A 72,089-nucleotide genomic window follows, 5' to 3' on the forward strand; every position below is an offset into this window, starting at 1 on the left:
TTATTGAATGACTTGGAATTTATTTTGTAAATAAATTAATAATTATTATTACAAATTTTTTAAACACAAGAAATAATAGTGGTTAATTAATACTTGATTTGTATCGGTTCGGTTACGAAAAAATTGGGTATTTTCGATAATCTTGTTCTAACTCAGGATCTTAATATAATAAAAAAAAATCAATACATCCAAAATTGCTAAATCTAATACGATATTGCCATATATATTTCGGAATTATCAAAAATCGGTGATATTAAGGTTTAAGTTAGAGAGCTGAATTTTTAAAAATCCCCATGTCCATCCATTATATTTTCATATAATATAATACTCCAGGATGCTGTTAAAAATTATATATTATAGCTTTTAACATTATTATATAATGTTAAAAGCTATAATTACATTATATTAATATTACTCAGATCAACTGAATATGTTCAATGTACATAATATATGATTAAAACTATACAACAATATTCTGTTAGTCACATTAATTGAGGTGATGAGATTTTATTGAAAAGTAACTTAATTTTTGAAAATAGAATTTCAAATTTCTAAATTTTTTCATTTAAATTTTTGTGAAAATGGTGATAGAGGCCAATATTTTTTAAAATATCAAGTAGTTATCATAATTTTAAGCACTACTACCTTGATGTTCTTTATCTGATATTATGATATACATCATCTATAAATACAACTAACATATATTTTATGTATTTAACATTATGTATTTAACATTATGTATTTAACATATTATATCTATTAGCTGTATCACCTGAATGAAGATCCTCCTATAATTAATCTATGTATATTTCACCTTTTTTAAATTTATAAAAGCAAAGACCTCCATTATCTCCTTACCTATTTATATTATACATACGCATTTACATATGCACATATAATCTTAATATACAAAAAAAAAACTTTGGTGTGAAAATATTTTAAAATTTTTTGTTTATTAAATTAAATTAAAAATAAATATTTAAATATGGACCAGAGATTATTTTTTATGATAAAAAAAAATTTTTGTATTAAGTAATTTTGTATGTGGTTCTCATTTGATAACAACAAGAATTTGTTCATAATTAAAAGATGCCTCTACTTTTTTTATTTACCCCAAATATAATTTTAATATTATTAAAATATTTTATTATTCCACATTTAATTAAAGTATATTTGTATTTTAATGATAATAAATTCATATGGTAGAGAAAATGGTTATCTCTTGAATTAATTTAAACACGAGCAAAAAATCTTACATATTTTACGTATTTATTGACATTCAGATTAAAATTAGAAATTATTTTTAATTATCATAATAATTAAATATGTACAAACCCACCTTTTTTAATGAAAAAAAAAATAATGTTTTTAATGACGATGATGGTACAAAAAATTCTTGTTATTTTTTTTTGTGTTGGTTTTCAATACAAAAATAATCTCAAGAATTGTTGTGAATTTGGAAGAAACAATAATAGTAAGATGTTATTATTTTCTACATAAATGTTTATAACAACACTCGTAGGGTATTCATCGAAAGGGTTAACTTTTGTGAATGGTTTGGTTTTTAAATTTAAAGAATAATACTAAAAAATTGCAAAATTACTTGTAATATTTATTTAAACTGATATACTAACTAAACTGAACGCTTGGTATAAAGAAGAGATTCTAAATTCAAAAACAAAAATCTATAGATGTCAAATCATATGAATTCGGTGAGCAATTTACAGCTTTAAAATTTAAAATAAAACTCACCGAACATTAACAATTATAATAATAATAAAAGCGTTTCCGGGAAGCGAATCTCTTTATAAAAAAATTACCAAACCAAGCTAAGTCGAATTGAATTTGACAATTTTCACGAATCCAGGTAATTGAAATGTCAAACGTATGAGATTGAAAGCGATTGAAATTCAGATACATAATATCAAATTCAATCAATTTAAATTCATAATTGTAATAATTTTAAATTAATTAGATCTCTATTTATTTTAGAATAGGAATGAATTTAATGCTCGTAGGTATACAGCGATATAGTTCCGAATAGTACCTATTCCAATGAAAGCACCTATTTCATATTTAATTTAATTATTTTAATTGTTTTTATAATTTTAAAATCGATTTAATCAATTTATTTTTTATATATCAATTTATTATGGTTGATTTAATTAAATTTATAACAGTTTTCATAATGGTGAGTTTTATCTGTTATCTATATATCAAATTTTTAATATAATATCAAATTATTGAAGTCTGTGTTATGAGTTAAGTATACTGAGATTACAAATTATACCTATCTCCTCTGTTATGTTTATTTATTATTATATCACAATAAAATATTATATTGTATATAAGTTTAAATTTGAAGTAATCACCTTGGGGGATGATGCTTATTACAATTATTCTAATATATAAAGAAAACCGAACAAGTTCGTCTCATTTAATACTATATAGCTTTAAAAATTTACTGTAATACATATTTATATATATGTGTTATACTTATATTTTCCATCCTTATTGTGTACCTATTCCTTATATTATAATTGCATATATATATTGTTATTCTTTTGTATTATTCTACTTTTTTAATCTACATATACATATGTAAACTTTTTGAAAAAGTTATAAAACCTTGTATGGTATTTGTTATATTCTCAGTTTATGATTAAATTTCGTTGAGATTTATTAAATTTTAAATTTAAGCGGAAAACCTAATAATCGTTTGTTGTTTTTTTTTATTTATTCAATTAATATATTTTTTTTTGATTTTTAAAAATCCGAAATATGTTTAAGTGTAAAACAAATTATGATGCTGAACAAAAAATTTGGTATGGTCCAAAAATAAAATCTAATTCTAATATTAATCATAAATCAGCTGGTGAAGTTATTTTATCTGTTTTGGAAAAAGTACCAAATAAAGTTATACAGGTGAGATAATTATAATGGATTTTAGAATGATTATGTCAACACCTTTAATTATAATATTGAGGAATTTATTAACATATTAAATTACAATGTATATCGAATGTGTATATCGAATATTATTAAAATCAGAGCGGGCACATAGTGATAGTAGTGATTTTACATTATGTATTTTACACAATGATTTTTGCATTAATAGTGGACATTCGTCTCATTCCCCATGTCAACAAAGCTTTTCGATAAGGGGAATGAGACTTACATCGTCGGTATTACGGAAGAGTTACGAAACTGCTTTTTTTGTGTTTCGATAAAAACGCATTTGAAAATATGACACAATAATGTCAATTATCAGGTTCGTATAAAATATATAACGCTATTTTTTCAAAACTACTAGCGTTAGAGTTAACGTAAGTGGCTTTGTTATAATAATAAAGTTTAAAAAATTCTGAATTTTTTGATTATATAACTCTCAAAAAAGCAATTTCGTGACTCTTTAATATTACCGTATGTCAATAATTCATGCAAAAAGTTGTGGTGTAAATACAAGTTTTTATGTAAACGCAGTTTATCGCGATATACACACATATTAAAAATAGCGCTATATTTATTTTAATAAATGAATGTTGCTAGAGTGTTTGTTCATAAAAATTGCCAAATTTTTGCAATATAGCGCAAATTTGACAATTTTAAGGGCAATTGCAATTTTCGAATGAGTATAGCAGTTAAATCCTTTGAACTGTGTTGTTTTTTTTGCGGAATAGCATTTCGCAGTTATGATTTTGCAATATTTCGTTTACGAAAATTTCTATTATATAATATTAACTAATTTGTGTGTACACCTCATTGCATCCGCGGTAATATATTATTAAAAACATCCGATTTAGCTTATAATCACGTTTCACAATGTTCACAATCGTATTTTTGACCTAAGTTTAACTCAGACTGTTTGGTATCCTTCATTATTCTAAATTATTTATTCTAAATTATGCACTACAAATTGCCATAAAATGACAAAAATCTTCCAATAGGGGGTCTTATGTAACAAAAAAAAAATATCGAACAAAATTTTTTTATTATTTTAATGAATAAAAATTTCGCAATCTTACAAAGTAGCTTGGTAATTTCAATGTTAATTTTTTTTTTGTTGTTTTCAAAAGCTTTCATTGCAGTTTTATTCGAATTAAATTTTTATAGTAGGAAGTAAGTGCGGCAATCACGTAATGAATGTCATACATTATTAAGAAAATGTCAAACTTTTTTATTCAATGAAAAAGAAATCTTGCATACATATATACGTACATACATATTATACATACATACATAAAATTTTCATCACAAATTTTATAACGGTGTTTTTTCAATAGAAATGCTTTTTGAGCAAACCAAATTTAATTTGTAAAATATAGAGTGCCGAAAATAAAATGCTTTTTTAAGCGTTTTTGTCGAACAATATCGTATCGTATGTCACGCAATGATTCAATAAATTTTTTGACATTTACGTAAAATTTTTTACTCAATTAATTTCGGTAAAAATGTAGTAGATGTTATAATGTGTAGCTTAGGGTTAGTTACCTCTAATTCTAAATAATTCAAAGACCACAATCTAATAACGCTGCTTTCTCGAAATCCAACTGTATGACTTACAAATAAATAAAAAATTCAAATAGAAAATCTTATAATTTTTAGCATTTTTGATTCATAAGAGTTCTGTGTTTGTATGCAATATGCATAAATGCTTAAAACCCGCACAATTAATTTCAGATTAGTGCAAATAATGGAATACAAATCACTGGTAAACAAATGCACACTCTCAGTATAAGAGCTTGTCAAAATCTTCAACTAAAGGGCTTGAAACAGAATGATGTTATTGGATTTGCAGCTAGCAATAGTCATTATTTAGCTCCAATAGTTTTTGGTTCATTTTTGTGTGGAACAACACTTAGTACATTAGATCCATCCTTTAGAAAAGGTACTTAGACTTAAAATTAAATTATGTATACATACATATGTACATATGATGTAATGTACTTGCACTTACATAAAAATTTAAATTTTTTAGATGAAATAAAGCATATTTATTCATTTACAAAACCAAAGATAATATTTTGTGATCCTGAGAATTATGAAGCTATGAAAGCTAGTAACGCTGAATTAAATTTAAATGCCTCAATTTATTTGATGAAAGGTCACGTGGAAGGAGTAGAACCCGTAGATGTATTTTTAAAATCAACCGGGAAGGAGTCAAATTTTATGTATGTATTTTATAAAATAATTGAATATAAGTTCGTATATTAGAAGTATTAAATATATTGCCTTTGTTTAATACTCAGTTCTTTTTTCAAATTTTTGATTCCAACGCATTTAATGATTAAGTTATAATATATAAGATTAATCAAATATAATTTGTGAGTGTCATGTACTTAATGTACTTAATCAAAGGCTGTCTTTAGTTAATTGGTTAAATTTTATAATGAACACACATATTGTATTTGTATTTTTAGTCCACCCAAATTACAAGATGGAGGTGATCAAGTTGCAACTATATTATGTTCATCTGGAACAACTGGTTTACCGAAAGGTGTCTGTATGTCACATAGAATGTTAACAAGACAAATTGATTTTGCGTAAGCGGAAAATAAATGACCTATTTAATAAATCTAATAAGTTTCGATTTATAATTAAGTTGAATTTTTGTTACAGGAATTTGACTGAAGATGAAGTTTTCTTTTGTTACAGTACTTTATACTGGTTAACTGGATTATTTATGGTAATTATGTTAAATTATAAGTTAATTATAATTAATCTTGAATAATTATAGTTAATCTTGGGAACAATGAATAAATGTTCACGTATTATTATTGATGAACCATTTTCAACTGAAACGTTTTTCGATATTGTTGAAAAATATCGTGTAACGAATTTATTATGTCCACCATCACAATTAGCTTTGATAACACAAAGTCCTGAATTAGAGAAACGTGATTTATCCAGCATAATAAAATTTAATTGTGGAGGTGGTGCTGTACCAGTTGTATTAATAAAAAAATTTGAAAAATATTTAACAAATGGATTTGTTTTTGTTGCATATGGTATGAGTGAAATTTCTGGTTGTTCAAATATCGAATCTCTGAAGTATAAACGTATTGGTTCAGTTGGACAAATGACACCAAATGCTGAAATAAAAATTATAGATTCTCATAATAATCAATTGGGAATTGGTGAACAAGGTGAAATATGTTTAAGAATAGATGTTAAATGGCCCGGCTATTATGGTAATGAAAAAGCAACAAATGATATTTATGATAAAAATCGTTGGATACATTCCGGTGATATTGGATATTTTGATAACGACGGTTATTTATTTGTTGTAGATAGAAAGAAAGATATATTAAAATATAAGAATTTTCATGTTTCTCCTACTGAAATTGAACAAATTATATTAGAATTACCAGATGTATTAGAAGTTTCTGTTTGTGGTGTACCAGATATTGTTTATACAGATTTACCTACTGCTTTGGTTGTAAAAAAATCACAAAGTAATTTAACATCAGATGATATTTTAAAATTAGTTGAAACGAAATTAGCTGATTTTAAAAAATTACGAGGTGGAGTTTATTTTGTTAAAGAGCTACCAAAAACGGCATCAGGAAAAATTCAAAGAAATAAAATAAAAGAAATGGCAAATCAATTTTCAAAGCAAAAGGAAATTGCGACGCGATGAATGGAAATTCGATTTCAATTTATTTGCTTTTTCTTTCTGTTCTAAGTTTCTTTATTTTTTAAGCAAATAATTTAATAATTTTTGATGTAGCTTATAAGTTTATGTAAATAAGATTACAATTATGTAAAAAATAAAGTAAATTTAATACAATTAACCTTTGTAAAAAAATACAAGTTTCGAATGAATTAACCATTTCCAAAAAAAATGTTGATTAGCTATTTAAAATTTCAGATTAAACATTTGTTTTCAAAATAATTTGAAGAATTTTCAAAAATTTATCCTAAAGAAGAATCATACAAGTTTGGGTTTATACCACTAATTATGTACAAAAGAGACAAGAATGATTGATAGGTGTAAGATGATTTTGTATTTTAGATTTGAATTGCCTTATATTGCGTGTTATTATAAAATATACTTTCTTTCTCCGGGTTTTACTAATAAGCATATATTCGGATTTCGTAAAGGCAGAGTGGTCAGGAAATACTGTTTCTATTATAAAAAAAAAAAACTAGAAACAAATACATTTAACTTCGATTTAACCGCTAGCTCAAACCGGGTTTGTACTAATTTTCAGAGTAATACTTCTTGTACCCGGTAACTCAGATCTGATTTTTTAAATTAGATTCTTAATTAATTCAATTAAATCACTTTATTTGAACTTTGAAGGTAATTTGAAAGGGATTGATTGATAAAAATCTTATTCTTTATTTGCCGAATTTTAGATTTTATGTCTTTAAAGATTTATATAGAGGTTTTTTATAAAAGTAAGTACACAACACACATTCACTAATAATCGAAACAGTTATATTCACCTTTATTTGTATGCCATAGAGAAATTCAATGTTGTGTCATATTGAGACAAAGTGTGTTAGGTTTTAATGCACATATGTTTGTACATGTTCAAAAAACAAAGTTTTAATTATGTTTTATCAACACTATGTAACTGTTATGCGATTATAATACAAACATAATACATATGTAGTTTTGGTACATCGTTTTATAACTGTTATTTACCATTGCAATACAATGTTCGAATACAAGATGTACGAACAATTTTGTTTATACTCTACATATTTTTAATAGACTCAGTCTGTGTATAATTCATACATTTACTGTTTTGCCATTACATCTCCGTTAATCTAATTATACATGTATATGTACATATATAAAATATGTAACTTTATACTATTAATTAAAAAACAGCTGGTTAAATATATTCAAACCAAATTTAAACCTAATTAGAATATAAAAACTTTAATGCACTTAGTCTTTTACAATAAGACATAACAGTACAGTATCATTTAAATATATTAGAAAGATGTTTCATTTATCAATGGAAATTATATATAACAGTTAAATAAGTATAATTACACAATAAAATGTAGCCAAACATTGTTCCGACAATCAGGCAAAAACTAAAACTGAAAATGTTGTAGCAATACAAATTGCAAAATACTTTTAAAAAAACTTTTATAATAACTCAAAATACTTTAAAAAAAAGATCGGAACTTTTATGACATGTTTTCTAATTTTAAAACTGCAGTGATCTTCAATACTAGAGATTTCAACTTGTTATTTTGAATTACAGAATTGTGTGTATTACAATTTAACATTATTATTGCAATTTCAGTCAGTGTATAATAAGCATACACCGTTTACATACCGTTATATTTACAATGTTATCTTTATTTCTCTTAGCTATGCATAGTAAAAAATAATTACTGGAATACCATGTAGCTGTATTCGAAGACTATTAAAATTTTATTTTTGATAAATTTACTTTAAATCGAACAGGATTTTAAAATTAAATAAAAATTTAATTTACTTATTTTTAGCAAGTCTAATTACATTATTGAAAGCAAGTAAATCCGTTTTACTTACACAAATTTTTCTAAATGAAACTTATTTACTACATGAGCTAATTTTTCAGTCTAACTTGGTTTATTCAGCAATATAATTTTAATATCTGAATAAATGCGATCTTAAAATATTAGATCTGCAGGTAACCATATAAAGAATGACAACATCTCAAACTATTTAATATTTTGAACATATTTTATATATTATAAAACAATTATAATATTTATAAGTCTATAGAAAATATTAGAAAATAATAATAAAGAAAGAATTTAGATAGCTGTGTTGCCGATATATGTATATATTTTAAAACAGTATAACAATTATAAATATTACTTACCAATTAATATTCTATAAGTATTTTGACCCTATAACAATCACTACAATATTTAATATAGAAAAAATTAAAATTATATTTTTTAAAACAAAATTCATCTCACTTACTGTATACTGTGAAATTACATAATGATTATAGATCTATAACTATAATTTTATGACTTTTATCTCCACATTTTATATATGTATGTAAATATATGTATATGTTCTTAATAAATAGTAATTTGTATATAACTAATAATTTTTTATACATATGGACGGTAATAAATTTGAAGTTTTGTAAAAAATTTTTTTTGTTTGCCTTCAAAAACTTATAAAAACTCTGCACAATATTCATTTAATTCTCAGTTTATAACTGAATTTCGTACAGATTTTTTTTAATAAAAAATTAATTTAAGGAATATTTAAAATTTTATAGAACTGGATTTGATTAATTATACATACATACTTACATACATTCTAAAATTATAAATCTTAAAGTTTTAAATTATACAAAAAAAATTGTTTAATTAATTGAGTTTTTTTTTATCACTCTTTGAATTTCAAAACCAGAAATATGTTTAAGTGTAAAACAAATTATGATGCTGAACAAAAAATTTGGTATGGGCCAAAAATAAAATCTAATTCAAATAGTGATAATAAATCAGCTGGTGAATTTATATTATCTGTTTTGGAAAAAGTACCAAATAAAGTTATACAGGTGAGATAAATTTTTAGTGAGCTCGATTTTTGGTGAAACGTGTAACTGTGAACGCATTCCTTTGTACTTGAATTTGTATTGGATTAAAAGTGTTTTATTATAATTTATATTTAATTTTATTTAAAAAAAGATGTAGCAAGTAACATGTAAGTAGAAATTACATGATTCACTAATTGAAATTTTTAATTTATTATTGTAAATAAATTAATATGTAAAATATACGTTCCATGGTACAAGACGTTTTTGTTGTATAATTTAACAATAATTTAAAAAATCTGATCGAGACAAAAAATGCTCTTGATTAAAATGTAAAACGGCTCTAGTTAATGGAATATATAATTAATTTAATATTGTATAAAAAACTAAATGATTATGGTTTGAAAATATTTTAAAACAACATACATACATACATATCTAATATATCGAATAAGAGCAGAATAGTGTTTTCGGCAATAAAAAAATACTTTTCTGAATCTGTATGGCATTTAAAGAAAATTTATATATTTTCTGTGCTATGACTATGGTCCACATATAAAGCTATCCAATTGTACTTAATCTATATAAGTAGCTATTAAATAAATATATTTAATTTTAATACGTGAGCATTTCAATTTAAGTGTGTGAATACGATTATTAAGATTTATATTTAGGTAATAATTAAATTATATCTATTATGTGAAATAAAATATCGATTTTGATAAAACAAAATTGTCAGAATCCAAATTTCTATAGAATGCAGTAAAAGTAAAAATTTTTTTATTGAAAATATTGCCAAATTTTTTATTAACAGAAATTAGAAATCTATTAATGTTATCTTTTAATTAATTTAATATATTTATTTCAAATAATCTTATTAAATTCTTTTATCTTTTAATTAATTTGCAATTCAATATTCAGTGTCAAAGTTATACTTTCTATTGTTTGATAGTGACACCGTACCTAATTTTTAGAAATTGAAGAACAATTAATTCACAATTGTACTTTGTATTGCACTAAACATTTTTATGTGAAAATATACACAATTATACTTGACAATATCAATTTATAAATTTTAAAATGAAATTGTCAAATTTCAACTACATTAATGTGGAGAAATTTTTAATTCTATTGTACGATATAATCCATACACACATTCATAAATATGTATGTATATGTATTAACAACAATTTAATACTCCAAAATTCTAACTCTAACTCTGCCTCTTCTTCATACAATATTCTAAATTTCAGATTAGTGCAAATAATGGAATACAAATCACTGGTAAACAAATGCATACTCTCAGTATAAGAGCATGTCAAAATCTTCAACTAAAGGGCTTGAAGCAGAATGATGTTATTGGATTTGCAGCTAGCAATAGTCATTATTTAGCTCCAATAGTTTTTGGTTCATTTTTATGTGGAACAACACTTAGCACATTAGATCCATCGTTCAGAAAAGGTACTTACACTGAAAAATTAAATTATGTATATGTACATATGTGGTAATGTTCTTAATAAATTTTTATAAAATTTCGTATTTACTTGCACTTATGTACATAAAAATTTAAATTTTTTAGATGAAATAAAGCATATTTATTCATTTACAAAACCAAAGATAATATTTTGTGATCCTGAGAATTATGAAGCTATGAAAGATAGTAATGCTGAATTGAATTTAAATGCCGCAATTTATTTGATGAAAGGTCATGTTGAAGGAGTAGAAACAGTTGAAGTGTTTTTAAAATCAACTGGAACAGAACAGAATTTCGTGTAAGTAAAGAAATATGTACCTATTATGTTATAGTTTATGTAGTTGAATATCAGACCATAAATTCTCTTGTGTTTTAGTCCTCCTAAATTACAAGATGGAGGTGATCAAGTTGCAACTATATTATGTTCATCAGGAACAACAGGATTACCGAAAGGTGTCTGTATGTCACATAAAATGTTAATAAGGCCAACTGGCGTCACGTAAGTTTTTAACGAAAAAAAAAATTAATTAATTTGTAATTGTCATTTTACTAAATAAATTTTTTTATAATAGAACTTTGACAGAAGATGACGTCTTCTTGTGTTATAGTTCCTTATATTGGTTAAGTGGATTAATTATGGTAATTGTAAATTATTTTGTAATATTAATTAATTTAAACAAATTTTTTATATAATTTAAAATACAGTTAACCCTGGGAACAATGAATAAATGTTTACGTGTTATTATAGATGAACCATTTTCAACTGAAACCTTCTTTGATATTGTTGAAAAATATCGTGTAACGAATTTATTAGGTGCACCATCACAATTAGCATTGATAACACAAAGTCCTGAAATAGAGAAACGTGATTTATCAAGTATAACAAAATTTAATTGCGGGGGTAGTGCCGTACCAGTTGTATTAATAAAAAAATTTGAAAAATATTTACCAAATGGATTTGTTTTTGTTGCATATGGTATGAGCGAAATTGCTTGTTGCTCAAATATTGAATTTTTGGAATATAAGCGCATTGGTTCAGTTGGACAAATGATGCCAAATACTGAAATAAAAATTGTAGATTTTCATGGTAATCAGTTGGGAATTGGCGAAGAAGGTGAAATTTGTATCAGAATAGACGTTAAATGGCCCGGTTATTTTGGTAATGACAAAGCCACAAATGATGTTTATGATGAAAATAATTGGATAAGTTCCGGTGATATTGGATATTTTGATAACGACGGTTATTTATTTGTTGTAGATAGAAAAAAAGAGATATTAAAATATAAGAATTTTCATGTTTCTCCTACCGAAATTGAAGAAATTATATTAGAATTACCAGATGTAATAGAAGTTTCTGTTTGTGGTGTACCAGATATTGTGTATACGGATTTACCCGCAGCTTTGGTTGTAAAAAAACCAGCAAGTAATTTAACATCAAATGATATTTTAAAATTAGTTGAAACGAAATTGGCTGATTTTAAAAAATTACGAGGCGGAGTTTATTTTGTTAAGGAGCTACCAAAAACGGCATCAGGAAAGATTCAAAGAAATAAAATAAAAGAAATGGCAAATCAATTTTCAAAGCAAAAGGAAATTGCGACGCGATAATGGAATTTCAATTTATTTGTTTTCTCTTCCTGTTCTAAACTTCTTTATTGTTTAGGCTAACAATTTACTTATTTTTGATGTAGTTTATAAGTTTATATTGTAATTAATAATACAGTTAAGTAAAAATGTATCTGATTTTGGATTTTAAGTTTTAATTGCTTTAAATGAAGTATGTACTACTTTTACATACATACATACATTTTAATTCTCTAAACGCAGAAAGGGCCGGGAAACAATTTTGCTATTAGAAAAAACTAGAAACAAGTGTATATACGCCTTTCAATTTAAACCTTTAAATTAACCGTTAGCTCAAACCGGCTTTTCATTAATTTTCAAAGTAATAGTTCTTGCATCCCCGGTAAATCCGATCTGATTATTTAAATTAGATTCTTAATTAATTCAGTTAAATCTTCTTGTTTGAACCTTGAAGATAATTTAAAGAGTGATATAATTGCAATGAAATTGTAATACATTTTATTTTGTAACAATTATTATTTTATTAATCTTTGCATCACAATGTCCGACTACAAGATGGAACAATTTTGTTTACCATAATATGTATGTACATATTTTTATATAAACTATAAATAAATGGGTATTATTCGTTTGTTTATTGGCTACAATTCCATCTCTGGCGAAATTTATATATAAAATATGTAATTGTATTCAATTAATTAAAAAAGACAGGCTTAGACACATTCAAATTTTCGTAGAACATAAGAGCTTTTATGGACTTAGGCTTTTATAGTAAGATATGACAGTATTATCTACTATTTGAACATGAAAGTGTTCAAAAGCTTTTTCATTTATTATTTATTATAATTGATTGCTTCTATAATAAGAAAATTGTTCACACTATGTAGATGAAAGTTATATTTATACGTTAATATAAGTATTTCAACTGTAGTTAAATAGTTTTAATTGAACTTAGTTTCCAAATATTTAAAAAAAAATCAAAATTTCAGATTCAAATGTTCAGGTATTTTAAAAAAAGACTGCAAATTTTCCTTCCAATGGCTAAATGAAGAGTTTCATCGCGGCTTTCCCACGTTGTATGTGTAGATTTTAAAACTGCAATAATATTATTATAAGTAGATTTCAACTTATTATAATTTGAATCGCTGAATTAGTGTATTACAACTATATTGTAGTGTATAGGAATTTCAAAGTCAGAGTATAATAGATATACATTTTTGTACCGTTCTGTTCATAACGCTATCACTGAATTATACTCAGTAAAGCAGAATTACTCCAACTCCACAAATACCATACCAATACAGTATCCATGACTTCAAAAATGTAGTAAAACTTAAAATATATATACATTGCATACACATTCCGAAAAGTATACAAAAACTTTTGTCTTTTGTATTATATTCAAATATCTATTGATACGTTTCTACTACGCAGAAAAAAGCAGAAAACTCAGCGAGAAAATAGATAACTCAGCGAGATCTTTTTTATATACATTTTAATGAAAAGTTGCCAGAATCAATTAGTTAATAAAGTAAACACTGTAGAATTATTGTGTTTGTGTATAACTCATTTTGATTTTATTACTACCGACCGCATTGTTTACAATAAGGAAGGTCATGCGATGGAACCAAATTTTGTATATGGAATTTTTAGTGAACACACACTTCTCCACGGTAGAATTGAGTAAATAAATTATTTTTAAGAGAGATGATAATTTATCGGCCTGTGTGTGCGCGCGTGTATTTCATGTTTAATTGAAATGATTTTGATGAAATTTTATGTGTGAGTTTATTATGGTTATGTTCCAATTTCGCACATATAAAGAAAACAGTTACCCAATTTTATTTAAATTTAATGTTTAAATTCGGGGTGTTAGCATAATGAACGTTTAAAATTTTCGGCAATAGCAGGGCTGGGAAGCCGGACTAGGGTTCGATTTTACATTTTTTACCAATCTCCTGATCTGAGTTCTGGTTGTTACCGAAACTAACAGACGAACTTTTTAAGGAATTCGGATGACACAAAGCGAAACTCTACTAAGAGCCAAATTTACTATTTACTATTTACATATTTCTAGGTACATATATTAACTAAATGCTTACTAACTTTCTTAAAATTTGAAAGTATGTTTTAAAATCATTTTCATAATTTCTTTAACAGTTTCACTAAAATACACAATACACATTGCGGTCAGTTCTATGCTGATCACATCAAATTTTTTATACATATATGGTAATAAAATTATTTATCTGTTTACTTTAAAAAATTCATAAAAACTCTGTACAATATTCGTTTTACTCTCAGTTTATAGCCGAATTTCGTTCAGATTTTTACTGTTAAAAAATTTGAAATATTTGAAATTTAAAAATTGTATTTGATTAATTATACATACCTACATACATACATTCTTAAACAATAAATCTTAAAATTTTAAATTATAGAAAAAAAATTGAATTAAAAATTAATTGTTTTTTTTTTATTACATTGTTTTTTGAATTTCAAAACCATAAATATGTTTAAGTGTAAAACAAATTATGATGCTGAACAAAAAATTTGGTATGGGCCAAAAATACAATCTAATTCTAATATTGACAATAAATCAGCTGGTGAATTTATTTTATCTATATTAGAAGAAGTACCAGATAAGGTTATACAGGTGAGATAAATTTTTAGTGAGCCAATTTTTCGTATTTACTCGTAGCTTCTCAAATATACTTTAGTAAATTGTGACTGAGTTTATTTGAGTGCGTGAATATTATATATTAGTTAAAATTTATTTAGGTAATCATTAAATTATGATGTGAAATGAAAGGTACGGTATATTAAAAATAAATGTAGGTATATTAATTTTGTAAAACAAAATTATCTCAATACTAATTTTTATATACACTGAAAAAGTAGTATAAAGTTGTATAAACATTTAATAAATATATACATATATTGAATTTATTAACATATCTCTTTATTTATTAGAAGTAATATTTATACACTTTATTTAATGTTGTAGTTGTTATCATTTTGATTAATTTGAAATATTTATTTTAAATAATCTGAAGAAATCTTTTATCTTTTAATTAATTTGTGATTCAATTGCCAGTGTCAATATCATACTTTTGCCGTTTGACATTTAAGTATTTGCTATTATAATTGTTAATTAATTATAAAATCGAATACTTAATGTTGTTTAACTGTGCAATTGTACTTAACATTATAGTGAATATTATAGTACTGACAGACATATAAGATCGATAGTATGATATTTTCTGTGTTAGATTAATATCAGACGTGTGTCTGCTACTTCGTAATATTATTAAGTATTATTAATATGTATAAACTCAACATCAATGCATACTATATTCAATAGACTAATATTATAATTCACAATACCGATTTTGTCTTTCATAGCATTCTGGTGACAAATATTTTAATAAATTTTTCAACTTGAAGTTTTCAACATTGAATTATTCACCGCAAAAAAATACAATACATTTATACATTCATTTTCAAAATTTTACTTCAAAAAATTATAACAACAAAATTTGAATACTAAGCTTATGTCTGTCACTGATTTTAATGCTATACATATTTATAAAATTATAATATTCATATTATAACACACAATTATATTTCACAATAATTATAAAACTAAAATTTATAAATTTTAAAATGAAATTAATGAATTTCAGCAGTGAAGAAGTTTTTAGTTTTACTGTACGGCGATATCATCCGTACAAACTTGCATCGATGTGTATGTATTAATAATAATATTGTACTCTAAAAGTTTTAACTCCAATTTTTTCTCTTTGGCTTGTATATTTAATTTCAGATTAGTGCAAATAATGGAATACAAATCACTGGTAAACAAATGCATACTCTTAGTATAAGAGCATGTCAAAATCTTCAACTAAATCGTTTGAAACAAAATGATATTATTGGAATTGCAGCTAGCAATAGTCATTATTTAGCTCCAATAGTTTTTGGTTCATATTTATGTGGAACAACACTTAGCACATTAGATCCATCTTTTAGAAAAGGTACTTGCACTTAAAAATTACATCATGTGTAATGTTCTTAATAAATTTTTATAATTTTTTGTATTTACTTGCACTTATGTACATAAAAATTTAAATTTTTTAGATGAAATAAAGCATATTTATTCATTTACAAAACCAAAGATAATATTTTGTGATCCTGAGAATTACGAAGCTATGAAAGATAGCAACGCTGAATTGAATCTGAATGCCTCAATTTATTTGATGAAGGGTAATGTAGAAGGAGTAGAAACAGTTGATGTATTTTTAAAATCAACCGGGAAAGAGTTAAATTTTGTGTAAGTAATTCAAGCCATAAATTCTTTTGTGTTTTAGACCATAAATTCTTTTGTGTTTTAGTCCCCCTAAATTACAAGATGGAGGTGATCAAGTTGCAACTATATTATGTTCATCAGGAACAACAGGATTACCGAAAGGTGTTTGTATGTCACATAGAATGTTATTAAGACTAACTGGTTTCACGTAACTTTTTAACAATTAATTTTTAGTTTTTGTTTACTAAATAAATTTTTCTTAATAGAACTTTGACAGAAGATGACGTTTTCATGTCTTATAGTTCGTTATATTGGTTAAGTGGATTAATTACGGTAATTGTAAATTATTTTTGTAATTTAATATTAATTAATTTAATCAAATTTTGTACTCGTATATGATTTTCAATATAGTTAAACCTGGGAACGATGAACAAATGTTTACGTGTTATTATAGATGAACCATTTTCAACTGAAACCTTCTTTGATATTGTTGAAAAATATCGTGTAACGAATTTAATAGGTCCACCATCACAATTAGGTTTGATAACGCAAAGTTCTGAATTAGAAAAACGTGATTTGTCTAGTATAACAAAATTTAATTCTGGAGGTAGTACTGTACCAGCATCATTAATAAAAAAATTTGAAGAATATTTACCAAATGGGTCTGTGTATGTTTCATATGGGATGAGTGAAATCGCTTCTTGCTCAAATATGGAATTTATAGAATATAGGCGTAGTGGTTCAGTTGGACAAATGATGCCAAATACTGAAGTAAAAATTTTAGATTTACATGGTAAACAGTTGGGAGTTGGCGAAGAAGGAGAAATTTGCATCAGAATAGACGTTAAATGGCCCGGTTATTTTGGTAATGACAAAGCCACAAGTGATATTTATGATGAAAATCATTGGATAAGTACCGGTGATATTGGATATTTTGATAACGACGGTTATTTATTTGTTGTAGATAGAAAAAAAGATATATTAAAATATAAAAATTTTCATGTTTCTCCTACCGAAATTGAAGAAATTATATTAGAATTACCAGATGTAATAGAAGTTTCTGTTTGTGGTGTACCAGATATTGTGTATACGGATTTACCCGCAGCTTTGGTTGTAAAAAAACCAGAAAGTAATTTAACATCAGATGATATTTTAAAATTAGTTGAAACGAAATTGGCTGATTTTAAAAAATTACGAGGCGGAGTTTATTTTGTTAAGGAGCTACCAAAAACAGTATCAGGCAAAATTCAGAGAAATAAGGTGAAAGAAATGTTAATTCATTATTCAAGCAATAAGGGTTCTGGAACCAGTTGTTGAAAATTAAAATTTAAACTTTAATTTATGTTTACTTTAATTACGTTTCTATTTTTTAATTGGTTTTTAATAAAGAAAAAAAAATAAGTAAAAAACTATTAATGTAGACTAAAGTGTAACTAATAATGCAGATATAAAGTATTTATGTATGATGCAAGTTTATACTATTGAAATTTTCTTGTAATAAAAACTAATTGTGTAAATATGTTAATAGCGCCATCTCTTAGTCAAAGTTATACTTTACATTGAAAAACAACTTTGTTTTATGAAAATTATCATGTACACAAAATCACTAATATATTGGTTTGAGTTCGTGATAACGTAATTTTTTTGGTATATTTTTTTCATATTAATTGGAGTTGATCAATATTGTCTTATGGCCCCAGAGTTTTATGGCCAAGATATTATTTGAATTTTTTTACTACAGCCTGATATAGGATCCTTACTAATTTTCAATTTCACATCAAGCTGATTCTATATTTCTTTATGTTTTATAGTTCCTACCAAAATTTATTCGATTTTTCTGTAATAAAAGCATGACAAACAGTAAAAAATTGTATCTTATTTTAAGAGTTGGATCTAGATTTTAAACTCATCCGAAATCTCTCAAAATTAGTTTAAATTTGAATTAATTATAGTTAATGTTTTTTCAAGATTCTGAACTAGATAATAAAACACGGAATGGTTGTATTATAATAAAGGGCAAAGGATAAGTATTTCTTATATTCTACACTATGTTCACTTGTATTTTTCTAACTAAGATCAAATTCTTATAATTTAAAATATTTATGTGGGGTGTATCTGTTTTTAATTTGATCGAAATTTTTCAAATATAACAATTATGTATGTATATTAAATTAAGAAAAAATATAACAAAAAATAATAAAGAAATATTAAAATATAAAAATATTTAAATTGTCGTTTTATTTTTAACCTTATAAAGTTCTTCTAAGATCAATTTGACTTTTTTTCTTAAAATTTTTCCAGATGAAGCTTTTGGAAACTTCTCAAGAAAATAAACACCACCTCGTAAATGTTTAAAATGCACCATATTCTTTTCAACATATTTATAAATATCATCTTCTGTTAAATTACTTTCACATCTTTTAATAATAGCTGCTGCTGGTAAATCTGTTGCAATTACATCCGGTATTCCACATACACAAACTTCTAAGACATCAGGTATTTGATGGATAATATTTTCGATTTCATTTGGATAAAAATGAAAATTTTTATATTTCATGATTTCTTTTTTACGACCTGTTAAAAAAATAAATCCATCATCATCGAAATAACCAACATCTCCAGTTCTAATCCAACCATCTTCTGTATATACTTCTGTTGTTTCAGTAACATTATTGTAATAACCAAACCATCGGCAACGATTATGTGCTAATATTTCACCATTTTGATTTGGACTCAATATATTACCATCCTCATCAACAATTTTTAACATAATATATGGAATTACTTTACCAACAGAACCTGTTCGATTTTCAGAATATGTTTCTCGACAAATTATATTTCCAACTTCCGTAATACCATAACCATTTAAAATTTTACCATTTGCTAAATAATCTTTCATTTTATTAGCTACATTTAATGGTAATGCACTACCAGAAACAAACCATGCACGTACTGAAGTTAAATCAAATGTTTTAATCTCTTCACTTTCAACAGTTAACGCAATTTGACTTGGTGGTGTTAAAAGAAAATTAACTTTATATTTTTCAATAATTTCTAAAATTAATTTTGGATTAAATTGTTGATGAGTTATTATTCGTTTAAATCCACGTATTGCACATAATAATAATGACCATAAACCGGAAATCCAATAAATTGTACTAAAACAAGTATATACATTAAAAGGTGTAAATGAATCGTTAAAACTCATAATATTGTGAATCATTGAACGATGAGAAACACAAACACCTTTTGATAATCCTGTTGTTCCAGATGAACAAATAATTGCAAATGTTTGATCACTACCAAGATTTAATCTACTTGGTCTAAAATTAAAAAAAAAAACAAAAATGCAATTTAAAATATAATAAAATTTATGAGTAAAATTTTTTTAAATTATTTACTAAGTACAAGTCTAGTTGAAATAGATTCAAATTAAGCTATTTAACTAACAAATACTAATTTAAATACTGAAATTGTAGCAATCACCTATAGATAATAAAGAAAGATGTATAAAATCGTAAGTTTTTTGAATCAGTAATAGATTTCTTGTTAGTGCTTAGTAAATAATTAATTTAAAAGAATGATTAATATTTAATTAAATTGAAAATTTTTAAAAATTATATTTTTGAAGCGTAATGTAATTAAGGAATTTTGCAAATATAACAATTAAGACTATAAAATTTTAGTAATGAATTTTAATGTTTTCTGTACAGTTCCTTACAAGTTGCTTGCTAAGGTTTTTGCACTTTATATGATAAAAACTTAATGGATAATTATCAAATTGTTTTATTTTTTAACTTTCCTAAAAAGTGCAATAACAATTAAATTTTTAAATGAAATTAAAAAAAATCATAGAATAAATTTTATCTTCAACTTAATTAAAGCATTAATTTCAATTATCCACCCATCAATTTTAATTTCGATTCATCCTCTTTCAGTACAGAACTTAACACAATATTTAATACATTTCTCTTTTTACTCACACAAAATGATCTTCATTTCCAGTTGGTTTCAAAAATATTTCTGCTGATGTAACACCATCTATTTCACCGTCCATAACAAATATTTGACATGTTAAATTTAATTCATTAATTGCTTCCTTCACTAAATTATAAATATTTTTATCACAAAATATAAATTTAGGTTTTGTAATACGATACATATGAATAATTTCATCTAAAAATTAAAAAATCAATATTCAATGTGCAATATGATTTTCAAAATAAAAAATTTAAAAGAGCATACGTTTGTCAAATGATGGATCCAATGAATTAAGTTGTCCACCGCAATAAATAATACCAAAAATAATTGGTGCTAAATATTTTGTATTACTAGCTATAAAACCAATAACATCCTCTTGTTTAATACCATATCTCATGAAATTTTGTGCAACACGTATACTCATAATCCTTAAATCATGACCAGTAAATTGTGTTTCGGTATCATAACACACCTGTTTTAATAATATTAAATTATATTAATAAATTATATATGGGTATGTACATATATGTATATTATATATAAAATGTACATGCACACACTCACATAATATAGTATACTCGTATTGTCTATAATTATTTTTTGTTTATCGCACTCATATACTTACTTGCAATATTTTTTCACTATCATGCTTAAGCATATGCAATAAAAGTTGGCCTAAAGAAATATCCTCATTGATTAAAGGTTGATAATTTTTATCCCATAGGATATTATCATCCAATATTAAATTAAATTCATCAGTTAGTGTACTAATTGAACTATTTGAAAACATTATTGTAAATGATTGAATTTTCAAAAAGAGAAAAATTCTTTGCTTTTAATTAAAAAATTAAAATTTATTTTTATCAATTAATATTGCCGGATTAAATTGGGTACTCTTGTATGTTTGTATTCTGCAAAAGTTCAACTTATACTAATATAAAAAATGAATTTTTTCTATTTTAGGGTAAAAATAAAAATATTTTTTTTTTCTGTTCTTTGTTGGATGGTTTGCTGCTGTTTTCTTTTGTTTTTTTTTTTTTCCTTTAATTTTATTTTCGGTATTTTTATATTTACTCGTTTTTTTTTTTCATTATTATCTTATAAGCTTAAATGAAAAGCAGGAGGCATTCATGTATTTAACGATATCTTACACACATCATGTATGTTAATGTGTTGTATGTGTGCACGTATGTAGCGATAGTCTACTATTGTAGCTAGATTGCGTTATTTTGTTGTTATGTCGTTCTCCAATTTGAATGGTTAAAGAACTGAACTCTTCAATAAAAATTTGTGCGGTTATCAAAATGAAATACAAGTAAAAAATTTATACTTTTTTAAAATTATTATAATTTGAGACCAGTGTGTAATACACATAAGTATTATAATATATGTATATATTTGATATTATATTTACGATAAGCATTAAACAACACGAGGAATAATAATAAAGTAGAAAAAAAAAATTAATAGTTATTCCTGTTAATTATAAGTCGAAAAGTGGTAAAAGTTTTCTTATTTATTACCACAATTCATAAAGAAAGCATAATATTAATGTTAATTTAAATTATGCGGCTTATTCTGAGCATCGAATCATTAAGTTTCAAAAAATTTATTATAGACACGAATCATTTGTATGAATTGCCTAACGTTTACAATACCAATATCGAAGTTTTTACGATAATTTTTTTTTCTTTATCAATGATTTATATTTTACAAACGTAATTACAAAATTTATAAAATAAAAATTGAATAAATAATGTAAATGCATTTGTATAAAATATACTATAAAGTTGTTATGTATAAAAATATGTAATATGAGTTAACCCTTTCGTTCATGGTTGCTTATTTGGGCGACGTGGCACAGATCACAGTAAAAAATAATAATTTTATTTAGTTTTTTTGTTTTTTGCTCTCACAATATGAGTCATTTTATCTTGCTAAAAGAGCGTGTTTATTAATATTACTTAGTGATTCGATACTCAGAATTAGCTCCAATGAATAGGTTTGATTTAAATTGCATACATGCTCAACAGATTTGGAATCAAAAATTCAATTTATGTAATTTTGGCTATATTTTATTTTCTTTCGTCAAAAAATGATTGAGCATATAGATAAATAAATTCGCATACTTCAGTTTAATCGCAAATGATGAAAAAAGTTAAGAGTTTGCAATTACCGAGTTATTAAAAAATATAATATAAATATAATTTGCGTGTACATTACATACATATTTATACTTCAAAAAAATAACTTCAAAAATAATTTCAATATAGGTACCTTTTGTATTCTAATAAACGAAAACTGAAATTTATAATATGCTGAAAATTTCATTGTCATGGTGAATGATAACAGAGAAATTTTCTACATAAACTGTAAATAAAATAAAATCGGTAAAATATTTATGTACATAACAATATGTACATAAATACAATTTATGTGTATGTTCAAAACTCCATGGAAAAGTTTAAAACATGTGTGGATAAAAATTATAATAAAGAATTAATTATTTTTATTGAAAAAAAGAAATGAAGAAAAAAACAAAATTAATTAAAAATAAAAGTGAATTGAAATTTTAACAATAAATTGTCATACTAAAATCAATTGAATTTTTTTTTTCAAATTAATTTTGTCATTTCCTTTAATTTTGAATTGTTTTTGGCACAATTTTCAAACTCTAAAAAAATAACCATACAAAAATTTTATTAGAACTTTTTAAAATATTTTTGATTTTTGTAGTTTTGAAGATTCTTTATTGCTCAGAATCTAAAAACAAAAATTTGTTTTTTTTTTATTTTTTTACCCTATTTCTTGTATTAATATCGAATTCTGGAATGATTGTATGCTTACATTAAAATTATATACCGAATTCGAAGTTTACTAAAATAATACCCAAAATAACAATAAGAGAAAAAAAACAAGAAACAAAAATAAAAAATTCATAACAATTTTGTATGCAAATTTTAAGACTTGTTTTCTTCTTAAATAAAATATAAATAACAAAATTTCTGAGTACACATTTGTATGTACATAAGTAAGGTAAATCTATCTATTATCGGCATTACATTATGTTTGGCGTTAATTTTTCATTTCAGCAAGAGCCAATATACTAGAGGTCCCCAAACTTCAACCTCTCGTAGACCCTTGCCGTGTTTTTGAATTTTTGATAGACCCCCTTAATACTTATTTAATTAAATTCATATTTTTTTGTAGAATAGTAAATTCATATTTTTTCCCTGGCAGGTCTTAATGGACCCCTGGGGGTTCTATATAGACCACATTGGAAATCACTGTAATAGACGAATAGATATGCAATAATTAATATTTTGGGACAAAATGAACAAAACAAAGTTAATGTTATGCCAATACCTCCTATTATGCCATTACCTCCTATGTGTGTATAGTTACTAATAAAAAACTTGATTTTGAAAGAAAATATTAAAGAATAAGCTGTCAGAAACAAACCTTAATTTAAGTTTTACTTATGAACGAAGCGTTTCAAGTAATTTTAATTTAAAAGAAATTGAATTGAATGAATTTGAATAGAAGTAATTATAGTTTATCAAGCATAAGTTAATATAGTTTATATAGCAGAAGTTAATTGCCTAACTCGGAAAAAATTTAATTTCTTAATTGAATTCGATAGCTACTTATACAATAGCTTTCTTTTAACTCTGTAATGAACCTTTTTTTGTACAATTCTGTAGAACAAATAGATTTTTATTAAAAACAAAACTGCCTGTTTTGAATATTTAATTTTAATTGAAAATTTATGCCGGTAATAGGTAACATGCCGGTAATAGGGAATTTTACTTTATGTACTTGATATTACATTTGATAATAGGTATTTATTTGTATTTCCATATGTATATACATATAATATTAATGGTGATAATATACTAATATATGGTAATTTATATAAGTGATTTGATAAATTTAAAGATGAGCTAGTCTAAAAATAATGTTTTTTTAATGTTATAATTTTGAAGCCGACTTACAATACATATATATGTATATGTATGTATGTAAATAAAGTACATAAGTATGTATACACAGAATTGACATATTAATATTGTATTATTTTATTATGCTATGTAGTATCTTTTTATTTAAATATATAATTAAAATATTGTTCATAAATTTTTTGTAAATAAACAAATGAGTGACTTTGCTTTGCTGAACGTCGCTGATTCTCATTTAAAAAAAAAATGTTTTTTTTTTTTTTTAATAAGAATCGGGGACAATAAATTAGAAGGTGTGCGTTAAATAAACTATGGTCATCAATTTTAAACTAGGCATGTACGTAGGCATTAATTAATCTAATGTTCTAGATTGTTTATTATACATGCTTATGTACAGTACCTAAAGTCACTTATTTTTTAATTTATGATATAATTATTAATGTGTATAATTTACATTTGTATGCAAGTGAAATTAGGGTTTAATACGAAACATGTGCGTTTTCGTTTTTAATAATTAAAAATAAAATTTCTTTGTGAAATTTTATTTTTCACAATGTAGTGAAATCACGTAATATAAAGATTACCTATGTACATACTTTAGTAGAAATTTTTATATATAGAATATGTATATACTTATGTCTGTATATCGCACATTTGCGAGAACAATAACGTATGTAAGTCAAAATGCAGAGTCGCAACTTCCTTTTATTACTATTATATTTTAATATAACGTACAAAACTTTTGTGTAACAAAATAATAAAGAAAATTTGTTCACATACTTGCAGAATAGTTCTACACCAACTTTTTTAGCTTTCGATGGTAAGTCGAAGTTATATTTTTGAGTTTTGCGTTATTCTTTCCAATGTACAATATGCTCTTAAAGTCCCTATACCAAAAATTTCATTAATTCCTCTTATTAATTTATTCTATAGAACTTAAAACTTTATCACAATTATAATAATATGTAGTGTCGGATTTAGATATTTACATGCATACGTATGAATTTGTATTATAGACTAAAAACTAGGGTACTGAATGTGCAAAAAGTAATCATAAATAATGCAAAATTTTAGCAAAAGTGAGCAAAAATTAAATATAATTGTAATAGATGCACTTAACAATATAACTTTCCTTATCATAAATTTTTACCATTATACAATTTATGAATTAAAATATGTAAGTGAGTAACTAAGTAAATATTTAATACATACATATATGTATATACATATGTATGTAAGTATTTCATCGACTCTAAAAATTTTATTAGCTTAGGGCCTTTGCCTCATGTACGCAATATATGTATGTATTTGATTCAGATTTTATTAAACGAAATAAACTTTTATTATACACATTATTTTTTACGGCTTATACCTATATGTAGATATCTTATATATGTATATCCAAATGTAACCCTATATATAATAAATTAACTAATAACTACTGTAATGTACCTACATACATACATACATGTACATGCGTATGCACATATGTATTTATAATAAACTTTTACAAAATATCGATGAATACAATTAAGTAACTATACAAATTTCTAAATACTGCATACATAATATGCACATGTAGGTATATACATACACAAATGACTTTCATTTTCAATTTTATAAATTTCAATCCCTGTAAAATTCTTTTATATTTTTATTTTATTTTTCAATCATACAGATTACACTGATATACAAAAAATATGAAGGTTTCTATTTTTTATAATTTGGTTTATAACACTTCTAAATATTTTGTTGTTTGATGAATGAAGAATATCGTTATGCAAATTGAGTAGCGGTACCATATTTTTGAGCTATTGCAAATATTAGATTTTATTTTGTTACACTTTTATAATTTCATTTTGAAATATTGTCAAAATTCTATTTTAATTAATTTTTTCAAAGGCTACTTTAAACTCTTCAACCTGCTTCTAATTCTTTGGTGATTTTCAGCGTTTTTTACTCCAGTCTAATAGTTCATTTGAAACTTGCAGTATTTCAAAGGCTATTTTAAACTCTTCAACTTGCTTCTAATTCTTTTGTGATTTTCACCGCTTTCTACTCCAGTAAAATAGTTCATTTGAAACTTGCTGCATTACAATAATTATAAGCTTAATTCCAACACTTCAATAGGTGCAATTAACCCCCTCTGAAATATCTCAATTTTAGTATAAGCAATAATAATATGTACCTTCCTTTATAAAGAATTCTATAAATTACAAAATATTTTGATATTATGTACATATTGACATATATATTTCAGTATTGTGTAGGTATACGTTTATGGAATTAGATACTCACACTTTCAAGAAAATGCAAATCTGGCATATTATTAAGATTTTTAAGGATAAGCCACTATAAGGTTTTTGTTAAATATCCACAGGGATAAGTAATTGTAAATTTTTGGTTTGCTACCGTCAAAACCCCGAAAAAAATGTATGGCCTGTTTAAACTAAAATTTAAAAATTTTAATCTAAAATAAAATTATGAAAATCGTTAATTAATAATGTTGTGGAACACTTAAAGGAAATAAATACTCTTTGAGTATTGAGGAATCACTACAAATCTACCCTGATTTTTTTTTATTTCAAAAACATTTTCTATACTAGTTTTCATCTCTTTTAAACTTATTTGGGAACGCTTGAGTGTCAATTATGAATTAATTGACTTTTTTGTCTTTATAGTTTTTTAGCACCAAAGTTTTCCACAATTCACTTTAATTAAACTTCAAATTTTAAATTGAAAAATATTTTGTATTAACAGGATCAATTAATTGTTGTAAGTAAATTTTTATTTTAAACATTGTTAATTTAATTTTATTACACAATTTTTTAATTTCTTCTACATAAATATTACAAAATCAAATGTACTCGTATGTTATTTATTTAGTTAGAATGCTTAAGTTTTTCCATAGCACAATTTCTAAGTGATATTTTGTCAACTTTTCCACAACTTGTGTAAGGATATTCATCTCTGAAGAATATTTCCGTTGGTGGAATTTGATCTTTTGGCAAATGCGTATCTAAATATGATATTATATCCTGTTTTGCCTGATCTAAATTCAATTTAGATTCCTGTAAATTGATTTTATTGATTTTACAAAATGCAATAGGAATTTCTCCTCTTTTTGGGTCTTCATGTGGGATACCAACAATATAACTAGCATCTAATAGTGGATGGGATTCCATTTCAGCTTCTATTAAACTTGGAATTATCTAGATTTATTGATAATAAATGATGTTATATAATATAAATATATATATATGTATGCATGTTTACATTCAATTCTTACATAATTTCCATCGAGTTTGATTAAATCTTTAAATCTATTGTAAATATGAAGTTGATTATTTTCATCAACTTTACCATAATCACCGGTTATTAACCAACCATTTGAAAAAGAATTTCGATTTGCCTCATCACTTTTCCAATATGATCCAAATTTTGTACTAGTTTTAACACAAATTAAACCATTTTGATTGTAATCCAATGATTGACCATCTTCATTTGTAATTTTTAATTCAAATCCAGGTAAAATAAAAGAACCACCTTTCATATTTGTTCCAATATTATTACTTATACAACCAGCAAGTTCAGTCATTCCATAGCATTGTATAACAATACAATTGGAATTAAGGCTTGCAATATTTTGTAAAATTCTTGTTGATATTCTCTCACCACCTGTTAATATTGCCTGTAAACTTTTAATATGATCTTTTCGTTGATTAATTGCATAATCAAGAACTTGTTTCATTAAAGTTGCTACACTAAAGAAATGTGTAACTTCATATTTTTGAATAGCTTCAGCACAAAACTGTGGTGATGGTGGTAGTGTACTATATACTCTTGTGCATTGCTGTAAAATTGGTTGAAGAATTGCAGAAATTTGTGATACCCAGCGCATAGGGCTAGCAACATAAACTCTATGGGTATAATCAACATTCCTAAAAAAATGGTGTTGTACTAATGTAAATTTTTTGTCTAATTTGAATATTTTTTTAACTTTTACCAATAGGTAGTAGCTCCTTGTCCCAAATATGTTTGAGAATGAGCCATTAATTTAGGTTTACCGGTTGTACCAGAAGTTAAAACAAATGCAGATAAAACTTCTTGAGGATCTCCTAGATTTGGTGCACGAAAATTTTCAATATCCTCTATTGAATTTTCAGGTTCATATAATTTTTGAAGAACTGAATTTCCATTATTTCTTGATTCAAATGACAAAAAATATTTTAAATTTTTATATTCGAAATTATTTATGATTCCAGTTAATTTATCATGATAAACACTATCATATACTATTACAGTTGGATTAACTAATTCAAATACATGTTCAATAATATCTTAAAATTGAAAAAATTATTTGTTAATTAATTGAAAACTCGAATTGGACAGTAAAAGAAAAATAACATTTTTTAAATATTAATTACCGTTTGTATATAGAATTTCAAGTGGAACAAATATTGAACCGATAATGATACAAGCATAAATTAATGGTGTTGTAAATGGATTCATTGATGAAAAAAATACAACAACATCACCCTTCTTTATTCCAAGTTTTTGAAGATTTAATGCAAAATTAATTGTTAAATTTTTCATTTCTGAAGCATTTGTTCTAATTTCACTATCTATATTTATTTCAATTATTTTCTCTGAATTATATTCACTTAATTGCTTTAAAATAATTTCACCTAAATTAATCTTTTTAACATTTTCATTTATTGGTGTTAAATTTTTCCAAATTTTAGAATTAAAATCATAAAAAATTGGATTCTCCATTGCAAATTTTATGGAAAAAATAATCCGATCACAGTTATATTTTGGCCGATATCGTTTAAATCATAAAATCCACTAACTTATATACCTTAAATTAGTATGAATTAAATATATAACTTTTAAGAATTTCAAATATGTAATAAAATATAAAAGTTTATTTCACTATTATTTATAAGCTTTGATTAAAACTGAATTATATTTTTATTACAACAATAATAATATGTTTACTAACACATTATAACTAAGAAATCACTATATGTACTTATAAAATAGAAATGAATTATCTTGTACTAAAATTAGATCTACTTACGTATTTATATAAGTAAACAATATGAATAGGAAACTTAATGCTCAAAAAAGCCATCTCACTAAATTCATTACGTATAGTATTTCATTTGATACCCTGAATCTATTAAAATAATATTATTACCTTTGCAGTATTGTATAGTTATGTATAATTTCTGAAGTTTATTAAGTTTTTCTTCATGCCCAACGATAACATCGGTGATTCCATACTTTTTGTTATCTTTATTTTGATTAAATTTGTTTGTAATTTTTCCACTGTTATTGTCGAGCTTTGGAGGCAAAGGGTCAAGCAATTGTAAATACATACATCATCAAAAATAAATAGCATACTTATTTAAAAAATAGAACAGAAATTTTAATAAAAATGAACATACAAATAAAAGCACAAATCATATTTCATTATAATTAATTCGAGTTTCGTTTAAAGGCTTTTTTAAATTATCATATTTTTAAGTAGGTTAATAAATTATTGCAAATCATCAATGAGAGCAAAATTTAATTTTCTTTTTACATTAATAGAATTTATTATTTTTATTTTTTATTGATAATTTTATATAGGATGTTATACCTAGCAGTATTATGATGTTATAAATCAAGGAATACTTAAAGAAAGTAAAGTTGAATTTACTAACAGAGCTTACTTCAAATAGGCTGATAAATCATTTAGAAATTTATAGAAAAACTGTTTTCATTCTGAACTAAAAATATAAATACAAAGTAAATTTAATATAATTTAAAAATTCGCAAGAATGAATTAAAATACACGATTTTTATAAAGTACAAATTTTATTTTAATTCATTAAACCTTTATTTTGATTTATCCATATGTCAAATTTAATTTTAATTTCGTCGTACTTATTATATGCAAATTTTTATTATTTTATTACTTAAAGTTTTAAAAAAGTTTTTCACTTTAAACCCATATTTTTACGTTTTTTCTTTTTTTTCTTTTTAAGACTTGAATCTTTCTTTGAAGTATTCATTTCAATTATACCATTATTATTGTTCTTTAATTTTTTTACAATTGGCTTTTCATTGTCAGAAGTATCACTTACAGAATAAATTGTGTCATCACCTTCAATATTACATGAATCATTCTCACTTACGTTTTCAGCAATATCTTCTTTTCTTATTCTAACAAATTTTCCAGGTTCTTCATCTTGATCTTCTATATTTTCGTCAATTTGATTGGATGTATTTTCTACATCATGGGTTTTTATACTTTCACTATTTACATTTTCAACATTTTCTAAATTTTGAACTTTTATAGTTTCCTCAAGTTCCATTTGATTTTCATTTTCAATTTCTATTGGAATTGTGCTACTGATATTTTTTTGGTTTGTATCTTCATTTATTATATTCACATTAGAATGTTCGTCATTTTGATTTCTGTCTTCCCTATAATGTATGCCATGTTTAATAAATCTACCTGCTGCTTCTTTATCTACAGTTGGACGTAAAGTTTTACTTTCATAAACTTGTTTGTTACGTATCATCGCTTGTCGTACTCTTGAAATTTCATTTTTTATCCCATGCTAAAATATTAAAATAATGGTAATTTAATATGCTGCAAAACATACTTACATATAATATAACATTTTAGGTAATTATAAATATTGGTTCGTGGTAACATAATATTATAGCACATAAACTTACTTCATTTGGATCCATTCCTTGCAACTTTACATACATCCAATATAGAGAATTCATGGTATATGATAAAAATAAGTCGAACTTTACCTTTTCTTCAGTCGTTAATTTATCATAATGCCGAAATTCAATACATTTTGTGACCTCTTCATCAATTTGTTTGATGGAGTTAGCAAAATTTGTTACATTTTCCACGAAATTTTTGTCATCTTTTAATTCACCGAAATCCATGTTTGCTTTTATTTTAAAATCTTAATATACCATAATATTTGACTTATCAAAATTTGCTAATAAAATTGAAAAAATTAATTATACTTCAAGTTAAGTACAGGCAATGAAAATAATATTAAAAAAAAAAAACTCAAAATCTGAAAGCATGGTTATTATATTATTTTGTTATGAATGTCAAAATGACAGCTTATATATGAATTTTTCTAAATTTTTCTTGCGCTATCTGTCGTTTTATATTGAAAATATAGTGAAAAGATAAAACCTTTTCGACATTTTTACGATAAACACGTACATTTTCACATTACATTTTATCTTATACATTTTTTTTTATTAAAAATTTTAGAATTTTTTGTGCATTCCTTTTAATTAGACAAAAATTTCCTTTTAAAAAATAACAAGAAATACGAAAAAATTATTAAGAAAATTTTGATAAATTTTGTCCTCAAATTCTTTTGAGTTTATTCTTTATTTAGTTTGACTTTACGTTAAAAGATGTCACTATTATTGATATATGGAATATTTTCATTTCAGCAGAAGAGAAGAGTTTGTCGGTAATTGATAACCTCGTATAGTTTGTTTAAGATTAAATGAAGGATTTTAATTTAGATTTTTTAGAAATCAAAAATTTATAAATCTCAAAAATTAATTTGTGAAATGCAATGTATAAGAAACTAAAATTTACATTTAATTGTAAATTTGATTTTTTTTAAACAAAAGAACTGTTTCGAAAATACATTTGGGGCAATTTACAATTAAAATTTGATCATAATTTTTAAATTTTCATATTTTGTTATGGTTATCTGCAATAATTTGTAAGGTAGCATTGCAATTAATTATAATGGTGCAATTAATCGATTCTGTATTTAATTCAAAATGGAAATGGTATTTTGAATGATTTAGAGTCAGTAGAATAGATCCAAATTGACGAAAACCAAAACTTGATTTAAGAACAAAACAATTACATATTTTCTTTCACAACTCTCTTCATAAATTAAAATTTTCAAGCCCATAATTATGAAATTTGCGAGCGGTTTTTTTTAAATGTAGAAGTGCGAAAATAAACATTTTCGACAAAAAAGTTTAATTTCGAAAATTCCATCATTTAGATTCTTTTAGATTGTTATTCAAAAAAACTTATGTGCAGTATATTGTTATTATACTATTAATATGCTATTACAAAAAACAATATTAAAAATAGGGCTAGATTCCGATGGTACCATAAATCGCGAATGGCTCGGGTGGCTATGGAGTAGGTGTCTTCTTGCCCTATTCGGTTCGCTTTAAAAATTTTAATCTTTTTCCGAATTCTAATCCCGAAATTTCAAACTCTAGTTTGAAAATTAATGTAGCTTTTAAATGTAAGTTGAATTAGTTGATCTTATGTAATGAAAATACAAACGTTTTTAGCAGGACATATCGTCCCTACATAGCCAATCTAAAAACTCTGCGTCAATTATCTTAATCTAACATACCTAAACAATATTCGTGAACATTATATAGATTTTTCATTATATGAAAGTCTCGTGTTACGTACCTATCCAAAAACTAAACTGAAATTATCACCTTTTCTATGAAAGGATAGACACAGATGCCTTAAATAATAAGGTATGTCATTTGGTTTTCATAATATCTCAAAACCACAATTTTGCTGATTCGTAGGTTTCCCGTTATGGATACGATATTAAATTATTAAATACATTTTAAAGTGATTTTATCCTTTTTTCTCTGATTTATTAATGTTTTGTCTATTTTATCAATACCCTAATCAGTTAATGAATTAATGCTGCCCCTTAGTATTCATTTAATATACTAAAACTGGTAGTAGACGTCAAATATTTTATTTTAATGTCTCTTTTATAGTTTTATTTATTTTTATTTCCAAATGTAGGTATTCTGTATTAGCATGCTTAGCTAAAGGTTTCGCTTCTTCACAAATTTAGATTTCATTCTACATATGCATTCATAATGGTACATACATACATAACATGTATTGTATGTCTTGTTCGTGTGATGATTTATAATATTAAATTACATTGTATAAATCATAACAAATTAAAAAAGGAAAAGTAATTTTTGTTAAAATTCGTGTTCAGGGTTTAAAAATTAAAATTATATAAGAAATTTTTTCGAATTTTCTAAATTTACTTTTCACATTTCATTTCCTTTTTTTTTCATATAAGATTTTTGCAAAATATATTTTTCATATCACTCACTAACTGAGATTAAAAAAAAAATGGAAAATTATGAAACTTGTTTTTATTTTGAATGAAATATGAAAAAAAAAAATTAATTTAATATTATTTTTTTTTTGGGTTTATATAATGGATTTTGTTATATTTATGGATAACATATGTATGTATGTATGTAATATGTATATTGGAACGGAAACTATGAAATATATTAAACGCATTCATTTCATGTCAAGATCCTTTAAATCACTTTAACATCTTTATGTTATTATTTTTAGCCGTACACATACATACATATATGCATATTTTTAAAATAAATGGTACAATAACGGGGATGATGAAATATATTATTTTTTGAGCACTTATTTATTTTAGAAATTATATAATATGTATGTACATACATATATAAATATGTAAAAAAATTCAGCCACTACATACGAGTTTGTACACGGGTTTGAATTATGTATGCAATCCATATAAAGTCCTTTCTAATTTATATTAAAAAAAATTATTAAAAATGTTATCGTAAATTTATGTTAACGTTTTGTTATACATGAAAAGTATGTGAATGTTGCTTCTGATAGTAAGAATATAGACATAAATTAATGTTATTGGGTTGTTCTCTACTCCTTTGTTACACCAAATATTTGTTATCTTCAATATATTAACAAAATGGTAAAATATTGAGCATTTCAGAAGTGAGAAAATGTCGAAATTCTATAATATATTTACTAAATAATTTTCACTTGCCCATGTCTAGTACAATTTTAAATAAAAAATTTATCGAAATTTGGAAAGTTTATGGAGTACATATTTGATGAAAATTTTCTAGAATGCTAAGCAACTTGTATAAATAATTTGACTAGTGGTATGACTCCGGAAAAATACTCCTCGAACAGATTTTCCTTTCATTATTGCAATAGTCATTAACTACAGAATATTCTTATCAGTCTTTTAGAAGTCGACCAAAATTCCTCAACAAAACTCATGAATAATATTCTTACATTTTTTTGATCCTACGATAGAGATGAACAAATTTTATTTTCATAATTTTTAATATTATCTTATGTCGTATACGATATTATAAATAGAAGATTTCCAAACTATTTCAAAAGAAGTAAAAAATTTGAGAAAAAAGAAAACGAAATAGAAAATATTAAATGAGAACAGGAAAGATAAAATTTATTATTTTTTTATCCATTTCCGGTTTAATAACACATTTCTCGTTATTTTATTCTTTTTGACTGACACAATTTGATCTAGTATATGGTATTTTTGTAACGTCCTATAATAAGTAATTTGCTAATATTTTACTAAATTTAATTTCTGCCCATCCATCCTAGTTTATATGTCACTTAAAATAAGTGTATGTGAAAATACAAACAGGCTGTCAGCAATTTATTTAATGGCACGTGACTACGAGTATTTACAAAAAATAACAAATAAACAAGAAAAGAACAGAAAAATATTAAATGCATGGCAATTTTCGTCCTTTCTTTTTTTTTCATATTTTTAATCTGGAAGAAGGTCGTGTCCCTTATAGAATGAGGAGTAGGTTTGTTATGAATGTTACACAATACAGTTATGAATTAGAATCGTATAAGTTTTTGTACGGGAGATTTCTTATAAACTGTCAGTAACACATGGAACTTGTTAGTTTTAGTTAAAATTTTAAATCTTATATAGATAAGATTCGAACTTGAGAGTTTTTAATTAATAAGATTTTAAAAAATTAAGATTGACATTAACAATATGTTTTTTTTTATGTAATATGTAGATGAATAATTCGAATTTTTCAAAGATGACAACTACAATATTCGATTAATTTTTTTTATTATTTTGGCCAACCTAGTCTGAAGTTCACAAGATTTGATTTGTCTGTTATTTTCGTTATTTAAATATCAATTTGACTAACATTAATATTTCACTTATTGAAATTTTGCTGTAGCAGTTACTTTTAGCTATAAAAATTTTTTGATAAACAGTCGAAAACAAATACCTGTCCTATATATCGGATAATACTCGTATATTATATTGAAGTTATACAACATGGATGTGCTACCGATTTGAATACTTGCACACAGAGATGTGAACGGGAATGAGCGAACGGAAGGCACTTGTGAAAAGATGTACGGAGCTGTTCCAAGTGACGGATTGCAATATTCTCCCTTCACTTCAAAATATAAGCCGGGGTTTTGCGACGAGATGTTTGCATTCTCCAAAATTTCTAACTCGATTTAGACAGATAATAGTTGGCAATCATAAAATTAATTAAATGGTTGCAGTCAACGAAATAATTATAAAAGTCTCCTTTCTATATGCTATATGTATCAAAATAGTCTTCACATTTTCGGCAATTTAACGTATTTTTGTGGAGACTTTTTTAAGAGAAATTTTTATCTAAATAAAGTCTCCATAATTTTACAATTTAGTGTCAAACCTGTTTTATTTTTACTTTATGCATATACATATATAAAATAAATCTCCCAAATTTTTTATGTAGGAGAAAATTTCAAATTTTTCAGAGAATTACCCTATCCAAATATCCAAAATATAAGATATCATTAAGCTCTCAAAGAAATTTTATTATCTAAATAAAATGTTTACAATAAATAAAAGACGTCATTTATTATTTTAATATAGAGATCTTGTTATATAAGAAAATATGGTGTGAATTTGACATTTAGATGAAATTTTTAGATTTTTATTCTAATACAAGAAATTTAATTTTTGGGTTAGATAAGTGAAAGAGACAAAAAACAAAACAAATGTGCGATGGGATGTCAAGTTTATTAAGAAGTTCTCTATTTTGTTCATAAATTTTCTTATATTTTTTTGTTCATTTATTAACAACACATACACCTACATATTTGCAATATACTAATGAACTCTTATACAAACTAATAAATTGCCTAAAAGTTTGTAGGAAATGGTTGTACAATTAGTTTGGTAACAAAATGAATATTAAAACTTGTACTGATTAGCAAAATATAATATGTACATGTGCACATGTATTTAGGTTCTAGCACATATTTAAAGGTGGGTGGGTTAATATTAAGGTTAATAGTTGAATATTATTAGAAGTATGTATAGAAGTATTCCAATTTCTAAAATTTTTATTATTATACTTGTATATTTAGAAATTCTCAAAATATATTTTCTACTTTTCTATAATAAAATTAAAGAAATTCGTGATCTGATTATTAAAATTATGAGTTTGTGTGTGTATTTCTACATACGTATGTGGAATTAAATTATGTTTGTGTATATTTTCTTTGGAATTAGAATGGTCCTTTCTAAATTATACCTAGTAAATAGAGGATAAAATAAACATATTTTAAGTTTTTTTTTTTTTTTGCGTGCGTGCTCATCTTTTGTGGTTTAATAAAATAAGTTAATCATTTCATTTCTTTATGGCTATATATAGGCGCAATATGTACGGAATGAGAGCTCTTAATTTGAGTTATTTTCTCGAACACTTTGTTGTTTTTTAGTTGTAGTTTGATGAAATTATTTGTTCCTACATGTAGTCAATAGAACTTGCTGTTTGTAAGACTGCAAACAATTTCAAAATTGGGTCACCCCGCAGAATACATTTATGTTGATATAAAAGATTGAAGTTTGTATAAAATATAAAAAATACAGAAAATAATGTTTTAGTACTCGTATTACGAACGAACGCTTGGATTTTTTTTTGAATATCGCATGTATTTGAAGAAAGCATTAAGAAGTGAAAATGATCTGTTAAAATAGTTCTTATTACACGTTTTCTTTTTCATAAATTTAATTAAATTGAGTTGTATTGAAAGTAAATTTGATTTTGGTATAACGCAGCCGTCAGCTAAGCACATCCCATTCAACTTCAAAATGTAGCCCTACACTACAAAATCATTCTACTTAGAAGAAAAAAAAAATACTCGATATTAAAATTTGAAAAAATTTTTTCAAATATTTTACTATTTGTCAAAACAAAGCAATCAATGTCAGTTGAAAAATGTCATTTCTTCTTATAAGTAGATAATGTAGGAAACTCGAGTGGCTCATACTCATACTCATAACCCACAAAAGCTTGCCGATGGTTGGACAATTACGTATAGTTTTGTGCGAGAAGAGTATTGTTTTTACTTTGGTGATTTAAAAGAGACTAGATAAAGTGTATAGTGTAGAGAGAACAGGGAATCGCACGAGTGTATATTTTACAAACTTTGAGATCTAACAACTTGAGAATAGGAGAGTGGAGTTAAAAATGAATTTTTATTTCAGTTTAATAAAAGATTGACCGATATTTTTAAATATTTAAAGTAATTATTAAATTATCGATTTCTCAAAGTTGCCGCCGTGTAAGAGAAAAATTGCTCTGGAAAAAAGAAAATATAAGAGTAATAGATGTCATTCTAAGAGAATTTTTAGAAGGATACTTAAATAAATTTAATTGATTTGTCAGAGCATATACCATAAAGAAAATCCAATCTTTAGTGGAACATAGAGAAAATTTCTTTACTTTCAACATCATAAATGATATCATAAATAAGGTAAAATTTCACTGAATGGGATCGAGCAGCTCGATATTTCGTCAAATGCTCGAAAAATTAAAATAATAGAGAGTATAGAGTATAAATATTTCAAGCCCCTCAATTTTCCTCTTACATTACAATCCCTATAGTCGTACAAACCGAAATTTTTATATTTTTGCTATATACGATCGAGAATCACAAGATTTTTCTTCTCTTAATTTTATTTTGAAAATTATCCGAAATAAAAAAAAAAAGTACATGTGCTTTTAATGATGTAAAACTTTTTTCTTCTTCTGATTATTTCCTTTCTTTTATTTTTTTTTGTTTTTGGAATCAAAATCTTATTAAAATTGTCATGAAAGTTTTAAGATGTCCCCAAAATATTAAAAGAATATCGGTATTCATGTTTATCTTATATTTATCCTTTTTATTAGGTTACATAGTAAAAGTACAGGTATTTATATGGTTAACTAATACGTGATATTTTAACTAAAATAAAATTCAAAATCGAATTTTTCGTTCAATTATTTTTTTTATATTTTAGGTGGTGTTTCTTAATTAAGAACCATTTGGGAAAAAGTAGTAAAATCTTAGATTAAAATGGATATAAATATGATCTTATTTCTTAAAACGTGGACCTAAAAAATCAAATTTATTAAGAGAGGTAAGTGAGAACATTGTAAGAATAAACTAAAAGTTTCATTTAATTGGCATAGGAAATTAATGTATTCTAAGGAATAACATTTCTCAAATGTTAGTAACTCAAATTTTAGTAATAAAACTTGTTCATGAAATATTCAAATTAATGTTGAGCACACGATACATTGAATATTGGATTGGATATGGATTGAACATAATTTTGGAAATTTTAAGAATTATAAATTAAAATTATTTATGAAGAATTTATTTGAATTTAAAAGTGTTATACTGCTAAAACTTATTATGGAGATCTGCGCCATATTAACATAAAATGTGTAATCATTCGAAATAATTTTCTGAGAGTGCACACTTTTGACTATATTTTAAGCATTATGAATTAAGAAGCTCTCTCTGTCTAACGGAATGTTGACAATAAACGACAAGGAACATTAATGTGTTTCTATTTTATTACATTAATTCACTCTTTTAAATGTCTTACATTGTAAATAAACCAATGGAAAAAAATGATTGTCAGCTCTTCCTTAAGGCGAATTATTGTCAATTTTAAAAATTTAAATTCAAAAAAATATAATATAAGACTGTTCATCCTTAAAATCACATTTATTTTTCGTGTTATTCAAAAATTACATTAGAAATTGGTACATAGTTCTTATTTGTATTTTACATACGTGGCTAAATCAGAAAAAGTAAATACGACCCTGTAATAAATTTGACAAAATATGGGCCGTTTACAAACTATAAAAAATTTGACATTATTACGATTTATTCTTCAAAAATTAATGCAATTAAGTTTGAGGAGCTCGAAAGCAAAGTGGTCGAACCCTTACTCTAAAAATTTTTATACATTTCTAACAAAAAAGCAAAACTTTTGAGTTTGAGGGTTAGGCCACTTTTCTTCTGAGTCCTTCATTTAATCTTTTCTGCCACATTTATATAGATTTCTTTTTTTAAATTATTAATTATAATTCTATAAATTAAATTGATAAATTATAATTAAGTATACAACGCTCAATTAAATTTACACGCAGTATAATATTTGTTAAAAAATACATTTGGGTATTGTTGATATTGAACAACAATTGTTGGTTTTCCAATTCTCTCCAATAAATAGTTTTAATAAAATTTCCATAAAGATTTTCAGAAAATTTAATCGTTATTACAAATTAAATTTATTTTAAAATTTTTAATATAATTAAAGTATTTATTGAATTTATTATATTATTTTTATTAGTATGGCCAATATTTTATAATAATAAAAATTAATAATAATAATAAAAAAAAATTATTTAAATAATTAATGATGACAATTATAATAACAATGATTAAAGTTGATTGTAATCTTGACAGTTTCTTGATGTTTTAAGAATGTTTTTAGCTCATATTAAGAAAAATAAATTCAATAAATTTTATATTTTTTTTTCTCTTAATAATTGTGACACTTAACCTGATATTCAATATATATTTAATTAATATTATGTATACTCGTAACTATATACAAACATATACAAATAGATGAAAATATACATGTATTTATAAATATTGGTTTGGATAAGTAGCCAATATGCAATCGGACATAGAATTTAATAAAAAATTGAAAAAATATTTGAAATTATCTAAAAAAATGTTCTAAATAATTAAAGCTTTTTAAATGAGTAATAGTAACCTGTTAGATAGATTGTAACCGTTTCGGATGGTTGATTTTGTCACTATTCGATATAATTCGTGTGCATACTTATGTAGATATATGAATATAGAAGTAGATTATGTGCATTGTATCTATATGTATATAGGAAATTTTTTGTTTTATAAATAGTGTATTTGTGTAATATGTACAGGTTCGAGAATAAATTGTATTCTTAATTTAATAAAATTTATTAATTTTATTTTAATTATATTATAGGATTGATATTGTCTGCGTTTAATTTACAGAACAAAGATTAAAAGTATGGTAGGGAGTAGTCTGCAAATCGAAGTTTTTGCCAATGACAATTCTGTTATATTGGACTACCGTAGCAAAGACTAATCTAATAATTTAAATTTTGAAGTAAAAATTTTCTTTGTAAAAATTTAAAGCCATTTTATTCCGGATAAATGTGCTAAATAATTTTCTGGACTATACTTCTATTACTTTTTGAATAGTTATTGAGCTAAGGGTTGGAAATGATACATATATCAAAAGTGTTGTTTCTTTAGTATTAACTTAAATGGATACGGAAATCCGTATGCGATCATCAAATATACCGCACTGCAGGGCGGTATTTCGAAATTTTACCGCAAATCTAATTGCCTAAAAACAGTAAATTGAATTCATTTCTTGCGAAATATTATGCTTTTACTATGTACAGTATAGGGTGTCCGAGACCTAATTTCCAGAAGCATGATGATAGTATTAGTGACATTTTAATTTTTGAGCCCTCGTTCTCGAATTATGGACCTCAAAGTTGGAATATTTTAAAATCGCCTAATTTTTACGTTTTTATTGATAACTCAGGAAATATGACACATAATCTTAATTTTGTCTACTCATTTTAAAGCTAATGAAATTCTTCTTGTAGCGGTATATCAATGGCTTTTAAAAACTCTTAGTTTCAGAAGTATTTGAAAGTCAAAATTTTTAAAAAATTTTTCCAATAAAATTTCCCGCAATCGTCATTTACTCAGAAATTCCCATAATAAGAAAATTAAAAGGCTCTGTACACTCTGTATATGCTTGAAAAATAAATTGTTATATACACCCTGTACTCGAGTACTCTGTACCTATATATAACCTATAAAATAATTAATAAAAATGTTAAAAATACTTCAATTGAATTCTATATTTCTATATAATACTAAAATTTATTTATTATATTTTATATATGATTACCTGGTAAACATGACATTCTATGCTGTTAGATATGTATTTGTTATACAATATAAAGTTGTTTGTAATGCAATTTAATATTATTTTTATAAAATAAATTTTGATATTATAATCACTTTTAGATATGAAGTGTAAATGGTGGCGCATATTTCAAAAACAGTAGCACCATAAACAAAAACTGGTTAACATTATACATGTATACATACAATAATACCAATAATATATCTCAAAGGTGAACAGATTATGGTGTCTAATAAAATATATACGTTTTGTATGTATGTATATAGGCCAGCAAATATTTTTATATTCTTAAAATATTTTATATATAGTCAAAATTTGAGTGTTATACGAATACTATAGTTAATTAAGAATTTACATATTTTGTGTACATAATGTATGTACATATTAAGTACCACATATATATAGGTGTATATTAATTTATATGTGAAAATTGTGTAACATATAACCTTATACTTGAGAATTTTAAACTTTTTTAAAATTTAATTACACATTGTAATCAAAAATGTAAGCATGCTTAAAAACTGTTTTTACTTTTCTGTTCATAAACAAGTAATATATAGCTTCAAATCTTTATCGGAAATTTATCTAAAAATACTGACTTATACGTATATGCACATAGCTAATGAAAATTAAAGAAAATAAAAATAAGGCATTTTTCAAATGATTGCATAACACTTAAAATTCAAGTAGCACACTAAATAAAGAAAATGTATAATGACAGTTTAAAAACTATAAAGATAGAAAAAAAAAAAATTAGAAAAAATTCTAGGTAAAAAAATTTTTGTTAGCACATAATGAAATGTGTAAATGCATGTGAAATATTCGAATTGTTTATGATTTTGCCCAGCTGTAATGCAATTATTATGTAATTATTCTTATTTAATGCTCGCAACTCTAAGTTGTTGAGTTCGAATGACGAATTTCGAATTAAAGAAATTAACGAAAAAATATTTCAATGTAGGTATATGAGTTTTGTTGGTTAATTATGAATAGTATTCCAAAAATTGTTTTCGCTCTCAGAACAGAACTTTCAGAGAAATTTTAGAGAAACTTGAGATAAGACACTTATGTAGTGTTAATGTCGAAAATTGCTTATAATTACGAAATTTTAAGGTTTAAACTGCAGATAATTTTAAATAAATGCAACTCATTAATCAATTTGAATTTCTTATAAGGGCACCAACAGTATTGAATTTATAATTAATGCATTCCGATTTCTAATTTTCTAGAGAACAGTTTTGAAAGTTATTTAAAATAGATTTTATTTATAATTTAATTTTATATTTGGACGTAACAAAAATAATATCTTGGATGCTATTCACATATTTTTCATACACCGTTACTTTTTATACAGAATTCATTTTTAATTATTATGATTAATTAAAAAACAGGTACGCATTGAGAATTATGTATTTTTCCCATAGTACGCTTAGTTATCAAATTACTTGTAAAAATAAGTGAAAAATTTTTTTCACAATCTTGAATAGCTTGGGTATACTTGCAAAATATTGTGAATTAACTTTCTAATTATTTCTCAAAATTGGAAAAAAATTCTAGTTTGATAATAATTTTATTGGTAGCACGATATAGAATAATAAAATCAAGGGCTCAAAAAGAAGATTTAAAATAAGAAGATTTTGGAATCTGAATGGGGAACAAAGTAAAAACGAAATTTCGATTGATTTAAGATAAATATTTTCTATCTGGAACATTTTTGTTTATTGTGACTTTGCATACTTTTAGGGAGGAGTTTTGAAAATAAAATATTACATTAAAAAGTTGTTAGCATCTTAGCATATAATTTCAATTGCATTAAATAATATTATAAATTAAATAAGCGTATGTTTTTGGAAAAGAAGACGATTGCAATTATAGATTTTCGTTTCTTAGAAATTGCTTTAACCTTAAGCTTCTTCAAATTTCTGAGGCTTGGGGCTACAGAATTTTATAGATTTTTTGGAAAAGGAAATTATGAATATTCGCCACAATTTTGAATTTGCGAATTTAGCAAAATTTCCCAATATTTAGAAACAAGTCTTGTATTTGCACGTGACTTCAAAAAGCTATAACTTTGAGGAATAAAGCAAGGCCAATGGCGTAATAAAATTCTAAATACTACTCTTTTATTGGATTTCTTTATTTTCGTTCAAAATTTTTTCTATATTATACCAATTGAAGAAAATTCATAGAAACAGTTAATTTGCACTCTTAACATTATTATTACCTGTATTCAATTATATATAATTTTTATAAGTATATTTAAGCTGTACATATGTACGTATACTGTGAACATATTTTGGCTTTCAAATAGTCTTTGCCATCATTAACTTAATTTCTTGAATTATTGATTTCTAAAATGCGATAAAAAATTTTTTTTCCAAATGAAATACTTGAGGTTTAACTTCTCTTTAAAAGCACAACACTTCAATATACATTAACATAACATATTACATATATACATATATACTTAATGTATAGTTGTTCTTTAAAGGATCTTTAACATTTTTTTTTATATTTTTATGTAAAATGTAAAATTTTTGCTTCTTTTCTCATTCAGTCTAAAGATTTTTAATTGCAAAAAAGCTGTAAATTTTTTGAAAAATATTTTACTTCTACATTTAATACAACAACAATAATTACAGTTGCTGAAAAATAATAAAATTCAAAGATTTTTCACGCCTTTCTTAATGATTATATATTTGTATGTACATATCTGGAGATGTATACCTATATATATATTGTATGCAATTATATAATGTGTATTGATAAATAAAAAAAAAAAAGGTGTCAGAACACGGTTCTTTGGTAATTGCAATAATTTACAAATATAAAAACAGAAAATAAAAAAAAAATAAATATTAAAGGAGAAGAGGGAGAGAGAAAGAGAAGGAGAGAGAACGATTTAAAAGTAAAAAATAATGAGTGAGTGAATGACGATGGTGACGGCAATGACGACAACAATAGTTGTACTGATAATGTCTTAACAATTTTATTATTATATAGCGTAACCGTTATACTATATTACCTGTATAATACTAGAAATATAATGTATACCATATTATATTTTCTTTTCTTATTGATATTTCTTTTTTGTTTTTTATTAAAGTCTGGCGTTAGCATGACACCTGAGCCACATAAGAGTTGATTTTGTTTTTTTCAATGTTGCAAAACAAAGAGAAAATTTGTCTTATTTTTTATAATATACGATAGTAAATTGTAATATACGTGCAAGAGTTGTCAATAAAGTTTATGTTTTTATTTTATAATATAAAAGTAATAAAATATTTTTAAATTTTGATTCTAATATTCTGGAAGCTTTATGCTGTTATTAAAAAATTCTAATATATCAGTTTAGAAAAGCTCATAATGCTATGGAGTCAGGAGTGGGTTTTCGAGAAAAATTATACCAAAAATCGAAATGGAATTTTATAGAATTTCGAAATTGTTGCGTATTTTTAAACAAGGCGATATTTCAGTGGTTTAACGTTGCCCTCTGAATATAATCCAATTTGAGTTCGTTAAAAAATTTTATACTATTAAAATGTATTTATAATAAATTCTACTCTAGAATTGCTCTAATCTTTAGTAAGTAAATATTGTTAAAATTTTTAGATATAACTCGTTTATATAATTTTTATATATTCATTATACTCGTTTAGAAAAATTGATATTGTTATTGTAAAAATTTTACGATCTAATGTAATATTCATTATAAAGCTTCACATTTTTTTTTATATTGTTAGCATGAATGAGGCGAATTTGTAAAAATATATCCTAAATCTTCGCTATAATCTGTAGTATAGTCTAAAATATGTGCTTACAAAATAAATAGTCGCCTTGCCATATTTTATACGATCAAGAAAACATTATTGTTAATATGTTTTAATTTATTGTTAATATGTTTTAATTTATTATTTATGTTGTATATTATAAATTGTTGCCATCGTACATTTAACAATTTTAAATCAATAACAATATCGTAAAAAACAAGGAAGTTAGGAAATCGATATACTAGTCATTAATATTTGGGGAAAACACCAAAAAAAAATTAATTTTTTTTTATTAAATAATATCGTTAAAAACATGTTCAACTCTATGAATATTAACACCACAGACAGCGAGCTCTCATAATATATTATTCATAAATGTTCAATAAAAAATTCTCAAATTTTTAATATTCCGATAAAAATTAAACTTTAACAAGTTCTTTGTAAAATTCTTCCAACATATAATTTAATTTTTCCTTATTGTTATATTAAAATGTTTAAATTAAATGTAATCTTGTATACAACTCTTATATAATATAAATAAAAAATTAATGATATATAGTTAGTATTTTTTATATATTTTTATTTTATATATGTATAAATATTTTAAATGTGACATAAAAAAAAAATATAATTTTTTGTGTTGGCGGATAATTTAACCCATGCAGTCATACAATTACTCTATATTATTGTTGCAGCAATAATGTCATATTATTGTTGTTGTGGTTGTATTTATTGCTGTTGACATTATTTAGTGTTAGATTATATATAAAGTGTTTGTTGAAAATTTAAACTGACTGAAATTATGATGTGTCGACATTATTGTTTTGTTAAAACTAATAATATTTATATATGTATATATACGTATATTTTACAAATAATAGTTTTAAAAGAATTAAATGACTTGTTGGACAATGTTGTAAAAGAAAAATAAACACAAAATCAAATCCATATTGGAAGGTTTCTTAGTGACTTTTATTACATAGACTTTATCTTTGAGTCATTTTTAGTTTGTTGCAAAGTGGTGAATTGTTCAGCTCTTTTTGTGACACCAAAAAAAAAAATATTTTTAAAAGTTTAAAGGTGTTTTTTATTTATTTATTTATGGAAAAAAAATTTACGATATTTTCGTGAAAAATATTTAAATAAGAAAACAAAATCCTGTTTTTTTCGTTCATATTTGTTTTATTTATTTATTGATTTTTTTTTTTTTTTTGGTATTTTTGGTATGATAAAAATCTAAAAAAAAAAATAAAATTTATAAAAATAAATTTTTTAAAAATATTTTGAAATTTTTGACATAATGGTAATTACAAAAACAAGGTGTTTCCTTTAATAGTGTCTTGAAAAATACCACCATGATAATTTTCGTTCATTTCCTCGTTGATTCTCATTTATTTCACACCGTAACTGTAATCGTTACTTCAAAAAATGCTATAAACAAAGTTAATGGCTGCAAATTAAGGTCCCGGAATCTTGAAATTTTTTTTATAGTTTCCATTTTATGTCAGCAAAAAAATATCGTTTTTTAAAACAAAAACCGAAGAAATTTTCAAAAATTCAATTTTTAAATGGTTGTGGTGTCTGTCATATGCTTGAAGCACTCTGGGAGCTCGTGCTATTGCGGGAGATTTATTCAGCGTATTGCTAAAACTACTTTTAAAGCTAAAACAGCTTAAGTTTTATGTCCTACCTTTAGCAAAAAAAAAATCAATTGAAAAAGATTTTTCGCCTTTAAAGACGCCTTTTTCCTGAACCGGTTGCGATCTGCATAGTGATATATGTATGTCAATACATCACTATAGGGAACCACTTGTGTATTAAATAACTCTATGAGTACTTATATTTATATGAATAACTACTTTACTTACTATATGAGTACTTGAATTTTATAAATTTAATGTTGCTGCATTTTACATATTTAAGTTTCGAGATTTTTTAGTTCATAGTGTACGACTAATATTTTAATAATATATTCCAAAATTTATTTGTTAATTAGAATCATATACTGGTTTACTAAATTAATATGCGAAAACTGTGGTAATTATATAAATTCTTTTATAGAAAACTATAGTTGGATAAATTATTTCAAATACTTCTTCATGAAGAATATGTTTTCAAATTGACTTTCACTAACTCAAAATAAAGTAAGATGAAGTCGTTAACTCCGTATCGTCAGTAAATCATTGTTACGTTCTAAACGTAAAAAAATAATAAAACGTTCTAAAATTAATATTTTATACATAAATGGCAAAATTTATTTCAAATTCATCAAAAATTTTAAATTATATTTTAAATTATATCAAAAATTACGATATTGACTTAATGACGAATATGTATATGTCTAAAAAAGTTCACTATAAAACTATCATAATTGATATAAAGAATTTCACATTTTTGACAAATTTATCAAAAATTTTGTAAACCAACCCTATGGAACATGAGTAAATTTTAATTTTCTTAAAATTCTTTTTAGTTTTCTTCAGTTTTACGTGCAATTTCTTCCCGACAAATTTTCTTCAAGTAAACCATTCAACCACTCATCATTCCATCATCATCTCGTCATATAGGTACATTTGCAAATTTAACACCCAAATTTAAAAAAGACTTACTTTATATCCAAAAAATATACTACCATATTATTTTTTCCTTTATTTTTTTCCTTGTTCAATGTTTAACTTTTTCATAATACAATATTTCCGGTAATTTATTATGCAAACCTTTTAAAAGACGGATATTATGGTACGTATAATAAATATTTGTATATATATATATATATATATATATATATATATATAATATTTCTTATACCACAGAATATTTAAAAATTTCTCCAACATAATCATAATTCAACTAAATATTTATGTAATACGGCGAATGTATACACTAATCGCTATATAACGTTTATATAGCGATTAGTGTATATAAACGTTATACAAAATGTTTGAGTACGAATACAGTAATTACCATAATAATTGGAACTATCAAATTTTTTAGATAGATTTTATATGAAATAATTATTATAGCGTTCAATTTCAGAGAATATTATACTAATAACGTATGATACTCTATAGGCATGCAACACTGCTTACTTTATCAGCTAAAATATAATTAAGTAGTAGTTATATTTGCATTTATTTTTCTAAATGGCTTCACATTCAGAAGCCAATTTCTCATTATCAACATTTTATAGATCATCATTTTAACATTTTCTTTAAAAATTAGATATCCACCACAGTTCTGACAATGCAACGAAATTTCTGGAGTTTCTAGAGGTATTCATTTTACCGATTTTGAAAACAATTCGAGCTCTGATAGATTTTAATAGATATGTAGTTCTCTGGCAATTGTTGTTTATTTGTTTAAAGGCCAACTTTAATTATCAGTATTTAATATTTTTACATTCATTGTATTTTTGTGTACAAACACACATCTATATGCATACACATAATGTATGAGAATTTCAATTTCACCCTTTTGAAAAGAAAATCTTGCAAAAATTTTAAATATTAACCTCAAAGGTAGTAAGTAAATGGTATGAGGAGGTAAGGAAAACAAGAAAAATCTTTACTAAACTTTAAAACATTGTAATGGATTTTGTAATATTTTTAGTATTTAAGTTTTATTCTTTTGGCCCCCTTTTCTGTTTCGCTTTCATGAAAAAATATTCCGAGGCCGTCAAATACTATAGTAAGATTTTGAATTTTTCTCTTTTGAGTTGCAATATTGATGATGGCAAACTGCAAACAGGGGGTTAGGGGGACTAGAATTTTTGGAATGAAACACATGTTTAAACAAATCAAGATTTAATAACTTGTTAAATTATTCATCATAACACACAAAATATTTAAATCATTTAATGTTGTGTTCTATGTGTGTATGCAAAACGAATATGTTAAAAAAGTTTTTTAAAAACATTATAAAAAAATATAATAAAAAGTATAACATAGGTATAAAGAGAGAGAGAGAGAGAGAGAGAGGGAAGTGAATAAAAATTATTTAATTTTCAAATGTCGACATTAAAAAACATGTGAAGTTTATCCTTTCTCTGTACATACATAATGGTATGCGATTATACATACATAAACGAATTTATGAATATGAGTTTGAAATATACCTACAATCAAAGGTATTTGCAAGTATATATGTACATGTAAATGAAATATTCCAAAATTTTTAATGGTGAAAATGAAATTTTTGATGGTGAAAATTTCTTTGTATGTTCATACCACATTTTATGTATAGGAATGTATGAAAAGAAGATTCGGGGTGAAACTTTTTGAATTATTTCAAAAATTTTATTGGTTTTTGAATAATACAATGTAAGTATAGAAAAATTTTAATAAAGGAGTAAAATATGTGGATTTACTTATAGCTATACCTTTAACGTGTAAGCATATATAACTGTGTTATACTCGTAGTTTTGCATATTTAGGTAAGAAGAATATTAAACAAATATTACAAGTGTATACGAATATGATTTATGGTGTATGCATAAAGCTATTTAATTTTTTTTTGTTTGTTTTTCAAAGGGGTGATTTTATGGTACAATGATTAAGAGACAAGGCTATATAATCGTTTTCGTATGTAGGAGGACAAAGAAAAAAGCATAAAACAAACAAAAAAATTATAAAATTTTTTTTTTTTAAAGATGAATTTTGTATTTTTGATTTATAAAATCTAAAAGGATAAAGTTTATAAACTGTTATACGAATATTAACCGACTTAAAATGTGCATACAGAACATATGTTTAAGTATGAAAGCAATAAACTTGTCAAAATTTAATGGTTTTATGTACTAGGTGTATGTTTCATATTTTTGTTAACATTAAATTTTTTTTTTTATTTACGAAAAATAATTGTTGTTAAGTGCTGCTGTTCATTTTTATAATTTTTGTATTAAAAACAATATTTGGTCAAAAAATTTTTGTGAATTATTTTGAGAAAAATTTATTTTGTTTGATTTTATTAAAATTAATTTTTGTTTACAATGTTAGAAGGACTTTGGTTTTGAAAGCATTGCAAACTTGAATAGGAATGAGTCGCTTTTAAATAATGTCGCTCCGTTTTAACTTTGTAAGTTGATATACGAGTATTTAATGAAGTTTTCAGAATTCTAAATCAAATTTAAAAAAAAGCTGCAATATTTCAATTTTAGTCTTTTATGAGTTTTTAATTGTTATTGCATATAAAGTAACATTTTTGTTCTTATCCATATTTGCTATAAGAATTTGTGAAAGTAAATATACAAAAAATGTATGTAGATTTGTGTATGAAATATATTATGCGAATATTTAAACATATGAGTATATATACAGCCTGTATACAGTCAATATATTATGTACCAGACGAATTGCTTAGGCCAAACATTAATTTTCACAAGAAAATTAAAATTGCGTGAAAAACAAAATAATCTTCGATTAGCGGTAAAAAGTGCGCCTATCAGGTTACCGAGCAAAACCGTCATCATCTAAGAAGAAATGAGAATAAATGATGATGAGTTAGTAGAAATGAGGGGAGGATTTAATAAACTTTATATATATTACCTGTAAAAATAAGAATGGTGAAACAACATTTCTCAAAACAAGCTGGTGAATAAAAACTAGAATCAGCGATTACCGTGCGAGAAACTCTTCTGAATGAACACTATTCTTAAGTTTTTAAAATATTGCATACTTTCAGGGATTGATAAAATTTAACAATTACAAAATATCCTTATTCTACTCACAATATTATAAATTACTTTAAAATTGAGTGAAAATTTATTAATACTCCTTCATACATTTTACACTTCATAATTTATTAAATTATTTACTTTTAAAATTTCATGTGCTTACTTTATTTACAAACCAAAAAAAAAAAAAATAAAAATTATTCTTCCCTTCTTACTTTGGTTACAAAAAAGAGAGAAAATTAAAATAAAATAAAAAAAGAAATCTTTAAAAGGAATTAGACCACAAAATTATAAACTCTACTTTATAATAATTTTAATTTTTTAATAGTATATTTCTTAATAAATTTCATAAAATTTCATAATAACACAAAGTATAATACTTAAAACCACATCAAAAATTGATTATAATACAAAATGATTACATATACACCTACATATATGATAAATATACAATTTGTATTATAGTGCATATATGTAAGTATGTAGTTGTAATTTTGACATTTATGATTTTTAGCAACTTAACAGTAATTTTAAATTATTGTAGTATACATACAATGTTAACAGTAAATGAAATTTTTTCTTAAAGAATTTTTCTCTTCAAAAATTGTAAATTAAAAGAGAATGTGTTATACACCTATTAATATTATATATGTATAACATAATTTTAAAAAATGTATAACAATGTATAATAAATTAAATTAATATAAGAAGCTGTTAAAAGTGTATATGAGTAAAAGATATACGATTTTTTTTTCTTTAATTTTCCCATATTTCATATATCATCAGCAAAGAAAATATAACAGAAAATATGTATGAGTCTAGGAATACTATTATATGTTATACTTTAACTCTTACATAACAATATTATATTTGTAATGAATTTATTAATTATATGTATATGGATATACAATTTTTGTGGTAAATTATGGAAGTGGTGGTAAAATAATGGTAGTATTAAAGTAAAAGTATCTGTTCAATATATAAAAGTTTTAAGAATAATTTTGGTAGCAAAATATTTTTATATACACAACCAATAAAAGTATAAAAATTATTACATCTTTTGCCTTAATTTATTATGCATACTTTTTTGTATCAAATTATAATTTTGTTGTCTATAATATCTTTACATACTATACGATATGGTATGTACATGATAGGTATAACAGTACAAAATGTGTATATGATCATAGATCATACGCATAAATTGGTATCGAGGTTGCCGTACGTTTTATTTCTGCAAAACTGAATAAATTATAATTATGAGCAAATCACTTGAAAATTTAAAAACTTGGAAGCCTGCCCGACAGAAGATATTGTGTCGTTGTCTATTTCTTAAAATTATTCAAAAAAGAAATGTAAACATTTGAGGGAAAACTCGAGAAAAACGGAAAACTTGAAGCGGTTTCATTGCTATTAGATTTTCATTCAAAAACATGCTTTCAATCAATAAAGTCAAGCTTCTTTTTTAGATTTTTTGGTATCTGAATTATAATTGCGGTGTTATATTCCAGGAATGAGTTTCAAGAAAAGTTAAAGATGTAATTAACGTGTACCGCACACAACTGCACAATAGGCATTCCTGGTACAATAGGCATTCTCCTTTTAATTCATACCCATGTCTAATATTTTTTATTTTTTGCAAACTTATTTTAATTAATTTATTAATAAGCTAATATCAGCCATTAGCTTATTAATAAACATTATTAAGAAGTAAATAATCAGTCATTAGCTGATGTGGGCCATATTGTCACGCTGCTGGGAACCAAAATTTGCAAAAATTCCTATTGTAAAGTAATGCTGTTTTAATTAATTATTTATTTCATTTTTGAAAAAAGTTAGCCACCTTGTGTATAATTATATTCGAAAAATTTCTTCAGCTATATATAAATGTTGTTTGATTGATTATTTTTGTTAGATTCTTCTTGGGCTATCTATACTTATACATGTATATATCTGTAGTTTTTCTATAATCTTCTTTTTGCTTGGTTTATTAAAACGGAACTATGGATGGTTAAGTAAAATTTAAAATACTTTCCAGAACTGTAACCGGTTGATTTACAGAAGAAGATGAAATAGGATTTTGTTATTAAAAATAAATCTGTATGATTTCATATATACTCAGACATAACCTTAAAAAAAAACCGCAATAGGAATATTTTACAAATGTGTATAATACTATAAAACTATTATAATTTATGTTATATAATATACGGTAAATAAGTTCCCATGTACCTCTTTATGTAATTTTGTGATGAAGATTTGTAAATAGTAAGGATTCAGTAGTAAATTTTTTACGTGTGTGGCTTAATCAGACTCATTTTAAATTGATATTATTAGTGTATATCAGTGCATATATTGTGTAATGAGAGTTCATTTATATATATATATGTATATTATATATGCTTAGATTTCAATAAATCAAATGAGATGTTATAAGTTAGTGTAAATTGTGTAAATGCAAACAACTATTAAAGCTCATTTAAATATAGGTACTTAATTTTCATCCAACAAATTAGGCAATGGATGTATACGTAAAACGTCAATATCAAAATTTTTATTTAGTTACTTTATGTGGTGGATACCTTCTATTGGAAAGCGCATATGAAAAATTCGTAATTACTTGTATGTGGGTGAACAAAATCTTCTATCTTATAAAATTTAATCATAACTTTCATAAACTCGGATGAAATTTCGACATGTGAACAATACCATGGACGAGTATAAACACCAAAATTATTATCTAAAATTATTAAAGTATACGAGTATAAGCTAATAGACAGTAAATGAACATGTATAAAATAAATGCATATTAAATTTGTATGTGTCTATGTAAAAAAATAAAATTTTATTACCATTATAAAAATGAAATTTTGAAGAAACTAAGAAAGAAAATACAATGAATCCTGTGAACAAAAGATTTATTTTGGAATTATAAACAATAAGAATATATGTGTGTATGCATATAAATAAGAAATATGTTTGCAATTTGTGAGAAAATTAAATTTAAATAATTAATGAAACTTGATTATTTGTATACACGTTCACAAACTTAAATTCTAATTTAAAAGGTTATTGATGCACACTTTTTGTATAAGTTTGGTTTTGAATTTTGGAAATTTTTTAAATAGTTTTGAACTTTTTTTTTTTTTAAATATGTATTTACTTTATTTTAAGGTTTGAGATTTATTTGAAAATTTTAATCAAGGAGCTATTTTTAGAATAATGTCCTTAATGTAGCATAAATTATCGTGTTATTAATTTGTTTGCAGAAAGAGCTACTGTATGCAGAAGAGTAGAACATTTCTGATAAATATTTCAATAAGTACGTATATGAGGCAGAACTAATTGTTCTCACATATACTTTCCTTTATGTTATAATTAGGTATTGAACCGCTGTTAAGGTGAGAAATTTTCTCGAGATTTAAAATTAAAACATTTTCTAAAAAAATATCAAAGGATTCTGAATAAATTTTTAATTAAGTGCAATATTTTGTGCATAATTTAACTTGTAATACGAAGTAATAGACAGAGCAGAGCATCCAATTTAATAAAACCAAATGGATAATTAGACGAAGTCCTAGTTTTCAAGTTTGGAAAACAAGTGACTTCATTTAATTGAAATTGGATTTTAATTCAATAATTTAATAAAAAATTAATAATATAAATTTAGGATACAATTATGATTTTTTTTTTTGAACGTAATGTTTATAAAGCAGATTTTTTTAAAAATAAACAAAATTACTAAATTTTTCACTACATTAGATAGGATTAAATTATACTTTCACGGTTGTAGATAGGACAAGTTCCGGCAATTGCTGCAGGTTTACATCCCTCATGAAAGCGTACAATATTGAGTTGTAATATTTTCTACACTCTTGAAGCGTCAGTAAATATTTTCTAAGATGAACGAAGCATTTGTATTACCAACTTTATAAAAAATTATAGTTATTTTTACTACATTTACAAACATCTCCTTCACTAGACACAGGTTGCTCAGTACTTTGAATCCAGAACTTCATCCAGTACCAGAAACGAAAAATTTTACTTGCCTTCTAATAGTTAATAATTCTCATGGTTAAAATTTTCTTAAAACAAAATATTTTGAAAATAAATTTTGTAAGTAAAATATTAGAAAATATTGTGAACTTTTCTATTTGTAAATTCAGAAACGCGAACAATATTACAAATTAATACAATATTCAACAATAAAATTACAAATTTATTTTAATAGCCCTTGTAATCTTAGACAGAATTACAAATAAAGGCATGTAATTTGTAGTCATGTTTTGTAGAATTCTTGCATTTTTTATATGGAGCAAGTATAGAGTGTAATGTTATTGCTAGGTATGTATGTAAGTTCAACACTCGCAAATAAAAAGCTAAAAAATTTCACATTGATTAGAAAATTTTCCAAATTATATGTAAATCATATATAAAATTCCTATGTCCTTGTATTTCGCTCAATCGTTATTTTAAAAAGAGCTTTAACTGATTTATTTATACATTTTGTATATGTATGTGTGCTTTAGCACAATAATATATACATATATAAAACATCATAATATTATAAAAATGTTCTAAAATTAAATAAAATGTTAATAAAATTCTGAAAAAGGATGTTGAAACCAATAAAAAATAAAAGAAGATTGCTTTTATTTTTATTCCTGTTTTTTTCGGTTTTTGCATTTTTAATACTTAAATATTATTATCAAAAACAAATAAATTATTTATTACAAGAAAAATTTTATATGTTTTGTATGCATATGTGTGTGTAGCAGTCTCATAAACAACCAAAGTATAAAGTCATTAAAAAAAAATATATTTTTTTTAACTCTTGTTTTTCTATATGTTTGCATCACAACACAATTACTCAACAAAAAAAAAAAAACAAGAAAAAATATCTCCAAAAATTTGCTCTTTGATTTTATTACGTTCCTCTTCCGAATCCTTGTGTATTTAGCCATTTGTACATAAATAAATTCATTTTTCAGGATATTAAACATTTTTTCTTTTGTGTTTTTTTTTTTTTTTTGTAATTTGATTTAAATTGTATACCAATAAAATAAAATAACAACATATTATTTTATAAAATATTTTTTCTCTTTTAAATTTTTATGGTACCTCCCGAATGTCTGATATATTTTTTTTTTGCTATAATGTATTTAATAATATTAACCCTAGAAAGTCTGAGAAAAATTTATTATTTTTTGTGTTCGATTTAAGAGCATATAACACTTTAAATTTTTTACACATTCCATATAACACTTTTATTTAAACTCTAAAGAGTAATATTAAAGAATTACATAATTGAGATTTGAGAGAAGTAATTGTGCACATTTACGATATATGAAAAATCTTTAATGCTTATATTTGCAGGCCAATTATACGAATAGGATAGGCACGTTACGTTTAAATTTCGAAGTACGGTTAAGAGTATTGTATATTTTCATATGGAAGACAAGTAATATGTTAATAATTATCGAAAAAGAGCGAATTTCTTTAAATAAATGTCTCCACAGTTGCTATCTCTTAGGACTTGCTTGCTTTCTTAAACGCGAATGAGGCTGATACAGCCAATGCAAGGAATGAAAGATATGTAAGAATTTTATGTTAAAAGCTAACAGTAAGTTGAAAAATTACCTTGTTTGGGAATTCGCCACAAAATCTTATAGTGATAAAGTATTTTATAATGTCATACAGACCTGAATGACATTGGTGAGCATGTCTCTTTTTAAATGCGTATAATTAGAATCTTTCAGTTCGCTCTTTTGTTTTTAAAGAAATTTATTAATAAAAGAATAGGAGAAAGAAATTTAAGAAAAAAATCAAATTTGGTAAAAATTTTGAAAAACGGTTTTGTTCAATAAATAGTTGAAAGTTTTGGGCGTACACTCGAAAAGGGTTAAAAAAAAAACATAAAATTAAGATAAAAGTGAAAATAAGATGAGCTCAGATGTTTAAAGAATTGGAATTTTTAATCAAAAGAAAATGCTTTGAAAAATTCGTCTTTTTTTTGTTGTTTGTTTTCTTGTTTTTCTGTTTTTTTTTTGTATATTTTACTCTTCAATCGAAAATCAATCACTTCACATAAATTCAATAAAATCAGTAAAATATTACAAAGAATATTAAAATGACCACTTTTTAATGATTTCTTCTATATCTATATGAAAAAAAACAAAAAATTTCATTTGATTTTTTATGTGTAATTGCCAGATGGGACACATGTGTGGACATATAAGATTTCGTGTGTATATGTATGACTATATAAGAATTTGCTCATTGGAATTTACAATCACATATTTTCAATTTCCGATTTCAATTGGAATACAAAATGTGATTTAATAGGGCTATTAATAAGATCAATAAAAATAAATTATAAAGAATACAAGAAATGAATCGTACTGATTTTAAATTCACAAAAATATTTAGGACTAAACATAATGTGTGGGGAGAAAAAGAAATGAGGAGCTGACATATTTTTTTTGTAGGAATTATTCATTTTCTTTTTTTGTATTTATGATTTTTTTCTTTACAAAACTGTGTAGGTTTGTACAATAAATATTTTTATTCAATATTTTTATAAGCCTATAACAATTTAATTTTATTTTATCCTTGAACTTGTTAGAATCATGTTAGAAGTGTTAGGAAGGAGGTGGGGACAATTTATTTGTTACTACTAATTTGTTATATCGATTTTTTATTAAACTAAATGTGCTTTGGCTAGTTAAACTGTCACGCGCTATTGCGGTTTTAGAAGTGGCATTTCTATTTATTTATTAATTATCGCATCATCACATTTTGTCGCAATCTGATATCGAAAAATCGAGTTCTGAACCGACGGATTTTTCAAAATTTTGTTTTTTTTTTTAAACCATTGTTTAAAAATGGCAATTTAGTTGTGCAATAGTATAAAATTCAATTAGAATATAAGAGAAAATTTGACATACACTGCCAGCAAAAAAAACATGTTAAAATTTTATGAGCTAGAAAATACACACAAATGCGGAAATCCTCGAAGCCGTTTCTATTTCCTACAATATAGTGCTATATATTAGTTCTTAATTTACATCAATATTGCATATAGAGAATATTATATAACATTTTATATTACCAATATAATAGTTTTCTTGTTTTTAAGTTTCCACAGTCAGTTTTATTTACTTAGTTGAGAAGTATGAGAAAAAAAAGGGACTTTTGGAATTTCTAATAGAAATATTTTTATTAAATATTTGTGCATAAAATATGTGTGTATATAAATATATTTTACTGCTTTAAGATTATATATACATTTATACATAGATGAACATTATGTATTTATTCCATAAAAGAGACTTTTAATAGGTAAACATCCTGAAAATGATAAATTATGCATGAAGCAAACGCGTATACTAAAAATGAATTCCTTGTATTGTAAATTTCCATTTGTACAGGGTATATTTTTTTGTATAAATGAAAATTATTATGAGAACCATAGGGAATGGGAATAGTAATACGACTTTTGAATTTAAAAATTACTCATAAAATATTTAAAAATAAATTTGGAAAATTTTGGTGACATTTTTTTTAGACATTAATATCTTTAGAACATAAATTTTAAAATCTTAACTGGTTAAATGAATTTTAATAATGTTCCGAAGCAAAATTTTCAAGCAGGGAACCAGAAGAAATTCATAGAGATCAGATATTAGTATGAGAAATCAAAACAATCAGCATTAGATAATATGACTGCTCGAAAAATCCTAGTCATTGTGCCACTTCTATAGAATAGTGTTGAAGAACATTGAAAAGTTGAAACGGCCTCGAATATAAATTTACCCTAAAACATATGTAAAATTTAGGTTAGTTCGTACTCATTTCAATACCAATGTAGCTGAGCTACCTTATATAAATGATTCAGGACATACTCTTAATATATCTTATTTTCTTATATGCACAATTCATAACTAATCACCCTATATTATATTAAATAAAATATGTGTATTATTTTGCATTCATGTATATATAATATTTTATACACATATTATTAAGATGTATGTAATAGATTTTCTAATTTATATGCACATATACACAATATTATACTAGAATATTGGGGTTTATATGCATAGGAATCTAAAAACCAATAAGGATTTTTGTATATTTAAATCAATATTTGAGACAAGTGCTAATGGTAAATCTATATTCTTAATACATAACTAATGACTATTGTATAAATAATATATACATATATTATTTTTATTTATTTAAGTGCTATATATATGTATTACACATGATATACAGATCTGTAGAAATTATGCTATACATATTATATAATATTGAGTTTATTTTCATGAAAATGAAGGACAAGAAAAAAATTGCATTTGTTGAAATAGTGTAGAAATTTTAATTGACTGTTATTTGATATAATGCTATATATATATATATATATATATAATGTGAATACTTACTGACACATCTGTCATAGGTTATTTTATTAAATATGTCATATTTCTTTTTATTATATTAAAGATTGTAATTATTGTAAAAATAGTTAAAGAACTGGAACCATTAAATTTAATTAATTTTAATTTTGAATTGAGTTGAAAATTAAACATGAGTAAGAACTCAGTAAAGTAAATATAATGTCTAAGATTTTTGTCTTTCTGGGCATTACTCTAAAAAATATAGTGAAATTGTTAAAATATTTGCATAATTTACAAAAGAAGAGTTCGGCGAATTCCATGTTCTACATAGGAAAGTAATAGTACCTTCGTCCTTTGTTTGATTTTTAATTTTATTTCATATTATAGGCTGTTCACCTTCTATGTTTTGTTTTGCGTTAATCTAATACCACCACACTAAAATTCACCACAGTAAATTGATTCCCAATTTACTATAGTTAGTTGTTACCTATGGTAATTAAATGTTATATAAATTTCAATTATTTTTCTTAGTTAAACCTTCAATCTTCAAGAATTTATCGAAAACAGCTATACATATAATAATCTGTAACTATAGTTTTAAAAAAAAACCTAAATAAATTGAACTGTAGCTGTATTATTAACTACTATTTAGTATAAGTATCGGTAGTATTGTAGAGTAATAATTTAGCAATATAAACACAAAAATTAATGTTATCATATAAACTACTGTTTTCATAGGACTATTCTAAAATTATAATCAGTGTAGCTAAAACCCTATCATTCACTTCAATAAATGGTTGTTCGAAGTGTGAGACAGACATAAAAATTATTGTATTTTCTCGAATGATAGCCCAAAAACGCATTGAGTTGGGCGAATAAAATTTTCAGCAAGCTTTAAGAGTATAGTGGTAGCATGAGTTCTTTATAACTAATTCTCGATTAAAGCAGTGTTTCGAATATAGCTGCCCCCAATTCGATTAAATCAAAAAGCCTATTCAAACTAAAATTTTCAAATTTTACACGAACAAGTCTAAAAATATAGATATAAAATAATAAAAAATACGATAACAGGGGTTGTGCGAGTCATTTTATGAGCAACCAAATATAATTTTTAAAAAATCTCTTTTTAACGGACTTGAAACTGTCAATTTCATCCTTTCTTGCGTTCATATATGAATTATTTTCTTATTTTTTGAAATTTTACTGACATTATTTTCAGTTTAACCTTTCACAAACATTAACTACTATTTCAACATACCTACATTGTCTTTTAATATTTTATGTTTATATTTGTAATATTGTTAGAAACTATTTAATTATTAATGATATTAAAATTGTTAAACATGGCCATTTCATATAGAACAAAAAAAAAACAAAGAAACAATAACATGAAAAATAAAAAGGATATTATGGTAAATTAATAAAAAATTGATGGCAGACATAATGCATACACAATTTATTTTATTATGATGACAGAATTTTATTATATGTAAGTAAGTATAAGACAAATTCTTTGCATCCGGTTCGAATTATGATATTAAATGTATACACATTCATACAGTATATGTGTACATGTATTTATGTGTGTATTTAAATTTTATATGGATCAATGAATTTATAATTTGCTTATAGGAAAAATTTATTGTATCAATAATTCAAATTTTAGATCTTATTCGTATTTATTTTACTTTGTATTTTAAAATAATATTAAAATTTCATTAAAATTATAAGGGTATTTAAATATACTAAAATTTATGAAGTGAATTAACAAGCTACATATACATAAAATCAAATTAAATAATTTATGATATGATTATGAACATTTTAATTTTAATATTTTAAGAATTGAATGCGTATATATTGAGATGTATATAGCAGATAGGTAACATAAATAAAGAAAATTTTTAAGAACCTTATAGCTGTTTGTGATGGAAATATTGTTTTGCTCATTTAGGTTCTTGCTGCTTCTTTTTCTCTTGCTGAAAAGCAATCAGAATTGTTACTCTACTCAAACTTTTTCCTCATACGGCATTCTTGATTAGATCACAAATAAGTTAACATGTCTCTTAAAAGAAGCAGGATTCTAATGCATTAATTTCATATGAAATCTTCTGGAATTGCCGTGCAGTAGCCGCATCTTAACTCGAATTTTAAGTTAAGGGACGGTGATTGAAATAAAAATTTTGCCGTATACTGTGTTAATTATTCGCCGCTTCTTGAATGTGCTCCGAGAACATTGATATGTCTCACTTTATTCTTATATACGTTTCTCTGCTTCTTTTTTATGAAATGTTTCCATTTAAAACGTTTTTTGTGTATATACGTATATATGGAATACAAACAAGCAATCAAACAATTGAAAAAGTAAAAATTGCATGGCTACCAGAACCCTTATATTTTTTACTTAATAATATCAATTTCTGTTTATCTTTAAAAAACTCAACTTTTGCATTTGTCACTAAAGACATGTCCGTATTCTGTGACTGTGGCTTTAAAATTAGTACTACAATCCTGTATGTGTGTGTGTTTCTTTATTTTTAAAAATCCTTTTACTTTAAACTTAATAATTGGTAATGTTATATAACATTGGTATTTTTCATGAAAACATTAAAAAAATTTACATAGGCCGCTGGAATCTTAATTTTCCCTTTTATTTTCATACAAAAATTCCTACTTAATTATTTTATGTATAAAATACAAATCTTTTTTTTTTTCTTATGTAAAATTTCTTTCTAAAATCGAAATTGTTTTAACATTCAAATAAATTTTAAACTAATTCTTTGTCGCCTTTAATTTAAATTTTAATTACACTTGAAATTCATTTAAGTCAATGATATTAGATTCTGTAATAGAAGTGTACAATAGGAAATCAAAAATAATTTTATTTAAAAAAAAAGCGTGTAATTAAAAAATAACAGTAAAAGTTAGTAATTACGTAAAGTTACTCAATTATTAGCGATAAAAACAATTTGTCACATTATAATTTTTGTTTTAAGGTCACTATTATTATGTAAGTCTAAATATAAGTCTAAATATTTAATTAAATAAAATTACATAATTTTGAGAAGTTCGAGAATCAAACTTGAGCAAGCTACTGTTGGAACTAAAGGATTTTTTAAACAATTGCAATATCACATTTTCTTTAATGATTCCTTAAGTTTGAAATTTCTTAGAACATAACAGAAACCCGGATATGATACGCATCCAATTTATAATTTAAAAGAGAAACAACTTATACATACTTCAAATAATTCGAATAAATATTTCTGATTAACTTGGTGTATGAGTATGGTTCGTTATTGTGCACAGCTTTTTTCTGTTTATGGAACAAGTTATTTTACTTTTGCTTTTACTTAAGTTGATTCCAAAGAATTAGCAATTTCCATTTTAAACTATTTTAGTTTCTCAACAATTATTTTAACTGTTTTTGAAGCAAGTGTTAGAGTTTGCAGTCGTAACAAACTTAATTTTGATTCCTAACACTAGTTGTATAACACTAGTACAAAAACAAAACTATACTATTGACTTCCTCTACTACGCTTAATTAAATTTTCTCTTTCCTTTGATTTTTGTATGTGTAATAAAAAAAACCAAAAAAAAAAACCCTACGACACCTTGTGGTAATTTTTTAAATCTCGTTGTTTTTTTTTTTCTCTTTTTTTTATTTGTTTTACTAGAAAGCAATGAAATAACATAACTTTAGATTTGTTTTGTTAACTCTGATATGCAATCATTTTAAAACAGAAATCAATTTTTATTTTCATTTTTGTATTTAAAAATTAACTTTTATTTTTACTCTTTTGCAATACCTATACTACGTATACTCTTATATTATTTTTTTTCTGTTTTCGTTTTTATTATAAATTTAATTTCGGCCATTTAAGGTGTACACCAACCGCAACTAATACTTTAAATTTTATTTGAATTACAAACATGTTTTAGTGGTTAACCCTTTGCAATTAAAAAGTCGCGACTAGAACTCACATCTTGAATCACACCATATAATCATCGTAATGAGAGAAAACACTGCAAAAAGCATAAAAAAGAGAAAAATAATGAAATTAGAAGAAGAAAATACCAAATCATGGTTAAAATCAAATAACTAACAGAACCAGCATCATAAGTATCTCCCTTTTATTACTACATGCACATATAGTAACATACATACTTATACTGTTAACTATCATTTAAATCGAATTGAGACAATCATGAAGGAGCGAATAACAAACTATTTTTTTTCTTGGTTCATTTTATACTTTTATTTTTGTCAGACTATCGTCATCATCAGTAGTGGATTTTTGTTTTTTGTTTTTGTTTTTTAATTTTTATTTTAATTCTTTCACATCATCCATTTAATTTGGTCGAATCTCTTAAAAAATATCTTAAATTTTACATCTATGAATATAATACTAATACATTCATACACATATATACATGTACATATACATATACATATATGTATGTAAACAAAATCTATAACAAAAATTATCCTTTCAATATACAAGATGAAATCAAACGAATCTTTAATGAAACAAAGTGAAAAACCAAAGAAAAAGAAAAAAAGAAAAATTTTGGGTGATTATGTACATATTATTTTTTTTTTGGAATATGAGGGGTGTCGGTTCATAAAATCGAAAGACGAATTTTTCGTTTTTAAATTTATAAACATAAAGAATAAATTCGGTTCATTCAATGGAATGTAATTAAAATGTACCATAAATATTGCATACATTGAGGATGAGAATAAAAATCAAAAGAAACATTAACGTAATGGTCGAATTTTAACAGATAATTTGATGAGTTAAGATAAATAATTACCGTTATTACAGTTTTGAAAAGATAAGATGGGAAAAATTTAAAGTTTTCTTTTTTTATGAGGCCATTTTTTTGGAAGAGGAGATATGCGTAGAAAAGCTGGCAAAATTTTTCACGCGATTCAAAAATAGAGTAAAGGAAGCAATTGGTATTTTTTTATGAAAAGAGTAAAACAAATGCCTCATAAATTGTTGGTAAGGATTTTACAGGACCCTATAAGTTGTTGGCATAAAATACTACGTCTTCAGTTTCAAACATAATTATGCATCAAAATTTAATAATTTTGAAATACTAATGCTGATAGTATCTGCAAAATTAATAATGCTATGAAGTAAGACTCTATATTTAAGTGAGATTCAGGGTAAGGTAATTACCTTCTTAAATAATTCTAATGGTATACGTATTTTTATGGATATGACGAAGTATGTTCGGACAATGTTGTGCAAAATGACACGTTTAAAAAAAAAATCGATAGAAATTCATTTTAAATTTGAGAGTTATGAAAATCGAAACTGTTGTTAATCGGTGTGAGAGTTTCAGCATATTCTGTATTAAGAATGAAGTTTAGAATTCGACTCCAAATTTCAATTTAAATGTAATTCATTGGTTTTCAAAATTTATAAAATTATAAAAAATTTTAAATGCCTAACTAAAAGGTAATCAGGATTTAATTTTTTGGTATATTCATTTGGTACTCTAAATTCATTCTATAAAGTTTTAAAAATCTTAAAAGGAAAGCACAAATTTTTTTTTTTTGATTTGCCATCCTTTATTAACATTTGATTAGGGGGAAAATGATGAGATTATACAGTGTTACAAATATTATTGTGCATGATATACAATATAAGTGTATGTATGTATACAAAAATATGTTTACTCATTTGCCTAAATGATGAAATTCAAATAGGTGTGAAATTAAATTACAAACCAGGTTGTTGTCTTTTATTTTTTTTTTTTTTTGGTTTTTTTTTATCTCTTGTATAGTGTTTTGTTTATTAAAGCCTTTTTAAGACTACATAAACCAAAGTAAATAAAAATTTAAATTAAATAAAAATAAACAAGAAAAAGCAAAATACTGAAAAAAAAAAAAAATGTCAGCAAAACGACGAATTAAGAGACACAAAAATCATCGGGACATGACCACGGAAAATGTGATTTTAATTTTTTAGCAAGTTTACAGATTTTTCTCAGTAGTTTTTGTTTTCGTTTTTTTTCCCTGTTATTTTTTATGCCACCACTATTTTAAATTATTTACTTTAAAAAAAAAGTGAAAAATAAAATATGTTTTTTTTTTTTTTTGTATGTTCGATAGTAACTATACACCCGTATTACAAAATAAAAGTAACTATGAATAAAAAAAAAAAAAGAGGTAATTTGAAAGCGATGATTATCACCGTGTGTGGTATCTCGCGCTTAACCTGAAACTCAGTTTATACATTTTATTATGTGTATATAAGTATATAATACAATTTATATGTAAATCTATATGTGCAATCTCGAATTTACATGCTATAATTTTATTCACAGCTATATACAATTCAAATACATAATGGTTGCATTCTTTAATTTTTAAAAAATTTTAACCTCTATGTAAAGCTTAATAGTAGTTTAAAGTACACAATTTTTGGTGTAAATTCTTTTCTTCATTTATTTGAAGCGAACAAGACCTTTCGATTTAGCCTAAATTGCTGTGATAGTACCTACGTGCCTTCCTTGACAGAATGTAGACACAACAGCACAATATAGCAAAACTGATTGCTAGTCAGTTTCACTAGTTTTGAGAGCGTATGACCATACAAGTGCTGTTTAGATTGGGCTAAAGTACTCCACTATTGATAGGCCTGATGACAGTTTGAGTCCACTTATCTTTGTAATTCGATGATTTTTACCTCTTTTAAAAAAAAAAAAAACATTTGTTTAAAGAAATTTGCGTCTCACTCGGGGGATTTTAACTCTATAATGAGCACGGGATCCAGGATGTAATGTATTGAGTGATGTAACATAAAATTTATTACAGCTACTGTTGCTGCTCTCTAAGTTATAAATTTTGAAGAATGTTCATAATTTTTTTGACTGACACCATAAATACAGTGAAGAGAAAAATTTTTTGTCAAGTAATATTTTTTTTTGCAATTAAACGCTGGAATGAAGAATTTTTTTTTTTAAATGATTGACTTCCAGTACTAAACTTGCTTGCAATACAAAAAATTACTCATGTATTATGATAGTTACCTTGTAAATGTTTAAGTTTTTTATACTCGTAAAATTAAAAAATTAAAGAAGTGCATGTCATACATTTTTATTTTCCTTATCTGTAATGCATTTTTGATTATGCTTCTGAAAGCTTTGACAATTGAAATGAATAACATTATTTCTTATGGAAATATGAAGAATTGTGTAGGACAAAGTCATAAAAAACCATTGTCAAAGCTCTCAAATAAAGGTCTCTTTTGACCACCGATTACTTTGCTGACTTCGTTTCAATTACTTTGCTTAATAACAACTTTTAAAGTAATGCAAGCGTGATCATTAGATCAGTACCTCTATATTGCCAGTAGGACATAAATATTTTAATAGCTTCAATTATTTTCAAGGTATTTAAGGGTTAATAAATTGAAAAAAAATAAAATAAAAAGTAAATTAAATATTTGCTTCTTTTTCTATGTTGCAGCATTGTAGATTGAATTCGATTAATTAAATAAGTGACGTAAGGAAGAAAATAAAAATTGGAGAGAAGCAACAGAAAAAAAAAGAATAATGAAAACGAAAAGGAAAAGTGATTTTTTTTTTAAATTTCTTCTTATTTTTTTTTTTTTACAAAAATCTATTAACAAATATTTGCATAATGAAAAGCGAAGACTCTCTATAACAATTACATTATGACTAACAAAGGATATTTATTACTATACAATGAGAAATATATTTGTGCCTGTCTATGTGTGGACTACGTTTATAAAATGAATGTATTCGAATGTACATTAAATTATGTAATTTGTTACCAACCAATGCAGTATGCTCTTTTTTGTTTTATTACAAAGATTTTCTATTTTTTTTTTTCATTTTGGACGATTACAAAAATTCATCTCTACTATGAAATTTTTTCTATTTTGTACCTACCTAACTATAATTTTGAAAAAAGCACCTGAAATTTCTTCAGAAATAGGAAAAAAATAGTAAAAGAAAAATCCATGAAGAACATCATTTGTTTTTATATTTTGATTTTTATTATAGAGAGCCTCCTCCCATATTATAATTTTCTCATAACATGGAAAATTAGATAGCGATAGTGTTTGTGCATAGTGAGTGATGAGATTTAATAAAAGATAGTTATTAATTTTGAAAAATATCATTTTTTCTAATATTTGTTTTGTATGTTTCTAGCGTTTTCTGCAATACCATAGCTAGCAGTGATTGAATTAAGCCGAATAAAGCACAATTGCAGAGTCAGAAATCATTTTATAGGCGAAACAAAAAAAATTGTTTTGTTTTCTTTCTTCACTCCTAGGAGTAGCATAGGAATAGTACATGATATCATGCCCCAGTTTCATAGCGTCATAGACTTCGCTAGATAGGTGTCGTACAGATACTTAAGTAGTAATGTGATAAAATTTGAATAATTTGTTTTTAGATTTCCACAGTTTAACGATAAAATGTCATTACATTTTCTACTATTTTCATGAAGTCTAACATAAACACGATGGGCTCGCTCTAGATAGTTTGAAAGCTTAGAAAACTATTGACAAGTGTCTATATTTTTTACAACTGTTCATGAGAATACATAAAATAAGTTTTTCTTCATTATATAGTTTGTAAAACTCTGCTTATTGTAGAAATTTGTAATATGTGCTTAAGCAAATCTTAAACGACACTGTAATTTGACTAAACTGATTTCAATACGAAATATTGATTCCATGTTTGAAAATTATGCAAAAAGAAAAGTATTTCTGCTAATCCAAGCTAATATTGTTCAGCACCCGAAGCAACATTTGATAAAATCAAATTAATTCAACCTACAATTCTTATATAAAAAATTAAGCAAAAAAAAATTTGACTTTATTTCCAAGTATCCTTTTACATACAGGCACCCAACATTATATTTCATATTCAATTTTAAATTAAAACCGAGAATTTTATATGTAGCTGTATGAGAAAAATCTTAATAATTAATTATATTTTGTTATGTAAATGGAATATAAAATTTCAAAAATTATAATTAATAATATAAAGATGATGATGTTAAAGGTTTATTAAAACAATAATAAAGTTTTAATTTAAATTTTAATTTGAAAAGTTAAAATTAAATAACATAAATAACAAGAACTATTGTTCTTTAAATATAAGTGGTAAAGTTCATTTTACAAAAACTCATATAGTTAAAAATATTCAACTATACAACAGTATAACAGTTATGGATTTAGAATGTATAATTCAAACAAAGATTTTGTATAATAGTGAATAAAATTATGTTTAAAATGAATTTCGAAAGGTAAATTTGAAAATGCAATTAAATATGCTCAGAAAATAAAAAAAGTTAATGTTGAAATAGGAAAATTTAACAAAAAAGGATACAAAAAAAAAAAGGAAATAAAAAATAAATTTTAGAAGAAGGTTTTTTTTATATAAATATAAAAAAGTTGTTTCCAAAATTTTTGTACCATTTAGATTTGCTTTAAAAGCCTTTTTTTTTGAAAGAATGCAGAAATTTTTAGCGAATTTTTATTCGTAATTTAAAATATTAAATTTTAAATTAAAATTTAATCGTTGCAATGAGGAAAACTTTTATTTAAAATATTAGAAAATATGAAAATTGTAAATATAAAGAAAAATTGCATACTTTTAGGGGGATTTATTTTTAAATTTAAAATCTTTCGTGTTTTTTTCTGAAAGCTTTCGATTTTTTATCAAGGCTCTCAGCAATTTAATTTATTATTATTAATTGTTAATTTGTTTAATATTTTTCTCTACCCCTAGTAGCCAAAAAAGTAGATGCATTCTTAAATAAAACTTTGTCTCATAATATAATTAGCCATCAAAAAATGCTTGAAAGAGTCTTGTAATAATTTGTTTTCATAAAATTTTTCATGAAACTTATTGGGGTGAGTTTTAATCATTTTGTCTTTAAAAATGCTATAATGCCGGTAGAGTACAATTCGAGTTGAATTCATTTTTGTATTATTTACTAATATAACAATATGGAAAAATGTTGCAAAAAAATTACATAAATTTTCGATTTAATCACTTGAAAATTAAAATTTTACAACTTCATTCTAAATTCAAAGCATATAAAAGTTGAATATAAACCGACTTATTTCATCTATACAGACGACTATAAGAGGATAGAAGGAAACAAAATCCCATCCAGTCCCAATCATAAAATATGCAAATTAATTAAATAAATGTTACAATGCCTTGCGTTGTCGAATAGATGTCTATACTCAGAGGTACAGGATCAATTTTTATAAAATTTGTGGCTTAAGCCTCAACTCCAATCATTCTATTATTCAAGAAAGCTTATTCCCATACATTTTAATCATAAAGTTCAGTTATTAAAAATTAATAAAAATAATGTGTGTGCAATTCCAATGCCTCTGTTAAAATTTTAATTTTTAATAAATTTAATTTTTTTCCTCCTTCAATACTTTAAATGAAAAAAAAAAAAACCAAAATAGTTTTATTTGTTTTTTTTTCTTCCTTTTGGCGCAATAAAATAAATTATTTAGTAACCCACTTCTGCTAATATTTGCAAAAAAAAAAAAAAGGAAAATTAAAAATTTTTCATTTAATTCGGAAAATCCACAAAAAAAAAAAAAATTCAAAATCCAAGGAGAAAATAACATAAATATTTTTTTTCCCTGTTTTATTTTTCTTTTCATTTATTTTTGGTGCCACAATTATACCGGAAGTAATAATTTTCCGGAACAACCTCATAACAGTATTATGTTGTATCCGTATTTACTTGTCAAAACAAAAAATATATTATGAACAGTCGTACAAAATCCCCTAATATATGAATGTATGTATGTTCGTTTGTATGTGTTATGTCTTTGGAAATTGATTCATATGTGTTGCACATTATCTGATTCAATATCATATGTGAACGAAATACTCGTATATGAGAAATATAGTACTTTTTTCTTTGAAAATTTCTGAATTTTGCAGTCTCAAGCAATTTTGGGTAGCTTAACTGTATAGAAATAGAAATACTTTTGCGATTTTAGTTCGTGAATGTGGAATTTTAGATTAAATTAATTCATCACTTATCGCTTGTAAGTTTTTATGTAATAAATATGCTGCAAATATACGAGAGGTCGACAATACCATTACAACGGTTATATTTTTCAAACATATTTTGCAATGCGTGTGAAGAATATAACCGTTGATTTTCTCCAATAGTTCTGAACCGAATTGAATAGTGCCGAATTAAACAAAATTCTATAATTAACAAATTTTATAGTAATTAAAACAGATTTTAATAAAATTCTTCTTAAGATATTTTAAGCAGTTGTAACTGGTTGACTGGAATGATAATGCGCTGTGGATTTAAAAACGAAGTATTTTGCCTATATAGCCGTCCACTAAACTGCCTTCTCTTGACAGTTATATGAAATGGGGTATTTCTTTACTTTTAAGAATGACTTTAGTGTTTATGTTTTAAAATATTCAATATTTCTTTCAATTTAATATTCTCATATTGCAAAATAACACAGTTTTCATTTTTAGTTGCCGTTAAAATTGATGATGAAGGGTTCCTTGAGGAAAATAATAAATTTGTTTTGATAATTTTTTTTTTAGTATTCTATTTGTATTACGTATAAATTTTATTTGTACAAGACTGCACAATAATAGAGTAAATTGTCGCGCATATCATGTTAAACAAAAACCGCCATAAAAATACCAAAATAAGAGAAATGGCAGGACATTTGTTAGAATGTTTACAAATGCAAGTTCATGAGTTTGTGCATGTGTTAACGTAATATATAATAGTATAATGGACATGAATAGGACGGAAACAATAAATTTTCTTTAATTTATTTTGTAATATTATTATGTAATGCAGTTAATATTGCAATATTTTGTATAAATATTCTTATATCTCCAATACCCAATGTTATATACGTTTAAAGCTAAAATATCTTTTTTTAAATGACAAAAATCATTTTCTTTTCTATTGGTATTTTGTGTGTTATTATTTAAGAAATTTGAAAGTTATTTATAAACATTTTGAAATTAAAAGATTATAAATTGTTTACCTGTGTGTTTAGTGTACAAAAACCGTATTTCTTGTAATGAATTGTCATTTGCGTAGAATATTTATTTATATAACACTTAAAACTCCTCAGTAGTATAACACTTTCAGTTACTCTAAACATCATTTAATAGCAATTGAAAGTAAGTGGGACCTTGGTTTGCGTGC

General features: G+C 24.5%; 5 protein-coding genes across 5 annotated transcripts; 3 read left to right on the forward strand and 2 right to left on the reverse strand.

Moving 5' to 3' along the window:
* The first annotated feature begins 2,693 nt into the window (after positions 1-2,693).
* Positions 2,694-6,794, forward strand: LOC129618962 (uncharacterized). Its single transcript, XM_055534001.1, has 6 exons — positions 2,694-2,925; positions 4,681-4,888; positions 4,979-5,171; positions 5,421-5,543; positions 5,620-5,686; positions 5,738-6,794. Exons 1-6 carry the CDS (start codon positions 2,782-2,784, stop codon positions 6,638-6,640), a joined length of 1,638 nt encoding a protein of 545 aa, XP_055389976.1. The 5' UTR covers positions 2,694-2,781; the 3' UTR covers positions 6,641-6,794.
* A 2,594-nt stretch (positions 6,795-9,388) lies between these two features.
* Positions 9,389-12,709, forward strand: LOC129619054 (uncharacterized). The gene is made up of 6 exons (XM_055534132.1): positions 9,389-9,533; positions 10,763-10,970; positions 11,089-11,281; positions 11,360-11,482; positions 11,556-11,622; positions 11,689-12,709. Exons 1-6 carry the CDS (start codon positions 9,390-9,392, stop codon positions 12,589-12,591), a joined length of 1,638 nt encoding a protein of 545 aa, XP_055390107.1. The 5' UTR covers position 9,389; the 3' UTR covers positions 12,592-12,709.
* A 2,286-nt stretch (positions 12,710-14,995) lies between these two features.
* Positions 14,996-18,312, forward strand: LOC129618997 (uncharacterized). The gene is made up of 6 exons (XM_055534042.1): positions 14,996-15,223; positions 16,394-16,601; positions 16,705-16,897; positions 16,959-17,081; positions 17,140-17,206; positions 17,285-18,312. The coding sequence occupies exons 1-6, from the start codon at positions 15,080-15,082 to the stop codon at positions 18,188-18,190; spliced, it is 1,641 nt and encodes a 546-aa protein (XP_055390017.1). The 5' UTR covers positions 14,996-15,079; the 3' UTR covers positions 18,191-18,312.
* Positions 18,313-19,097: 785 nt separating this feature from the next.
* Positions 19,098-30,193, reverse strand: LOC129618823 (mycosubtilin synthase subunit C-like). Its single transcript, XM_055533836.1, has 10 exons — positions 29,897-30,193; positions 29,241-29,674; positions 28,820-29,153; positions 28,103-28,754; positions 27,709-28,025; positions 21,732-21,765; positions 21,480-21,686; positions 21,119-21,326; positions 20,857-21,049; positions 19,098-20,196 (listed from the first exon to the last, which is right to left on the reverse strand). The coding sequence occupies exons 2-10, from the start codon at positions 29,587-29,589 to the stop codon at positions 19,098-19,100; spliced, it is 3,393 nt and encodes a 1,130-aa protein (XP_055389811.1). The 5' UTR covers positions 29,590-29,674; positions 29,897-30,193.
* A 486-nt stretch (positions 30,194-30,679) lies between these two features.
* On the reverse strand, positions 30,680-31,894 carry LOC129618828 (TNF receptor-associated factor family protein DDB_G0272098-like). The gene is made up of 2 exons (XM_055533843.1): positions 31,549-31,894; positions 30,680-31,427 (listed from the first exon to the last, which is right to left on the reverse strand). Exons 1-2 carry the CDS (start codon positions 31,771-31,773, stop codon positions 30,801-30,803), a joined length of 852 nt encoding a protein of 283 aa, XP_055389818.1. The 5' UTR covers positions 31,774-31,894; the 3' UTR covers positions 30,680-30,800.
* Positions 31,895-72,089: the final 40,195 nt, after the last annotated feature.

The sequence above is a fragment of the Condylostylus longicornis genome, unplaced genomic scaffold (genome assembly GCF_029603195.1).
Source record: "Condylostylus longicornis isolate FDR11 unplaced genomic scaffold, ASM2960319v2 ptg000010l, whole genome shotgun sequence".
Taxonomy (NCBI): domain Eukaryota; kingdom Metazoa; phylum Arthropoda; class Insecta; order Diptera; family Dolichopodidae; genus Condylostylus; species Condylostylus longicornis.

What these genes read in the sequence shown, in the direction of transcription:
- LOC129619054 (XM_055534132.1), top strand. Translation starts at nt 9,390, where the DNA reads ATGTTTAAGTGTAAAACAAATTATGATGCTGAACAAAAAATTTGGTAT. An exon ending in TACCAAATAAAGTTATACAG is followed by an intron (nt 9,534 to 10,762) that starts GTGAGATAAATT and finishes TCTAAATTTCAG; the next exon opens with ATTAGTGCAAATAATGGAAT. An exon ending in GGTTAAGTGGATTAATTATG is followed by an intron (nt 11,623 to 11,688) that starts GTAATTGTAAAT and finishes TTTAAAATACAG; the next exon opens with TTAACCCTGGGAACAATGAA.
- LOC129618823 (XM_055533836.1), bottom strand. Translation starts at nt 29,589, where the DNA reads ATGGAGAATCCAATTTTTTATGATTTTAATTCTAAAATTTGGAAAAAT. An exon ending in ATAGTGAAAAAATATTGCAA is followed by an intron (nt 21,327 to 21,479) that starts GTAAGTATATGA and finishes TTATTAAAACAG; the next exon opens with GTGTGTTATGATACCGAAAC. An exon ending in GGAAATGAAGATCATTTTGT is followed by an intron (nt 20,197 to 20,856) that starts GTGAGTAAAAAG and finishes TTTTAATTTTAG; the next exon opens with ACCAAGTAGATTAAATCTTG.
- LOC129618997 (XM_055534042.1), top strand. Translation starts at nt 15,080, where the DNA reads ATGTTTAAGTGTAAAACAAATTATGATGCTGAACAAAAAATTTGGTAT. An exon ending in AGATCCATCTTTTAGAAAAG is followed by an intron (nt 16,602 to 16,704) that starts GTACTTGCACTT and finishes TAAATTTTTTAG; the next exon opens with ATGAAATAAAGCATATTTAT. An exon ending in GGTTAAGTGGATTAATTACG is followed by an intron (nt 17,207 to 17,284) that starts GTAATTGTAAAT and finishes TTTTCAATATAG; the next exon opens with TTAAACCTGGGAACGATGAA.
- LOC129618828 (XM_055533843.1), bottom strand. Translation starts at nt 31,773, where the DNA reads ATGGATTTCGGTGAATTAAAAGATGACAAAAATTTCGTGGAAAATGTA. An exon ending in AAGGAATGGATCCAAATGAA is followed by an intron (nt 31,428 to 31,548) that starts GTAAGTTTATGT and finishes TTAATATTTTAG; the next exon opens with CATGGGATAAAAAATGAAAT.
- LOC129618962 (XM_055534001.1), top strand. Translation starts at nt 2,782, where the DNA reads ATGTTTAAGTGTAAAACAAATTATGATGCTGAACAAAAAATTTGGTAT. An exon ending in AGATCCATCCTTTAGAAAAG is followed by an intron (nt 4,889 to 4,978) that starts GTACTTAGACTT and finishes TAAATTTTTTAG; the next exon opens with ATGAAATAAAGCATATTTAT. An exon ending in ACAAGACAAATTGATTTTGC is followed by an intron (nt 5,544 to 5,619) that starts GTAAGCGGAAAA and finishes TTTTTGTTACAG; the next exon opens with GAATTTGACTGAAGATGAAG.